The 72,089-nt window shown below is 41.7% G+C and overlaps 2 protein-coding genes across 5 annotated transcripts in view; both read left to right on the plus strand.

Moving 5' to 3' along the window:
• The first annotated feature begins 7,048 nt into the window (after window positions 1-7,048).
• On the plus strand, window positions 7,049-34,335 carry cln8 (CLN8 transmembrane ER and ERGIC protein). Of its 4 annotated transcripts, none has more exons than XM_078213229.1 (3): window positions 7,049-7,104; window positions 29,322-30,040; window positions 30,892-34,335. In XM_078213229.1, the coding sequence occupies exons 2-3, from the start codon at window positions 29,477-29,479 to the stop codon at window positions 31,204-31,206; spliced, it is 879 nt and encodes a 292-aa protein (XP_078069355.1). In that variant the 5' UTR covers window positions 7,049-7,104; window positions 29,322-29,476; the 3' UTR covers window positions 31,207-34,335. The 4 variants fall into 4 exon arrangements, with proteins under 4 accessions (XP_078069355.1, XP_078069354.1, XP_078069357.1 ...); XM_078213228.1 differs by having other exon boundaries at window positions 7,092-7,208; XM_078213231.1 differs by lacking the exon at window positions 7,049-7,104 and adding an exon at window positions 7,147-7,196.
• Window positions 34,336-57,452: 23,117 nt separating this feature from the next.
• Window positions 57,453-72,089, plus strand: part of arhgef10 (Rho guanine nucleotide exchange factor (GEF) 10) — a 305,202-nt gene continuing 290,565 nt past the window's right edge. Inside the window, exon 1 of the mRNA XM_078213587.1 lies at window positions 57,453-57,546. The gene's annotated coding sequence lies outside the window, so the exon portion shown is untranslated. The remainder of the gene's footprint in view (window positions 57,547-72,089) is intronic.

A 72,089-nucleotide genomic window follows, 5' to 3' on the forward strand; every position in this document is an offset into this window, starting at 1 on the left:
GGTGGTGAGGTAGCTCTGTTAATTAAGGAGGGCATTGATATAATAGAGAGAAATGACCTTAGTTCTAAAGATGTAGCATCAGTTTGGGTAAAGATAAGAGATAGTAAAGGAAATCATTTGTGGTAGTAGCTTATAGGCCTCTAAACAGTAACCACTAAGGGAGGAAGAAATAATGAGAGCCTGTGACAAAGGTACATTGATAATCATAGGTATTTTAATCTACATATAGATTGGACAAATCAGATTGGCAAAATTAGCATGGAAGAGTGTAGTGTAATGGGTTAATAGAATAGATATGCTAATGAGTGATCTAGATGATGATGTACCAGTGATGTCAAATAGTCATGTGTTAGATGAGAGAGAGGATGGAACATACCGTATTCAGGAGCAACATACCTACTCTATAACCTGTTCATATCTAGAGTAAGTCAACGCTCTGTCTCGGGAAGATAGGCCATGCACACCTGTAACCATGAACCATGCCAAGAGTCCACAGATCATGGTGGCAGTAAAAAGAATGGTAGTGGTGGTGGTGATACCAATGTAGCCAGCGATTGGTGCCATCAATGGAATCACAGCAAGAGAATGAAGAAAGAATTGGTGGCAGCTTGTACTTACAACACAATGGAAAAAGGACGCAAAATGAAGCGAGGTAATAATGTCCAGGCTCTGAGTAGACATTGCCCCTATCCCACCTGTTTGAATGTCTCAAGAGGCCGCAGAGAGGCCACAAGTGGAAGTTATGGAAAAGGCACTTTCTCCAATATTGACCAGCTTCAGGCCTTTCTGCTAAGGAGTAAAAGTATCAAGTCAGTTTATCTCTTTCTGCTTTGGGTCCAGTAGTAGATTATGTTCTCTTTCAGCCGGGGGTGGAGGAGTCCACTGCAGACTTTGACACCGTTCAAGGCCCTGCACACGTTCTTTAGCCCAAAGTGAAACTTAATCAGAGAGTGAATGCATCTTAACTAAAGGTCGCTATTACCTGTGGAGTCAGTCTCACCAACCTATGTCACCAAGCTAATCAACAATGAGCTAATTTATAAATCATATAGGTGTGGCACTGGGATGAAAAGCTCTCCAACTTTCTGCAGACCAAAAATGATCTTACTTTAGATCAGCTGGTCCAGTACACGAGGCAGGCTGAGCTCAGAGAAATAAACCGAGCGATTCCAAGGCTCTAGACGACTCAGTTAACTGGATAGACCCATAGGCAACAGGCTCAACCACACAAAAGTCCACAAAAAGAGAAAATGTTAGAAAACTCCACAGCCATTTTGAGATGCTTGCTTTTTATTAATTTACCAGATTTGGGGATCACTGGCTGGCCCAGCATTTATTACCTATCCCTAATTGCCCTTGAACTGAGTGGCATGCTAGGCCATTTGAGGGTCACCCACATTACTATGGGTCTGAAGTCACATGTAGGCTAGACCAGGTAAGGATAGCAGAGTATTTCCTTCTCTAAAGGGCATTGTTGAACCAGATAGGTTTTTACAACAATCGACAATAGTTGCACAGTCATTATTAGACTTTAATTCCAATTTTTTTAAAAATTGAATTCAAATTTCAACATCTGCCGTGGTGGGATTCAAACCTGGGCCTCCGGAGCATTACCCTAGTTATCTGGATTGCTAGTCTAGTGACAATATCAGTAAGCCATCACCCAGAAATGATAAGGAGTGATGAAGATGATGATGTCTCCTGACATCAAGTAGTCATGTGCTGGACTCACTCGACAGATGATAAAACACACTGTACTCAGGAGCAAAATACCTCCTCTGTGACCTGTCTACATATTAGGCCAGGATATTACCGGGTCACCCTGCCCATTGATAGGTGGAACGAGCCAGTAAAAATCACACAAGGATCATGCCCGATTTCTCGGCTCACGCAATCTTGAGGCGGATTTCCGACAAGGTCAGTTTCTTGCCGGGTGAGAAGCTGAATAAATTGTTAATTTATTCAGTCTATTGCCGGAAATGGGTGAGAGGCTGAATAAATTCTGTTAGTTTACTGTAATGCTACTTTACATGGCATGAGCGAGCCCAGTGCGGAATCGTCCGGGCTCGCTTTCCTTTATGGCCTCGCTGAGAGAGGCTCTCTCCGGCAAGGAAAACATCTGCTCCCATGAATGGCAAACAGTTGTATTGGCCTTGCTAGTGGAACCGGAGGCCATTGAGGCCCCCTTGGGAGGCCGAGGGCCTCTTGGACAGTACCAGCCTGGCACCTTGGAAATGTCCACCAGGCACCTTGGCACTGCCCACCAAGCAATGCTGGGGCAGGGCCTATGGAGTGGGTCTTACAGGGGGCAGAGCCTGAAGGGGGGCCCGATTAAAGGGGGTACAGATGCGGGGGAGGGGGAGGGAGAGGAACTGCACACTCTGCATAGTGATTGGTCTGAGCAGCAGGGGGGGGGGCTGTATTTCCAGGTGCAGGGCTCGCAATCGGCTGTGGGTCCCCGCGATTGCGGGGTGGGGGGTGAAGCAGCAGGGGCCTCACAGCTATATCTCTGTCTGTCAGACCCCTGCTGTTGGAATTGCACATATGCAGACTCAGGACTGCACTCACGCAATAGCTTCCTCTACAGTAGCTATTGCGCATGTACAGACATCGAGATCTGCACATGCTCAATAGCTCCCTCTGCAGGCTGGCTGGCGGGCGAATTGAGCCCAGCCCACTGCCTCCAGCAGCTAGGAATAGTCTAGCCCATATTCTCAATGTCTAAATCCATAAGATGGGCCATGAAAACTCTCCTAAAAATTGGATCAAGAACTCTCTCATTTACACGGTAGCTGGACACAGAATCATTCTCATAAAATTCTTCCAATTAGTGTTAATAAACTAATTGAAAGCAAGTACCAGAGTAAGACCAGTCTATCTAGAGAAGATAGATCACGCATACCCGTAACCAAGGACCCCAAGGTGAGTTCATAGTGTTTTTGGGATGGTTTCTTACAGCAGAATGTTCCAGTACCAGCCAGAGAACACGCTGTTACTGATATGGTAATGTATAAGAAAGCAAGATTAGTCAATGACCTCATAGTAAAGATACCTCTAGGTAGCAATAATCATAACATGATTGCATTTTGCATTCAGTTTGAGGGAGAGAAGAGTGTGTTTGAGACTAATGTCTTAAATAAGGACAATTATGAGCGTACGAAGACCAAGCTTGCTAAAGTGAGCTAGAAAACTAGGTTAAGGTTAGGTCAATGGAGATGCAATGATGAACATTTAAGGAGATATTTCATAACATTCAACAAAGATACATTTCAGTGAAAAAAATTTCTAGGAGTACCACCACACATCATCCGTAGTGAACTACTGAAGCTAAAGATCATGTCAAATTGAAAGAAAAAGCATACAATTCCACGAAGGTCAGTGGCAGATCAGAAGATAAAGAATAGCAAACATTAACTCAAAGAATAATAAAGAGGGGGAAATAGAGTACGAGAGAAAGCCAGCTAGAAATATAAAAACAGATAACAGGAGTTTCTACAGGTATTTAAAAAGGAAAATAAGTGAAGTGAGCTTTGGTCTTCTAAAGAATGAGTCCAGAGAAGTTAGAATGGAAAAGAAGTAGTGACGGTTGAATTGAACAGTTATTTTATGTGAGTCTTCACTTTATGGGATACAAATAACATTCCAGAGGTGAAATGGAGGAAGAAACTTAAAATAATTCCCATCAGCAGGAAAGGCTACTGAGCACATTATTAAAACTAAAAGCTGACAAGTCTCCAGGTCCTGGTAATAGTGTAGGGGGTAACTTATTTGCATGTGTAGTGGATTGATGAGCTAACAGGTACCAAAGAGTAGGTATAAATGGGTCATTTTTGGATTGGTAGGATGTAACAAATGGAGTTCCTGGGCCTCAACTATTTTACAATCAATGACTTGGGTGAAGGGATTGAATGAATGGTTGCTAAATTTGCTGATGACACAAGATAGGTAGATTAATCATTTGTGAAGAGGACAAAGTCTCTATAGAAATATAGATAGGTTAAGTGAGTGGGCAAAAATTTTGCAGATGGAGTATAATGTGTGAAAATGAGAATTTGTCTACTTTGGCAGGAAGAGTAGCAAAACAGCATATTATTTAAATGGAGAGAGATTGCAGAACTCTGAGTGAGGTACAGATGGATCTGGATGTCCCGGTACGTGGATCATAAAAGGTTAGTATGAAGGTATAGCAAATGGAATTGGTTGGTTTTTATTGCATGGGAAATGGAATATATGTAGGGACATTTTGCTGCAGCTGTACAGAGCAGTGAGATGGAGTACCGTGTACAGTTCATTTCAAGAAAGGCCATAATTGCATTAAAAGCAGTTGAGAAAAAGTTCACAACTCCAGGGATGGGGGCTCACTTTATAAAGAAAGTTGGGCAGGTTGGCCCTGTATTCATTGGAGTTTAGAAGAATGAGAGGAGATCTTATTGAAACATTTAAGATCCTGAGGGGATTCAATGTCAGTTGTAATTTCTCTCTAAACAATAGATGTAACAGTTTTAAAACTATAAAATTAGATGTAGCAGCCAAGCAGCACTTGCCACAAGGAAAGAATACCATGGAATCCCTACAGTGCAGAAAGAGGCCTTTCATCCCATCAAATCTGCACTGACTCTGACAGTGCATCTTACCCAGGCCCCTGCTCCATCTCCTAACCCCACACTTTTACCCATTAATCCCCCTAACCTACACATCTTGAGACACCAAGGGGAAATTTAGCATAGCCAATCTACCTAACTTGCACATATTTGGACTGTGGGAGGAAACCGGAGCACCTGGAGGAAACACACGCAGACACGGGGAGAACATACAAACTCCACAGAGACAGTCACCCAAGGCTGGAATCAAACCAGGGTCCCTGGCACTGTGAGGCAGACGTGTTAGCCACTGTGCCACCATATGGCTGTCAGTGGGGATTTTCTTTGACCTTTTTAAATTATAACAAAAATACCTTAAATACAAACTCAGCAAATTATAATTTTGTTCCCTTTATTCATGATGCCTGCCAGTCGCCAAAAGCTTCTAGCATACCAGTGCAAACTCTTCAGGGATACCTGTGCACAGATAGAGCAACAGAAGAAAAACAGGCAGCCAGAGTGAACACACCCATTGACCATGCTACGGACCTGGGCTCAGAAGCAGAGGAGAACCTCTGACCCTTCCATTTCAAATAGGGACACTCTCTGCCATACATTCACTGTAATCCCATACATGCTCAGGCTATAGTATTTTCTCATACTAAGTACCACTGTGACCTTCAGACTTCTGTTGTGATACGTTTGTTAAATTATCTCTTAAGTTGACATAACCTTGATGTGCAGAGGAAAATTTATTTCATTCTTCCAAAGTTCTTACAAGCTGTGCAGTGTAAACAGAACTCAATGGGCAGAATTTTGCATTCCCCACTTGCAGGTAGGTGTTGGATGTACAATTCTTCAGATGGTGCTCTCACCTGCCTTAACTTCTCCACAATTTTACAATGGATCTGTAGGCTGTCCTCGCCAAACTCGCTTGCAACTCCATCGTCTGCCCCCTCCCTTTTCATATTTACTGTAGCCTAACATCACAGACTAGCCTGTCTCTCAACATGTTGTTGAAAGCAGATCCAAACTCGCACTGTTCAGCCAATTTTCTTAGGCACACCACAAATGCCGTTATTGACTCCCCCGGGGTCAATTAAATTTATATCATTGCATTATCACCAAAGACATCATATACCTTGACTAATTCCACAAGCTCCTTGTACGTTTTGGAGTCAGGGGCATCTGGAGAAGTCAGACTCCTTATCAGGGTATAGGTTGGAGCCCTGCAGGTTAATAGGATTGCCGCCCCCCCCGATTTCATTGGCCTTAAAAAAATCTCACTAACTGTCCTGGCTGGAGACAATACATATCTCTTTAACTTGTGCTTAACCCTCTCACCACTCACATTGTCTGTATCTTTAAGCCTTGATTACCTGTAAAGACTCACATTCCAACCATTATTTTGTAAATTGAGTTTGTGTCTTTATATGCCCTGTTTGTGAACAGAACTCCCACTCACCTGATGAAGGAGTAGCGCTCAAAAAGCTAGTGGTTTGTGCTACCAAATAAATCTGTTGGACTTTAACCTGGTGTTGTGAGACTTCTTACTCTACTTAAAAAAAAACACAGGCATTCACTGCTCCCTCCATGTTAGGGTTGAGTGGGACTAGTTTCCCAAAAAGAGGCATTTTGATGCATGGACTGCTGAACAAGTTTGCTTCAAAAAGGCTTCTATATGAGGCTTACTCTCCCAATTTCAGTAGCACTAGGAAGGTATTCCAATTGACCCTCATTGCCAAATGTAATATTTTTTGAAGACGGGCAGCCACCAAGTACATTAACAAATGAACGGTTTATTCAGGTAAGTAACTATGTACACAGTGATATCAGGGCTACCTTACTCCATGACTCCAGATTCCAAACTAGCAAGGAAAAACCATAAAATAAGGAAAATAGGGAAAAACTATGCTCACCTCCAGGATTCGCAATGGGTGCAGAAATTCACCAAACAAAGAAGTATACAAATTTGCAGCAGCTTGAAATTGATTCAGGAGAATACTGGATGGGTTTTTAAAGAGAGAAAGGATTAAGGGGCTTGCAGGTTAAAAGGTCAATTGGGTGCAGGGCACTTTTTAACATTTTTTTGATAAAACTTTGCTTGGATGGGTAAAGATAGTCGATTTGCACAGCTCCAACCTATCTGTACAACTGATCATGTGTAAGGCGGATACGTTAATTTAACTGAGATGCATACTGGTCGGTGTCTCCCTAATTGCACTGTCTGATTCAGGCCATACAGGACACATTGATGCAGAGTTAAATCAAACTGCAGCTGATGGCTGGGCCGGGCTGGGCTGGGCTTCCCACGGCAACATTCCTGTCACGCTCAAACACCCAACTGCTCGTCTATTGGCTGAAATCATTGGATTGACGTCGGTTTCAGCCAATGGGAAAGCAGTAGCTGTTGGTGCGCGTGCGCTGCCGTCAATCAGACGGGGGCGGGGCTTCCTCTGCGCGTCAGACGAGGTCACGTGAGCAACGAACCCATTCCATCAAATCGGCGGCGTAGACAGTGAGGGTGAGTGTGTGCCGGGTGGTACGGGATTAACCCGGGCCTGGCCAAACTGGCCTTGCAACGCCGGGACGTGGTCGGTGTGTTTTAAACTAGGGGTAAAAGGCAATGTGAGTTAAATCTAGCTTTGAATCCCAGATAATTATCAACATGTGGTAAATACAGTCTTTAATCTGGTCAATGCGAGGGTAAACCAGGGGTGATGGTCAATTTGTGGGATAAACCAGGGGTGATGGTCAATTTGTGGGGTAAACCTGGGGTGATGTTCAATGTGAGGGGGATAAACCTGGGATGATGGTCAATTTGTGGGGTAAACCTGGGATGATGGTCAATTTGTGGGGTAAACCTGGGGTGATGGTCAATTTGTGGGGTAAACCTGGGGTGATGGTCAATGTGAGGGGGATAAACCTGGGATGATGGTCAATTTGTGGGGTAAACCTGGGGTGATGGTCAATTTGTGGGGTAAACCTGGGGTGATGTTCAATGTGAGGGGGATAAACCTGGGATGATGGTCAATTTGTGGGGTAAACCTGGGATGATGGTCAATTTGTGGGGTAAACCTGGGATGATGGTCAATTTGTGGGGTAAACCTGGGATGATGGTCAATTTGTGGGGTAAACCTGGGGTGATGGTCAATGTGAGGGGGATAAACCTGGGATGATGGTCAATTTGTGGGGTAAACCTGGGGTGATGGTCAATTTGTGGGGTAAACCTGGGGTGATGGTCAATTTGTGGGGTAAACCTGGGGTGATGGTCAATGTGAGGGGGATAAACCTAGGATGATGGTCAATGTGGGGGATAAACCTGGGGTGATGGTCAATGTGGGGGATAAACCTGGGGTGATGGTCAATGTGAGGTAAACTTGGGGTGGTGGTCAGTGTGGGGGTAAACTGGCTGTATTGATTCTGAACAGTAGATGGTTCTATTTGACAAGTAATTGAACTTCAAAAGTAATAAGTTGTAATGTGTTTTGAGGACATCCTAAAGTGGTGACAATATTTTTGTGTTTTGTTGAATACCAGATAGGAAACACATCTCTGCCAAAAGTCACCAAGTAAGAAGTTTAACAACACCAGGTTTATTTGGTAGCAAATGCCACTAGCTTTCGGAGTGCTGCCCCTTCGTCAGGTCAAGTGGGGATCTGCTCACAAACAGGGCATGCAGAGACACAAACTCAATTTACAGAATAATGATTGGAATGCAGTCTTTACAGATAATCAAGTCTTAAAGGTACAAACAATGTGAGTGGAGAGAGCATTAAGCACAGGTTAAAGAGATGTGTATTGTCTCCAGACAAACATCTCGCCAAGGCCATCCCCACACCCTCACGTCTTGCCTTCAAACAACCGCACAACCTCAAACAGACCATTGTCCGCAGCAAACTACCCAGCCTTCAGGAGAACAGTGACCACGACACCACACAACCCTGCCACAGCAACTTCTGCAAGACGTGCCGGATCATCGACACGGATGCCATCATCTCACGTGAGAACACCATCCACCAGGTACACGGTACATACACTTGCAACTCGGCCAACGTTGTCTTCCTGATACGCTGCAGGAAAGGATGTCCCGAGGCATGGTACATTGGGGAAACCATGCAGACGCTACGACAACGGATGAATGAACACCGCTCGACAATCACCAGGCAAGACTGTTCTCTTCTTGTTGGGGAGTACTTCAGCGGTCACGGGCATTCGGCCTCTGATCTTCGCGTAAGCGCTTTCCAAGGCGGCCTTTACGACACACAACAGCGCAGAAACTGATAGCCAAGTTCCGCACACATGAGGATGGCCTCAACCGGGATCTTGGATTCATGTCACACTATCTGTAACCGCCACCGCTTGCCTGGACTTGCAGAATCTCATTGGCTGTCCTGTCTGGAGACAATACACATCTCTTTAACCTGTGCTTAATGCTCTCTCCACTCACATTGTTTGTACCTTTAAGACTTGATTATCTGTAAAGATTGCATTCCAATCATTATTCTGTAAATTGAGTTTGTGTCTCTGTATGCCCTGTTTGTGAGCAGATCTCCACTCGACCTGACGAAGGGGCAGCGCTCCGAAAGCTAGTGGCATTTGCTACCAAATAAACCTGTTGGACTTTAAGCTGGTGTTGTTAAACTTCTTGCTGTGCTTACCCCAGTCCAACGCCGGCATCTCCACATCAAAAGTCACCAAGCCAGACTGCTGAGAAATCAGCACTTTCTGTTTGCCTGTTAGGTGCCACCCGAATTTCTTCATTGCTTCATTTAACCAAGGCAAAAACATTTATTGCTTTTGAAGGATTCAAGTGTTCTTGGGTTGAGAATACTTGCTAGAGTTTAGCAAAATAGTCAATTAGTAGCACCGAACAATAGTAAACTTCTGCTTGTTCAGCTGGTAGCAGTCCGATGCTCAGCAATTGACTTAAAAGATTTTGTGGATCTTTTTGGGAAGAATTCTGAAACAGTCTGCTAGATTCCATGACTAAACCCCAGGTTGATCGGATAGCTTTTTAAAATAATCAGATCTTTGTTTAAAGTAAAGAAATAAAACTTGCATGTCATTTCCTCAGAATATCCCAAAGCGTTTTGTGGGCAATTAATTGCTTTTGAAGCGTAGAACCACTGTGATGATGTAGCAGCCGATGTGTCCACACCTAGATCCCACAAGCAGTCATGATGGTTCGTCAAAGATATAAAAATTAAGCATAAATTCTGGAAGTCTGAAATAAAACAGCAAATTAATAGCCAGCACAGCAAAAAAAGTTGATATTCGGTCCTTGGTTAGAGCTGGTGATGGTCAGGCAGGAGAATTCCAAAACAAACCCTTGAACCATAGATAAAAATGATGAGTGCTAATATTCTGACCATTTGACAAGGAGTGATTCCTTGTGTTGTGTTTCTGTCCACCCAGGGTCAGTCTTGCAACAAAAATATAATGTTGATCAGTTTTGGGTGCTCTTATATCTGTGATTGATACTAATGATTTAGTTTTTAAAGGTTGTTCCATAAAATGTGGGCATCGCTAGCTAGGCCAGAATTTATTGCTGATCCCTAATTGTCCTTGAGAAGGTGGTAGTGAGCTGCCCCCACTGCAATCTCTGAGGTATAGTTTCACCTCCAGCGCTGTTCGAGAGTGAGTTCCAGGATTTTAACCCAGAGACAGTCAAGGAACATCATTATATTTCCAAGTCGGGATGGTGTGTGGTTAGAGGGAAACTTGCAGTTGGTAAGTGTTCCCATGCATCTGCTCCTCTAGGTGGTAGGGGTCATGTGGTAGGTGTGGTGAATGGGGTGCCAACTAAGCGGGTTGCTTTTTCCTGGATTGTGTCGAGCTTCTTGAATAATGATGGAGCTGCACTCATTCAGGCAAGTGGAGCGTATTCCAGTACACTTCCTGAAGTTCAAACAGAAAATGCATTGATCCAGTCATTCAGCATCTGTGTAGAGCACAGACAAGTTAAAGCTTCAGTTGCAGCTTGTTCAGAATAGGTAATACTGATGGTTGGTGATTTTGTTCAAGGTTAATATGGTTAGATGCAAATTAAAGCTCTTTGCACTCTGCCCTAACAAAGTGCATGGTCTACTGCATCAAGTTGATGTTTTCAGAATGATGTTGCAAATGAATGCAGTACATGAGGTACTTGTGTTATGTCAGCTCAGTCCATGACTTGCAGAGCTGGGTTGAGACTTCCCAAATTTTGTTTCATTAAGTATCTTGCTGTTAGAAGACTTGCATCCATTAGTCAGAGTTAGATTTCAATCCATCCAGAGATAAAAGATGAGGCATTTATCTAACTGCATCACGTTGGATTTCAGGCTCACATATTCTGAATATTTTCTGGTATGCTTAGATTATGTCCGGAAATTAAAGCAGTTGTTAACAAATGAGGGGTGAGATAGTATCAGTATATGACGTTGCAGAAATCTAGCAGACCTGAGAAAGCTATAAAAGAAAACCAGCAAGAGATACAAAGAAAATGGCAAAAAAACATGTAAAGAAAATTGTTAGCAATATCAAAAATAGTAGCAAATGTGTTCATAAATGTATTTTTAAATAAGAGTGGGAAAGAGGAATATGGGCAAATTAAAGTTTGATGCATGTGGGATGATAATGGATAATAAGAAAGTGGTAGATGTGTTAAATTTCATAATGGAGAAAGATAACATACCAATGGCACAAAGAAACTTTCAGATATAGGAAGAAGAATTTAGTAGATTTTAAAACAAGTTTCAAAAATGGTAATGGACAAAAAAACATAATTGACAAATCATGGAGGCCAAGTGGTTCCACCCAAGGGTGTTAAAGATAAAGAGATTGGTCATTTTCTGACACACTGTACATTCTGGAATTCTGTCTTTGGCTTGGAAAATTTCAAATGTCACTCCAATACTTAAAGGTGGAAGAAACCAGGTTAGGGCAGACCTGGCAGTTTAACATCAATTGCATCAAAGTAACTGGAATCTATTGGGCTTTCCCACCACCTCCTCCATCCCTACCCCACTTCACATTGCCTTGAGTGAAATCTAGAATAATTCTTTATTTCAAAAAACTGCTGCATTAACCTTTTTTGCTTGTCGCCAGAGGTAGTCTGGGAAGCACATCACATCGTCCTTTCGGTCAACTTATTTTAACATATGCCAGGCAAATGTTTCATGCCTTAAAGCAGCAGGGATGTGCAGGGGAATTATAAAATATGTTTTATGTTATACTTTTTGGGGATTATAGAGACCTACCTATTCCAGATTCCACTGATGCCAGCTTCTAACATGTAAACATTGGGCTCATATGGATTTCCATCTCTGGGCTGTAAACCCGAAGGTGTGTCAGCTGCACACTGAGCCTCATTCTACTGGTACTGATTTTTTTTTTCCAATATGTATTTCTAAAGGAAATCCTGACGAATGCGTTGTTTATTCAGAGAATAGCTCCCAACTGAAAGGGAAGACTTGAAATGGATTTCCTACAGCAAAAAGGTTTTTAAAACTTTCACGTGATTAGTACTTCTAAGTCAAACTTCATTTTGAAGTGATTAACTTTGGAACCACCAGTCAAATTGAACAATAGCGAGAAAATGTGTTGGCACATACGAGACTTGGAACTCTAATTTATGAATTGTTGTGACGAACCTGCTTCCCACAAGTTAGCCACCTCTTAATCTTTTTCCAAAATGTTCTCTTCTCTTTTCCCGCCTACTATTAAGTCATTGACACTGCAACTGTCTTTTGGTATCTTATACCTTGTTCAAGTTGGTCTTCATGTGATTCCTTACTCTGTGGCTGTGGGCAGTCATGATCATGTCCTCACACATGCACTTTAACTATTAATGATATATTATCATTCAATACTTTTGATATTTTTATGACAGCATCGCTTCAATTGTTTGTAAAGATTAGTTCAGTTCCTTGCACTATTGATTTAAATTGCATCAGTCCCGCAGATCACTGGCATTTATCATTTTCACAATTTGGACAGAAACCGAAGAGGAACTAAAGTCATTAACTTCAGTTGAACAATTTCAGGAAATGCACAGCGAGGTTGCTGAAATCTTTAATTTACTAGATTTTGAAGATATTTCTAAGTTTCACTTCGTATTTTGGGGTTCGTAGTTCTGCACAGGAAGGTTGTGTTTATTGTTCCTGTAAAGTTGTAATCAGTAACATTCTTGTAAAGATACTTCTGCTTCATTCCGGTTAGACAAAGCTGCACAGCAATACCCAATATGGTTGCAGAAGAAACAGATTAGCAAAAAGCAAATGTTCAGACGTGGAGGAGGGGAACTAAATAATTATCTCTGCTGCTAAAAACTTGTGTTCTAACTTCTACCTTGTCACAAGTATATATCACACCTAAAGGTTAAGCAAATATTCATGCTTGGGTCAGATGAAGATCAAATATATCAAATCAAACATATTCAGATATCTAGTTTAAGTATCAGATGCATTTCTAATCAATTGCAAGTGTGAACGATGAGTGGGTATATGTGGAAAACTGAGCAATTGACCTTTTCCATTTATTGTTGGAAAGCTATTGGCTTTCTTTGCCTTCCTTGTTTTGAGTCCTCACCACCATTGTATGGAGTCCATGTTAATCTAAGGCTAATCTTTCCCCACTTATTTGGGTTCCCCTCCTGTGCCACAAAAACAGAGCTCATTCTGCTTGTTATGCAACTGGTCCCAATAAATGATCATTCCTGTTCCAATTATGCCTGAATATTTATTCATTTACAATGAAGTTCAATTTTTTTACTGTGCATGGGACTGTAATCACAACTATAGATGTCAGTTACAGTAACAGCTGTGGGTGAAGATGGATTTAGGAGCAATGTAAGTCAGTGTGATACTCGTGGTAGTTGGGATTGCCAAGATCTTCTGTCTGATTTCTCTCCCTTCCTCTTTCTTTGACTGCTAAGTTTGAGTGGATCCCCACTAACCTGCTTGAATGTTCACTAATCGATGCCAAGAACTTTCTGGTCCATCCGCCCCAGCATGACGTTTTTTATAAGCCCTTGGTAATTACTATATCCAAGGCTGTCTTTAGTTTTCTTCGGAGAAAAATGTTCAGAACAGTCCCACATAATAAAAAGAAACAGAATTTCAATCACATAGTCAATAGAATATTGGCCTTGAGGTAGTTTCTGATTTGCTTATACTTGTCTCTTTGTCAATATGTTTCACATTTTGTACAGATCTGTTATGTGAAACAACTTGAATAAATCTATGATCTCTTTGTCAAAATTGTTGTCAGGAAGTATGTCCTCAAGGAAAGCATGATCAATATTTGGTAGGAGAGTAGAAACAAAAGATTCTGGAGCAGTTCAAGAGGCAGTGGACACCTGAGTTGTTAATGCTTTCTTTTATTTTATTCATTTGTGGAACATGGGGGTCATTGGCTGGCCAGCATTTATTGCCCTTCCCTAGTTGCCCGAAACAGTTGAGAGTCAACCACATTGCTGTGGCTCTGGAGTCACGTGTAGGCCAGACCAGGTAAGGACGACAGATTTCCTTCCCTAAAGGACATTATTGAACCATCTATGACATGATGGATGGAATGTGCTCTCTTTTAATTATGTTTTATTATATGTAGGAATCTTTATATTCTAAAGCTATTGCAAAGTGGCTTGCATCTGTTGAACATTTTAGGATTTTACAGCATTATTAAACATCAACTCAAACTCAAGGTAGCTCATTTTCCTTGAAGCTTGGAAGTGGAGATTGGGTTAACCAAGACAATTTAATGTCAAGTTGGCCCCAAATGGATAAAAGTGGTGATCAGAGATTGCTGGAAATCTGAAGTGAAAAGAGAAAATGTTGCAAATAGTCAGGCAGCATCGGTGGAGAGAGAAACAGAGTTAACAATTTAGATCAATGACCTTTAATTAAAACTAGCTGAGTATATCGAGGAGATTGCAGCTCTAATATTCAAGTTGTTTTATACAAGTAATCCTCATTGCCTTTTGATCTTTCATTGATTTATTGAACATCAAAAAATGTTGTAAATGTCAGGTAGGTGCAATTTGATAGTTTGGCATGATCCTGGGTTGGATAAACACTGGGAAGCTTACTGACTTATCTTGTGCTGGTAAATTTCAGTTTTAGTCAGTTTAACTCCCATAATACACTTGCACAATAGAATTCTGTGTTGTCAAACTGTATAGTTTCTGTGCTTGAATGTGTCCCTATGGATAGTAAGTGTGGACACTATATTAAACAGAAATCCTGCTAATAAGGATTTATCAATAGCTTGATCTAAAAGCACATCGGCTGCTTCTGACTCTGCATTTCTTTGGGCCGGGAAATCCATCCTTATGCCTAGACTTGAGACAAGTTTTACTGGTATGAAAATTAAATGTTTAACGTATGTAAATCTGGTTTAATATCTCAAGTGTCTGTCAGAGAGTTTATCATGGGGAACTTGACCCACATGTCACAACCTTCATTTTGTATTCTGACTGTGAGGGGAAAAAGTTTACTGAATTCAGAAGCCACAAATTCCAGTCACACTTTTGGGATTTTAAACATTAAATTAAAACATTTAACAAAAGAAAACATTAACACAGAAGATTACAGTCTCACAGTTAAATTTGCTTCACAAAATATTCCTCAAAAGAACCTTACTTGTTTAGACACATAAGTAAACACTAGGTAACACTCCTTTTATAGTTGTTGAACTGCAAAATTCCAATAATACCAAAAGGCAACTCCACTTATCATTTGTTTTGAGTAGAACTCATAAGCTCTCTCAGACAGCACAGTGGCACTGCTGCCTCACAACTTGGGTCACTGTGTGTGGAGTTTGCACATTTTCCACATGTCTGATGGGTTTCCTCCGGGTGCTCCGGTTTCCTCCCACAGTCCAAAGATGTGCGAGTTAGGTGAATTGGCCATGATAAATTGTTCGTTAGTGTCGGGGGATTTGAGGGTAAATATATGGGGTTGCAGGGATGGGGCCTGGGTGGGATCATTGTCGGTGCAAGCTTGATGGGCCAAATGGCTTCCTTCTGCACTGTGGGGATTCTATGATTCTCAGTGATGCTAAATCCAATTAGTTTATTTTTTATCCAATTCTTTACTTTTTATTCCAACTTCCTAACACTACTGAATCCCCCACCATCAATATTTTGGTTGGGGTGGGGATGGGGTGGGTGAAGGAGGAAGAGGGAGTTACTCTTGAAGTGAGCTAGCCATATAAATACTGTGGCTACAAGAGCAGGTCAGATACTGGAGATTCTGCAGAAGTAACTCATCCCTGACTCCCTAAAGCTTGTCCACCAACTACAAGCCACTAGTCACGTGATGTGACGGAATACTCTCCACTTGTCCAGATGTGTGCAGCTCCAAAAACACTCCAAAGGTTCGACACCATTCAGGACAAAGCAGCCCGTTGGATACCTTAAACATTCAATACCTCCACCACCTACACACAGTGCAAAATATACTGCAGCAACTCAATAAGACTCCTTCAACAGCACCATCCAAACCCACAACCACTCTGACCTATAAGGACAAGGACAGTAGATGGATGGGAACATCACCACCTGCAAGTTTGCCTACAAGTCATGCACCATCCTGACTTGGAACTGTAACACCGTTTCTTCACTGTTGCTGTAACTCCCTTTCCAACAGGATTGAATGTCCCTACATTGGGTAGACTGCAGTGGTTCACGAAGGTGGCTCACCACTACCTTCTCCAGGGCAATAAATGCTGGCCGAGCCAATGACACCCACATCATGTGACAGAATGAAACAAAAATTCTTACTACAGCTCACAGGGACAATCCTACCTCCAATGTATGTAAATCCATAATGTAAAACTGATTGTAATTTAGCATTAGTTATGGGAGGCTCAGTTGGAATCTGCAATACAAATGGCTACTGGAAAGATGAAAATTTTAGAACGCTTTCCGTTCCTCAGTATTGACATTTTTTGCATTGATCAGTGCAACAACCCCATTTTTTATAGATACTGGGGAATGATTTGAAGGTTGATTTAATTGACGTGTTCAAATTGTGGTTAAAGCTTTGGGGACATGATTCAACTAAGCCCTTTGTTTAATTTATTGCCCATATGGGGGCGTCATGATAACACAGTGGTTACCACTGCTGCCTCACAACGCCAGGGACCTAGGTTCGATTCCCGGCTTGGGTCACTGTCTGTGTGGAGTTTGCCCATTTCTCCCTGTGCCTGCGTGTGTTTCCTCCAGATGCTCCGGTTTCCTCCCACGCTCCAAAGATGTGCTGGTCAAGTTGATTGGCCATGCTAAATTCTCCCTCAGTGTACCCTAACAGGTGCCGGAATGTGGCGACTAGGGAATTTTCACAGCAATTTTATTGCGTTAATGTAAGCCTACTTGTGACTAATAAAAAGCTTTTTAATGTAATCTAACTCTGTTAGACCCAAATAATTGTTCCAGTAAAATTTAATATCATTCTTCTCGATAGCTGGTTAATGTGGTTGTCGCAACTCAACAAAGTTGACCGCTATTTAATTATCTGATACCTAAAAGTGCGTTATAGTTTGTAATCTGGCTGAGAAGTTCAGTTTGAGTCGTCTTATCTCAGTGAAATACTGGGAATAGATTCCACGCTTGTAGCTTGCTTTTAGCTATCCATTATTTATTGTATTTTACAGGAAAGCGTTCAATGAAGGAAGCAACTTTAAAATAGCTTAATTTTCAAATTGGAAGTCATGCTTTAATTTGTGTCGTTAACTTTTCTAACTTCCAGCCTCTGAGCCAGAATGTCATGGGTTCAAGTCTCAGTTCAGTACTTAAGCACTTAATTTAAACTTGCATTTAGGTGCAGTATTTACAGATGAGACAAACTGAGGCCGAGGCTCACTTTCCATGGATTTAGTAACTTTGCACAGTTACAGAATCAAAATCTCCCATAAAGAATCACCACAGCTTTGAACGCCTCGACATTGGCAAATGAATGACCCAGCAGAGAATTTAAAATGAGTTTATTTATCATTAAGGCTACTACAATGCTAGTAACAGATTTCTATGCTGGATCAGCAATCCCTGTATTTGAGACTTTTTTTTAATATTAAATAGCAATAGAATTTTTCTGTTTTTAAAAAAAAAATTCACAAAGATGCACAGTCTTGCAAGCGGAAGTTCACAATTTTAAACCCCGTTTATTGTAGTCATGGGATTTGTGTTCACATATTTTGGCTAAGAAAGTATAACAAGTCGACTGACTGGAGCGGCATTGAAGACGTACAACTTAATTGAGGGACGTATTTGGGTGGGCTATTGAGATAACTCCCCCACCCATATTTCTGTACGATTTTTACGTGCTTCTGAGAAAGCAAGGGGATTACAGTTTTCAACACATCTGAAAAATGTTGAATTCATGTGAAAACTGGAGTAACTCCTGCCAATTTTTTTTAGTGGGATTTTCACAGTGTGAATCTCACACTGAGCACTGCAGAGTGCCCCAGTAGGATTCACATTGAAAATCTGGGGGCAGGGTCTATTCCTGCTGGAGAGGCCGGCAGCATAGCACTGAGCAAGTCACTGATGTATCAGAGTGGAAATTAGCGCATGCGCAGTGACCCTGCATGGCCATTCTCCCAATCTCTAGCCAGCTCAATCGCTGGCCAGCCCCGCGACTCCACATCGCTGCTCCCCCACCCCCAATCACTGGCCTCGCAGACCTCTCTGGGCAAGCCCACGATGTTCCCCCCCCCCCACCCATGGCACTGCCTGGTGGCCATTGCCAGTTTGCCCCTTGGGAAAGGCCAGGAGGCACCCCCCTTTACACCCAACCTCTTGGCCTCTATTCCCTCCAGCGGGGTTGGGTGCCAGTTCCCTGTTAGTGGGGAGCTGTTGTAAACCGCTGGAGCGAACCACTCCTGGCAGGAGTAGGTGCTAGTGGGCCTGGAGACTTCAGTCCTGGGCCCACTAATCAGCTGGAAATTTAAGTATGGAAATCGGCGTGGAGCTGATGACTCCAAGAAACCTGGAGCTGGAGACGCGTGGAGGCCGTAGCGGGGAGCCTGCTAAACAGCCTCCACTGATGTCTCCCAGCCCATTGCACTGCTCGAGCAGCGCAGTGTGCTGGGAGAATCGCCCCCAAACATCTCTAACTGTACAGCCCAACCTCATAAAAACATAGAAGATAGGGGCAGGAGGAGGCCATTTGGCCCTTCACACTTGCTCCGCCATTCATTACGATCATGGCTGATCAACTCAATAGCCTAATCCTGCTTTTTCCCAATAACCTTTGATCCCATTCAGCCCAAGTAATATATCCAGCCGCCTCTTGAATGCATTCAATGTTTTGGCATTAACTACTTCCTGTGGTAATGAATTCCACAGGCTCACCACTCTTTGGGTGAAGAAATGTCTCCTCACCTCTGTCCTAAGTGGTCTACTCTGAATCCTCAGACTGTGACCCCTGGTTCTGGACTCCCCACCATTGGGAATATCCTCCCTGCATCTACCCTGTCTTGTCTTGTTAGACTTTTAAAGTCTTTATGAAATCCCGCCCCTCTCATTCGTTTGAACTCCAGCGAAAACAATCCTGACCTAGTCAATCTCTGCTCCTACATCAGTCCCACCATCCCCGGAATCAGCCTGGTAAACCTTCACCGCACTCTCTCAAGAGCAAGAACATCCTTCCTCAGAAAAGGAGACCAAATCTGCAGACAATACTCTAGATGTGGCCTCACCAAAGTCCTGTATAATTGCAACAGCACATCCCTGCTCCTGTACCCGAAACCTCGTAATGAGAGCCAACATGCCATTTGCCTTTTTACCGCCTGCTGCACCTACATGTTTACCTTCAGCGACTGGTGCACAAGGACATCCAGGTCCCGCTGCACACCCCCCTCTCACAATTTACAGTCATTCAGGTAGTAATCTGCCGCCTTGTTTTTGCTTCCAAAGTGAATAATCTCACATTTATCCAAATTATACTGCATCTGCCATTAATTTGTCCACTCACCCAAACTGTCCAGATCATTCTGAAGGATCCTCTTCACAGTTCACCCTCCCACCCAACTTGATATCATCTGCAAACTTTGACATGTTACATTTTGTTCCCTCATCCAAATCATTAATATATATTGTGAATAGCTGGGATCCCAGCACCGATCCCTGTGGCAACCCACTAGTTACTGCTTGCCAATTTGAAAAGCGCCCATTAATTACTACTCTTTGTTTCCTCTCTGCCAAACGGTTTTCTATCCATCTCAATACACTTCCCCAATCCCATACGCTTTAATCTTGCATGATAATCCCTTATGCGGAACTTTGTCAAGCACTTTCTGAAAGTCCAAATATACCACATCGATTGGCTCCCCCTTGTAACTCTACTAGTTACATCTTCAAAGAATTCCAACAGATTTGTTAAGCGTGATTTCCCTTTCAGAAATCCATGCTGACTCTGTCTGATCCTGCCACTGCTTTCTAAATGCTCTGCTGTAAAGTCCTTGATAATGGATTTGAGAATTTTCCCCACAACTGATGTTAAGCTATAATTCCCTGTTTTCTCTCTATTTCCCTTTTTTGAATATTGGAGTGACATTAACTACCCTCCAATCTGCAGGGATTGTTCCAGAGTGTATAGAATCCTGGAAAACGACCACCAATGCATCCACTATTTCTAGAGCCACGTCCTTAAGTACTCCAGGATGCAGATTATCAGACCCTGGGGATGCCTTCAATGCCATCATTTTTCCCAGCACCATTTCTCCACGATTATTGATCTCCCTCAGTTCTTCCCTCTCAAACCTTGCATTCTCCAACATTTCTGGCATTTGATTTGTATCCTCTTTTGTGAAGACAGAACTAAAATATGCATTCAGTTGCTTGGCCATTTCTATGTCCCCTATTATGCATTCCCCCATTTCTGTCTGTAGGGGATCTACATTTGTCTTCACCAACCTCTTTCTCTTCACGCATCTATAGATGCGTTTCAACTTGTATACTCAAATCCTGGAGTGCTACATGAAGCCATGTCCTAACCAGCCTTTCTTTTGACTTCCTATTCACCATAAATTTTACTTGCAAAGTACTACATAAACTGCACAACAAAAAGTGTCACGAGCACAAAGTTAACTTGCATAACCCTTGAAAGGTGATCATTAGTTTTTCTCAGGGAATTCAGTAATGCAATAAACAGGCACTGAGCATGTTCTCTTCTCCTCAATCTTCCCACAAATGTGGCTTTCATTTGGAATGAAAATAAAAATCATCTACTGCACTTTTTTTCATCCCTAGAGCAAATCTCGAAGGTTATATCTTGGTGTACCCCTCACAAACCACAGGTAGATGGTGATTTGGAAGAATTCCCATTGAGTTATGATTTGCCTGCAGTGGACAGTATTTGATCTCTTCACATAGTAAGATTTACACACTTTTAGGTCACGCTCCAATTCAGAAAAAAAACAGGAATATATTCTGCCCTGTGCATGATATGCAAGCACACACATTCAGGTACATATAACCTTTCAACTCTTGCAGACTTCCATAGAAATTATAACGTAGAAATCCAACTATTCAGCCCATGTTGGCATGAATCCTCCACATCCACTGTAGTCTTCACTGGTTTTCTGCCTCTGCTTCAATATTTCTCTGTTCCCTTTTCCTTCAGCAACTTGTCTAGTCTATTCTTAAATGTTGGCATGATATCAGTTTCAATCCCTAATGCTAGTAATACCTTTCACAACCTCGCATTTGTCTTTTTTATTTAAAAAGTGCCTATTTTCTAGTTTCTTGCATATGAACTCCAAAGGGAGACGTACGAGATTATTGTGCTTGCAATAGTGATTGGATCCTTATTGGTTATTTCAGCAATGGAAAAGGGATGTCTCCAATCAATAATGTAAAGGTCCTTTGGCCTGGATCCCGCATTTCTGTCAAGTGCCAAGCCACCAGTCCCTGTTTGTTTAGAAATATGAAGGTTAACTGTTTTGTCAGTTAAGAATGTGCAGCATGCACCTCACTGTTGTGGTTCATTGAAATTTCTATATTTGTGCAGACCATTGTTTCGATCCGAAAGCTTTGTGGGGAAGAGAAACCAGAAAGGAAAAATGAGGAAGACTAATAAGAATTAATTTAAACTGCGTTTTACACTACAACCTTTACAGAGAATTTCTGCCTGCAGTAGCATAAACATGGGACAGTAAACATTTTAGAGCGGCTGATTGTCCGGCAACCCCAATTGCCTTCGCTGAGCACTAACAAAATTGTATTCGCTCCAGTGTGATCTTTAGACCCAACATCCAATTCAAGGCCTGGAGTAGAATTTTCCTGTCCCGCCCGCCACAGGAATTGTAGCAGGCGGGACATGGACCATGGAAAGGTCTGTTGACCTTGGGTGGGATTTTCCGACCTTGGGGCGAGCGCAGCCGGAAAATGTCACCCCTGATATGCACCAGTCTAAACTAAGCCTTCTTGGCAGATAATGCCTAGATCAGGGGTCTCCAAACTACGGCCCACGGCGGGTCACATCTGGCCCGCGGCGGGTCACATCTGGCCCACGGCGGGTCACATCCGGCCCGGATACAATAAATTTTATTCATTCATTTATAGAACTGAGTTTTTTCTTTGGCCCGCGAAGATGTGTAGAATATACGATGTGGCCCTCGTACTGAAGAGTTTGGAGACCGCTGGCCTAGATGATGCTATTGGTGGTGAACGAACAGTGTTTGCCATTAATAACACTTAAAATTTCCTATGGAATTTTTGTGTGCTTTCACAGAGCAACTTGCAGTAGTAGAAAGCCACAGCTTTCTACTACTGGAAAGTGCAAACAGGACAAGCAATAGCTTTCACCTTAACCAATCAGGTAGAAGAATCTTTATGGTATAGAGAGTCAAACCAAGAAGTGTAAATTAAAACATGTAATTCAGTCTCTATCCTATGAGAAAGGGAAAAAGCAAACCGAACAGAGATGAGATTTTAAAAGTTATTTTGATATCACCAACAATAACTAAAATTGAAAGCAATGAGACTTACATTTATGGAAGTAAACATCCTGAGTCAGAGAGATTGTTGGCAACTTAACATGCTGTCGAGTAATTTTAGTGGGTATCTAGTGATAACTTCATGGAGCATTATGTATTTCAGTATTGAATCCCTTGGTGACATACTGATGTGCTGGTGACATTTGTGGAAAAGTCAGGTGAATCAAACGTCCAAATTCTGCAGCTTCCATACTCAGAAAGCTGAAGCCTCTGTGATGTTCAATAATGCCGTGTACTGATTAGACTGGCTATTATTTTTGCCACAAAATTTGGGCCAATGTGTTGGGGGAGAGATGCAATGGGCCCAATTTTAACTTCTTAGTTGATAATTTAATTTTTTTAGGTATAAAATAAAACCATGTAGGCTTTATTTTGGTCCTACACCTCTGAACGCAGCAACTGCATGTGCACAATGTGGAGCAATGTGATTCTTATTGCCTCAATTCTGCACTTCAAAACAAGAGTCTGTAGTTTCCCAATAGACTCCTCTTGGCATTACCCTCTGAAAATTGATGAAGCTTTGTTGCTGATGTGAGTGCCTGTCTGGAGGAGGGCATCTTACCAGTAAAGGTCCGAAGGTGCAGCATTCCATTTGCGGCAGGAGCTGATCCACCATCATTAGTGGCCTCCTCGTGGGTAGCCTTCAATCGGACAATGCTCCACAAAGTGATCCATGTCCAGCAATGCAATTACGCATTCAGAGTTACATCGATGGTGCAACTTACGGGTGAAGGTTTGACAGCTTTCAATCCATGTACACATGAGTCATTCCTCCCTGTCACCTTCATCCCTGAGTAATGGGATTGAGAAAGTGACCTTTAAAATCTTGTCACCTTACAATGGATGTGGACCACCTGAGGCTGACAACATTCAATCCATTGCCTGTTAGCCAATAATATGCCTCCTCCTTACTGCAATCATTGTGCCCTCATGGGCAGCGCTGGCCCTGGTGATTTCTAACACCATGAAGCCCTCAGTGTAGGTTTCCAATATGAAACACACAGAAACTTCAGTTTTATATTCCTCCTATCCTATTTCTCCCACTTCTGATTTGTATTCACAGCCCTGTCTTGTATGTGTATTGCAATTTGTTAAAATAGCTTCTGCATCTATTATCTTAAAATTGGCTCCTGGGTTAATTAGGTTCATGTAGAACCCCATTTATCTTGTTCACAATTGTGATTCAAGGAGTTAATAATTCGATATGACTGTATTCTGGGACCTGCCATGAGATTATTTTATCTAAAATACTTTAAAGTATAAAGCTCTTACAGAACTGGCAGCTGGATTTGTACTGGCTGCTTAAATATGGCATCCATGATGTGGAGATGCTGGCGTTGGACTGGAGTGGCACAGTAAGAAGTCTCTCAACACCAGGTTAAAGTCCAACAGGTTTATTTGGTAGCGCAAGCCACAAGCTTTCGGAGCACTGCCCCTTCATCAGGTGAGTGGGAGTTCTGTTCACAAACAGGGCTTATAAAGACACAAACTCAATTTACAAAATAATGGTTGGAATGCGAGTCTTTACAGATAATCAAGTCTTAAAGGTACAGACAATGTGAGTGGAGAGAGGGTTAAGCACAGGTTAAAGAGATGTGTTTTGTCTCCAGTCAGGACAGTTAGTACCATTGTCAACCTGTCAGACTACACACTTCAACCAGATGAAATCAAAGTTCTCAGCTGAGGGCTCAATTTCTGCCCCACCACCAAAATATACCCCATCAGTCTCATAGCAGACACCGAGGAATTCATCAAGCGAATGAGGCTGCGGGAGTTCTTCCACAAACCCCAAGAGGCCAACAGCGAACACAATGAGACAGCCAATGAACCGGAACCGCCGACAGAGAGCTCCAAGGTGCAGCAACCGAAGAGGAAAGAGTCGAATTAGACTCCTCCGGAAGGCCGCTGCCCTCGACTGAACATGTATGCCCAAGCCGTCAGGAGGTGCATCAATGCCAGACTCATCAGCCACACTCACAAGACAGCCCCGAACATCACCCAAGCACAATGAAACGCCGTCCGCGCTCTCAAGACCAACTGCAACATTGTCATCAAACCAGCAGACAAAGGAGGGGCCATCGTCATACTGAACAGAATGGATTACTGCAAAGAAGTGTACTGATAACTGAACAACGAGTAACACTACAGACAGTTACCCGCAGATCCAACCAAAGAACACACCCGTCAACTCAACAGACTGATCAAGAGCTTTGATCCGGACCTTCAGAGCATCCTCCGTGCTCTCATCCCACATACTCCCCACGTTGGAGATCTCTACTGCCTCCCGAAGACACACAAGGCCAACACGCCCGGCCGTCCCATCGTACCGGGCAATGGGACCCTGTGCGAGAACCTCTCCGGCTATGTCGAGGGCATCTTGAAACCCATTGTACAAAGAACCCCCAGCTTTTGTCGCGACACTACAGACTTCCGACAGAAACTCAACGCACATGGAACAGTTGAACCAGGAGCACTCCTGGTCACAATGGATGTCTCGGCACTCTACACCAGCATCCCCCACGATGATGGCATTGCTGCAACTGCCTCAGTACTCAACGCCAATAACTGCCAATCTCCAGATGCAATTTTACAACTTATCCGCTTCATCCTGGACCACAATGTCTTCACCTTCAACGACCAGTTCTTCATCCAGATACACGGAACAGCCATGGGGACCAAATTTGCACCTCAATATGCCAACATCTTCATGCACAGGTTCGAACAAGACCTCTTCACTGCACAGGACCTTCAACCGTTGCTATACACTAGATACATCGATGACATTTTCTTCCTTTGGAGTCATGGTGAGCAATCACTGAAACAACTATATGATGACAGCAACAAGTTCCATCCCACCATCAGACTCACCATGGACTACACTCCAGAATCGGTTGCATTCTTGGACACACGCATCTCCATCAAGAACAGTCACCTCACTTCACTGTACCTCAAGCCCACAGATAAGCTCACAATGTTCCACTTCTCCAACTTCCACCCTAAACACATTAAAGAAGGTATCCCCGACGGACAAGCCCTCCGTATACACAGGATCTGCCCGTGACCACTGAAGTGTTCCCCAACCGGAAGAGAACACTCTTGCCTGGTGATTGTTGAGCGGTGTTCATTCATCCGTTGTCGTAGCGTCTGCATGGTCTCCCCAATGTACATTAGATACAATAGTACAACAGATGAGGGGGATTGCAACAGACACCTCCAGATGCTGAAAGATGCCCTCATAAGAACAGGATATGGCGCTCGACTCATCGATCGACAGTTCCGACACACCACAGCGAAAAACCGCACCGACCTCCTCAAGACAAACACGGGACACCGGTGGACAGAGTATCCTTCGTCGTCCAGTACTTCCCCGGAGCGGAGAAGCTATGACATCTTCTCCGGAGCCTTCAACATGTCATCGATGAAGACGAACATCTCACCAAGGCCATCCCCACTCCCCGACTTCTTGCCTTCAAACAACCGCACAACCTCAAACAGACCATTGTCCGCAGCAAACTACCCAGCCTTCAGGAGAACAGTGACCACGACACCATACAACCCTGCCGCAGCAACTTCTGCAAGATGTGCTGGATCATCGACACGGATGCCATCATCTCGCGTGAGAACACCATCCACCAGGTACACGGTAATACACTTGCAACTCGGCCAACGTTGTCTACCTGATACGCTGCAGGAAAGGATGTCCCGAGGCATGGTACATTGGGGAGACCATGCAGATGCTACGACAATGGATGAATGAACACTGCTTGACAATCACCAGGCAAGAATGTTCTCTTCCTGTTGGGGAACACTTCAGCATTCGGCCTCTGATCTTCGGGTAAGCATTCTCCAAGGTGGCCTTCACGACACATAACAACGCAGAGTTGCTGAGCAGAGACTGATAGCCAAGTTCCGCACACATGAGGAAGGCCTCAGCCGGGATCTTGGGTTCATGTCACACTATCTGTAACCCCCACGACTTGCCTGGGCTTGCAAAATCTCACTAACTGTCCCGGCTGGAGACAATACACATCTCTTTAACCTGTGCTTAACCCTCTCTCCACTCACGTTGTCTGTACCTTTAAGACTTGATTATCTGTAAAGACTCACATTCCAGCCATTATTTTGTAAATTGAGTTTGTGTCTTTATATGCCCTGTTTGTGAATAGAACTCCCACTCACCTGATGAAGGAGCAGCGCTCTGAAAGCTTGTGGCTTGTGCTACCAAATAAACCTGTTGGACTTTAACCTGGTGTTGTGAGACTTCTTACTGGCATGCCATATTTACAGTATGTTTATGCAGTATGTTCGTAGCATCTACTGGTAGTATTCAGGTACTGCAACTAAACAGCATTGACATATACCAAATATATTTATATCAGTAATTAAACTTGTATCTAATATTAATTTTTGAAGCCATTAACCTTCAGCAAATTGGAAGAACTATTTGACAACGTAGACCAATCATCAGGAAAATAAAGTTTCTACATTCTGGCTATTGAGGGAGTTCACGTCAGTGTATCAGGTTTTGTCTGTTCTTCCCCTCTTTTTTCCAGTTGGACACTTTTCCAACTCCACTCAGCATAAACTTTACTTCTGGGACTTGACCTCAATTCCACTCTCCTTTTTGGATCTGCCCAGGTGCTCCTGTACTGCTCCCAAAGCTTGTCCTGTATGGGTGGCAGCACTCATTCAAATGGCCCACTGGTTCCCAGGTGCACCAGGCAATTGTATTGGAAGCCACAATACATCATAGCAGCAACTGATCCTCGATAGTAACACTCACTACTCTCACCACTCATGGTTCGACAGAGGCACCAATCGGTATGCACAGCCTCAAATGGTATCTGTCCACCTATTTCCAGTATACTCAACAATAGTTGTTTAGTAGGCGAGAACTTGAGTATTGCTGAAAAAGACATTTTATTAAAGCTTTTCATCTTGCATTCATCGTGTCAGGGCAATGAGAAAAGAGTGCTGAATGGTTGGCAAGTAGACTGGTCTTTTTTCAGCAATACTCGCGCTCAGCAATGACACATAGTTATCATTTAGAATTGATGCAAATTTAACAAATAAGTGAAGGAACATTTGTGAGGGAGATGTCTCCTTTCCCTCTTACCTCCATGTGAAAGACATGAGAAGAGATGCATAAAGTGGATGGTGGAATGACAAGTCTGAGTATCTAGAATCTGTTGTGCAAATGTAAACTAATAACAGAAAATGCTGGAAAAGTGCAGCAGGTTGGGTAGCATCCGTGGAAATAGAGTTAACGTTTTAAGATCGTATGATTCCTCTTCAGTGCTCGAGAGATAGAAATGTGGTGAGTTTTATACTGACAGAAGTGGGAGGAGGGGGAGAGGTGGTGTGCAATAGCAGGTCGGGGAGGTTGGAAGTCAAATGAAATAAGATAACAAAGATGTCATGGATACACAACAACGGAGGCAGTAATGACAGTGTTAAAAGCTAAACTAGGCATCAATAATGGCATGGAGGTCAGATAGCAGAACAAGAGTCAGCATTTCCTGAAAGCAAGACATGAGATCAAGGTGCAGACTGGCACTTGGGGTAGAAGGGAAAAGGATTGGGGAAAAGATCCCTTTGATTCTTCCCTAAGCAAATTTTATGCAAATATAGTTTGGTATTGCTCAATACTCAGAAGATCATTAAAATCTGAATGCAAAAAGATGTATGTTAGTATAGTTTATGTTTGAAGCACAGTTAGTGATCCACATGTCTTTCACATTGACCCCTTCGTGCTATCTTTTCTCAGCCCAGACTATCTATTGCCCTCGCTCTTCACTCAAACTCATTCACATCACTGAATGCAAAATGTGGGACGAACCAGCAAGGGACAGAATTTTAAAACTTTTTTTTAAAAATTGCCCTAAAATTTATCCTTGATATATTTAAAAGTGGTAACTTTGTTCAGTTTTATGAATAACTGAAGATGTTTATTTAAAAAACTCAATCATAATCCACTACCCGAGAGTAACTTGATTTTAAATTGCTGAAAATTTAAAAACTATATATAATTATTTGAGTTATGTTAGTCATTTTGTTAATTTTTAAAAATTACATTCAAACATTTTTAAAGTTCATATTAGTCGCCTTGCATCCATGAGAAGCAGCTTAATTTTCAGAGCTGTCTCAAAATCTTGCAAACATGCACAATTTGTAGAAACTCACAATGATTAATTATTTCTTGGGGCATATACAACTTTTAGCAGGATGCTTCTTAAACTAGCACAAAAGGTTGCAGGGTGGCACAATGGTTAGCATTGCTGCCTCACAGTGCCAGCGACCCGGGCTTGATTTTGGCTTGGTGACTGTCTCTGTGGGGTTTGCACATTCTCCCCATGTCATGGGTTTCCTCCAGGTGCTCTTATTTCATTCCAAAGATGCAGCTTAGATGGATTGGCCGTGCGAGATGTAGTGACCCCTGCTGCAAATGTTATGTCTGGTGTAGGCGGGATAAGGATTGGTATTATGACCCGATACGCACCCATTAACTTGCTGATACTCAACTATGTTGTCTTAAACGTGAATTCTGACCCATACAGGTTAGGAACTGGAGAGCTGCCCACTACTATAGGTAAACAAGAACCACTATTTGTGAGGGCAGTGCTGGGGTAGGGGGAAGAGAGGAGGAGCAGGAATTAAATTGAAGAAAATTTAGTTTTCAACTTAGGCCTGTAAAACACAAATATGCAGCGGTTGGCTGACCTTTTACACTTGTTAATTCTGTGCCCTTTTTTCCTCTAGGTGACTTGTAATTGTCCAGTGCCTCTGTGAGACTGTAAACCTGGATGGACTTTTCACCAGGCACTTTGGGTGTGAAGACAAATTTTGTTTTTGCTGGTTGAATTTTCTTAACCAGACAACCAAACAATTGGTTGTAGCACAGACTTCAACTAAATATGATTGCTTCAGTTGACAAAATGAATTCCTTCCACAAGGTTGACTCTTCAGAAAGCCTTTTTGACATGGATTATTCTTCCTGGAATGTCCGTTGCGCTGTGATTGCTGCTGGTTTTCTATTCTATTTTTTAATATTCATTGTTTCACATGGGCTATGCCTTGCGTTGTCTGTGACCTACTGTTCTTTGCCAGCAAAGGAGAAGGTCTTCTGGGATCTCGCTGTCACTCGCGGTGCTTTTGGAATCCAGGGCATGGCTGCAGGTCTTTGGGCTCTCCTGAAAGATTCCGAATTGCATGCTGATAAAATTCTAGGTCAACAGAACTGGTCTTGGTTCAACATCTTAACAGCATTTGGCTTTTTTATGTTGGAAAATGCAGCTCTTCACGGGTCCAATGTAGTTTTCAAAACATTTGATGTGAGCCTAGCTGTCCATCACTTTTTTGCCCTTTCTGGTTTTGCCACCAATTTGATATGGGATAATGCAGGCCACTATTTGCCCATGATGATACTCTTGTTAGAGATGAGCACTCCATTCACTTGCATTTCTTGGATCCTGTTGAAGGTAAGAACATTAATGTTGCTCTATTTATTTGTAAAAATGGAATAAATAAATAATAAAACCAGAGGGCTGCGTTTAGAAAGATAGCCCTAAACAAAAGAGAAAATGCTAGAAAATCTCAGTAGGTCTGGCAGCATCTGTAAGAAGAGAAAAGAGCTGATGTTTCGAGTCCAGAGGACCCTTTGTCAAAGACTCTTTGGCCTTAAACAAATTTGTTTGTGACTTTGATGGCTTATTCTTTGGAACTGGAAATTGATTCTAAAGTCAGGCGTTAGCTCCAATTAAATTTGCATTCTGATTCATAATGCAGTCTGTCATGTCATATAGTTAGTGCTTCAGTAGCACTGAGTTTTTCTGATGATGAGTTCAAGACACATTCCCAATATCTCAGTAATTCCAACAGCAGGAATAAAGTGGCTCTGCAGCTGTATTTGAAGTGCACACATACATGCATACTTCTGTTTGGCTTCACATTTAAGGAGTGCCATTATCTTCAGGAAAATAATGTTGTTTACACCTAATGATTCAAAATGTATTTTGCTCTTTTAAAGCTAGATTATTTTTGCATTTAAATTCAGTATTTTTCTTAATTTTCAATTTGTACAAAAATGACATGTTAAAATGGCCATTCAAACTCATTCAAAAATGTTCTTGTTCACAGTAACTGTTATAGAGAAAAGCTTAGATTAATTTGTTGTGGACTTGGAGTTTAAGAGCATTTGACATTTCTGTCAAATTTGAGCTTTAACTGAGGAAAGGAGTGCTGTATTTCAACTGTGTCTAAAGTACAGTTTGAGGAGGTATGTGAGTTTGCCCACACTGTTAATTGTTTCTTTTAATCTTTCTGTTCCTAGGCTGGTTTTGCCCATATTCAGCTCTGGAAATTAAACCAGTGGCTCATGATCCACTTGTTTCACTGTCGTATGATCCTCACCTATTATATTTGGTGGGTGTGCTGGCAGCATTTCGACAAAATAAGACTGCATATACCAGTCCCGCAGGGAGTGTTATTATTTTCTGGACTTTTCCTCCTGACCTTCATAATCAACCCTCATTGGACACGTAAGAAAACATTGCAACTTTTTAATCCAGTTGACTGGAACTTTGCAAAGGAGACCAGTGGGAGGGTGAATGGTGAAGCAAATGAGATTTTAAAGAAAACAACTTGACTTGAAATATCATTTGGTGAAAGTATTAAACCCCAAACATGCAAAATTATGCTCTTAACGTAAGCTGCACAAATCTACTCATCAAGGTTAGTTGCCCTATATCCCTGGATATTGAGCTTGACATCTAAAATGTTTATTATTTCCCATCAAAAATTGATCTTTTTATACAGGCAAGATTGTGCAATAAGTGGTGTACCAACCAAAGATGGGTCGAGAAAGAATGTCAGCAAATTTAAGTGACAGCATGAATCTTCACATGCTGAATTTGGTGCACTCCTCTGACATCTCACTCTTGAGAATTTAGTTAACAATAGATTTTTAGCATCAAAGTAAGTGGTCTTTTTGAAAGTCCCATATTTAAAACAAAGTTGTATGGTTGTAATAAATCTCCATAACTGAGTAAATATCTAAATGTCAGTGGGTTTGGGGGCAATGGATACTTTTGTTTTCCACTGGAACCTTTCAAACCTACTAGCTATTTACTTTCTACGTGAGAAAGTATTACATTATATGACTCTCAATCATATATTTGTACCCACTGCACAAAGATTGGGTCAACAGTAATTTGCTCTAATCATGTAATAATTCTATTGGACTTCAACATAGCTTTTACGTTGGAGTATTTCATTGGCTTGATGCCACTGGGACAATTGAACTTAGTTTACCTTCTTAAAGTTGCTGCTAACCAAGCCACTGCTGATAGCACTGTTTACTCTTGAGTTAAAAAGCTCTGGGTTCAAGTCTCATTCTAGGACTTGAGCACAAAAATCTAAGGCTGCCACTCCAGTTCAATACTGAGGGAATGTTGCACGTTTGGAGATCCCATTTTTCAATTGAGATGTTAAACTGATGTTTCATCTACCTCCTCAAAAGATCCTATGGCATTATTTTGCAGAAGGGCAGGAGGTATTCATGGGGGTCTGGCCAGAATTCACCCCTCAATTTATATCACAAAACTGATTATCTGGACATTGTAAAAGTGCTGTTGTGGAACCTTGCTGTGCATAAATTGACAACTGTGTTTCCTATATTATAACAGTGACTACACTTGATTGGCTGCAAAGCATATTGGGACGTCCCAGGGGCATGAAATGAGCTTGCATAAAAGCAAGTCTCTTATTCATTTTAATACAGTATTCGGTCTGTAACTTAATCGTGTCATACATCTGTTAAAATTATAAATTTGTGTAAATAATTGACTTTTTGTGATGCATTGATCCTTATGTACTCCACTTTTATATATTACTGGGTGGAAAATCCATCAGAATTGCACAAGATTTGGCAGTGGAATGCAAATCAACCAATTTTACTAAACTACTGACAGTTTAGATCAGAGACGTTACCCTCGTGTCTCATCTTTGTGTCTACATAGATAGGTAAAAACTTGGCCTTTTCCCAAAAAAGCACTTCAGCTTGCTCATTCAATTCTGTTGCCATCTTGGATCTTTAATTTGCCTTACAATTTGAGTGCAGGACCTTTCAAAAAGTCGGACTGCAGCGGTTTAAGAAGACAGCTTGCCACTATCTTCAAGGCAATTGGGAATGAGGAACAAGTGCTGGCCTGGCCAGCAACGCTCTCATCCCAGGAAAAAAAGAATGGATCCAGGATCTTTTGGCTTGCAGGTTCTATGGAATATAATTCCTGAGTTCTTCAGTTTGATCTTGTAGATCTGTTATAGAAAACATTGCTTGATTTGTATTTCAGTGATGCATCTTCTCTCTGATATTGTACATGGGTGGTCTAAAATGTTTATTGATTTTAAGCTGGTAACTTGGCTTTATCCCTTTTAAGGCCACTACCTAAGTAAGTAATCTGTGATGGTTGCAATTGCTTTTAAGCTTTTAGCTCCAGGTCGAAAGAAGCCATTATACAATGACATTTCTAAAGCTTTTTTATTTGTAACAAAACTATGACAATTTGACATCTGGGTTATGAAGTCTGTAGCGATGGACAGACATTCGGGTGATGGTGGTTGGGACTGCTTTTTGGTACAAGGACACTTCCATTTTAGACTTTTGTGAGGACCTTGAATTGAATTCAGTTGGGCGAGCAAGGAATGGATTTGGGTTTGCCCGGTCCACTCTGAGCATTGACTTTATAACTTTAAGGATTGAGATTAAAAACAATTTAAGTCATTCACACCCAAAGACGGGAAAAGCTGAAGTCTTGTACATAGAACATAGAACATTACAGCGCAGTACAGGCCCTTCAGCCCTCGATGTTGCGCCGACCAGTGAAACCAATCTAAAGCCCATCTAACCTATACTATTCCAATATCATCCATATGTTTATCCAATGACCATTTAAATGCCCTTAATGTTGGCGAGTCCACTACTGCTGCAGGCAGGGCATTCCACGCCCTTACTACTCTGAGTAAAGAACCTACCTCTGACATCTGTCCTATACCTATCACCCCTCAATTTAAAGCTATGTCCCTTCGTGCTAGCTATCACCATCCGAGGAAAAAGGCTCTCACTGTCCACCCTATCTAATCCTCTGATCATCTTGTATGCCTCTATTAAGTCACCTCTTAACCTTTTTCTCTCTAATGAAAACAACCTCAAGTCCCTCAGCCTTTCCTCATAAGACCTTCCCACCATACCAGGCAACATCCTGGTAAATCTCCTCTGCACCCTTTCCAATGCTTCCACATCCTTCCTATAATGCGGTGACCAGAACTGTACACAATACTCCCAAGTTGTAATCTGATTTGAATCCACTGTTGAGGGGTACAGTAGCTGGTGTAATTAGCAGCTCCCTCTGACTAATCCCTGAATGGGGATGAGGTTTTGAGGAAGAGCATCCTCTCATGCTATGCTGTAAACTGAGAAAAATATTGTAGGTCAATTTAGGGGTGGGTGGGGAGTAGAGTGGTGAGCTAATGAGTGAGATGGGAGAGGTGCAAGCATCCTTAAAGAAGAATGCTGGCCTAAGCTTTGATAGTTGGTCTTATTCCAGCAGAAAATAAAACTGTCCAAAAAAGTGATTTTCTTTCTCTAGCTTGCTATTTGTGATGTATTCTTTTACTTATGAGCAGGTACTAAAATTAAGTTGGATTGCAATGAGATTGGCTGTAACTATTACACTGTCTGATAACTTATTAAAATAAAGCAGCTTAACTATTCATATCTGGTCTCATTTCACTTGTGTATTAATCTGTCTCCCTACCAAAAGTTGGTGAAGCTTCTATAAAGTCCGTATGAAGACTTAATAGCCAGTTCAGACATTTCTAGGATAGAATATCATTAGATGCTGGGCAAATTCTTTAAGAGGAAAGATAATGTGCAAACATTAGTGAAGGCATTCAGAGCTGCAAAGCGTAACATCAAGGTTAAGTTCATCAAATTAAAGTGAAATATGTAAATATGAATATTAGAAATATTATTTCAAATGTCTAATTTATTGCTGAGGAGGAAGTGTGTGAAAATCACAGTTGAAAAGGTGCATATGATTGTGTTGCTTGTTGCTAAGAAATTTACATATGATTGTAATTCCAATCACATATAAGTTTGTACATTATCCAAACAAATGTAAGTTATTTGAATACATTTCAAAATTGTTCAGCCGAAATATGATTGTGTCACGCAGAGCTATAACAAGAAACCTATAATTGGCCTTCACAGGTTTTGTAATATATGTTGTTAGAGATCTCAAAACATTGCTAATGGTGAGTTGGAAGACAATGTTTTATAATCAAGAATTATGCTATGTAACATACAGTGTAATGTACTGCAACCTCTTCAGTCCAAAACACACTCTTGTTCAGAAGCACCAGTTGTCCAGAAAACACGAGAGCAGACGAAGCAATTCTTAGCAACATTTTAATACAGTACTTTGGGAGCAGAAACATGGGAGACAAACTATTTGGATCAGTAAAGCTGTTTTATGCTTCGCATAATCATTTATACCTATGATATTTTCTGGTTCATTCACTTGAGGTTAGGCATTCTAATGTCATTCTAATGTCAATCCAGAGAGCTCCAAAATCCAGAATGATTTGGTCCTAAGCACTGCTGACTGAAGTTATAGTGCATTAGGACCATTGATTCATTATTGCTGTTTGAACATGTTGTCACAATAGGTTGGACATCCAAAATCCAGCCCTGAAAACTGGACGCTTTTGAAAATATCCCAGTTAAATGAAATTGGACTTGGCACTCGTTCTCCGTCAACTTTGCCGTGTTGTTTACAGTGGTGAGCTACTCTTGTTCTCATTCTCCTAGTCAGACATGACAAAATCTGGGAAAATCCGAAATCTAGCGCAGTCTGTTTCAAGGGTGTCAGATTTTAAACATTGGACCTATAGATGACATTCTCTGAATTTTACCAGTATTTTCTTGATTAATATCCATTTTTTTGTGTTTTTTTAAGATATACCAGGCGGCACGGTAGCACAGTGGTTAGCACTGCTGCTTCACAGCTCCAGGGTCCCGGGTTCGATTCCCAGCTCGGGTCACTGTCTGTGTGGAGTTTGCACATTCTCCTCGTGTCTGCGTGGGTTTCCTCCGGGTGCTCCGGTTTCCTCCCACAGTCCAAAGATGTGCGGGTTAGGTTGATTGGCCAGGTTAAAAAATTGCCCCTTAGAGTCCTGGGATGTGTAGGTTAGAGGGATTAGTGGGTAAAATATGTGGGGGTAGGGCCTGGGTGCGATTGTGGTCGGTGCAGACTCGATGGGCCGAATGGCCTCCTTCTGCACTGTAGGGTTTCTATGATTTCATATGCAGCATAAACATAGAACAGTACAGGCCCTTCAGCCCTCGATGTTGCGCTGACCTGTGAAACCAATCTAAAGCCCATCTAACTTGCACTATTCCAATATCATCCATATGTTTATCCAATGACCATCTAAATGCCCTTAATGTTGGCGAGTCCACTACTGTTGCAGGCAGGGCATTCCACGCCCTTGCTACTCTCTGAGTAAAGAACCTACCTCTGACATCTGTCCTATACCTATCACCCCTCAATTTAAAGCTATGTCCCTTCGTGCTAGCCATCACCATCCGAGGAAAAAGGCTCTCACTGTCCACCCTATCTAATCCTCTGATCATCTTGTATGCCTCTATTAAGTCACCTCTTAACCTTCTTCTCTCTAACGAAAACAACCTCAAGCCCCTCAGCCTTTCCTCATAAGACCTTCCCACCATACCAGGCAACATCCTGGTAAATCTCCTCTGCACCCTTTCCAATACTTCCACATCCTTTCTATAATGCGCATTCATAATTATTTTACAACTTTATTGAATATTTGGATTTTTATTTTTTTCTGAAAGCTTAAGATTGTAGATAAGTATATCGGGGATTCTGGAAATTTGCACTGTGGTGGTGGTGGGTGGTCACGGTCTGTAGTTCAGCAAGGAGGCAGTGTGCTGGTATTTAGGTGCATCGAGCAGTAAGTAAAATGTAGTGAGAACATAGAGTTAGGAGCACAGGAGACACATGCATAGTGAACTGAGGTTAACAGGACTGAAATAGGGGTTCAGTTCACTGGGAGTCATGAGGCTGGCAGCACAAGGTGTCCTGGAATCCAGTAGTGCAAGAAGTTAGGCTTGTTAGTAATTGTAGAGAGGGATCTGGAGATTGAATAAACAATATATAGACTTGGAGGAAACATTCGATCATGTGGACCTGTAGCAAAGAGTTAGGCATGGCATGGAAGATTCTTTGGTGAGTCAGTCATGAACAATCTGATTTCTGAAGGTTGATTCTCAGACAGGAGATAGTGGGGCAGCATGGTAGCACAGTGGTTAGCACTGCTGCTTCACAGCACCAGGGATTCCCAACTTGGTCACTGTCTGTGTGGAGTTTGCATGTATCCCCTAATCATCTGATCAGATGAGCTGATTAGGTACATTGACCCGAACAGGCGCCAGACTGTGGCAACTAAGGGAATTTCACAGTAACTTCATTGCAGTGTTAATGTAAGCCTTACTTGTGACTAATAAATAAACTTTAAAAAAGTCAACAGCAGAGTAAAGATTCAGCCTGAAGTTCCAATTTTGGACTAGCAACTAATGCCATTGAAGCTTCCACTGGTATGGTGTGGCAAAAATTGAGTTAGCAAGTGCCAGTCTATGTGGAAGGCTGAATTGTCTGTCAACTCTAAACTGTACATAAATAGCATCACAGGAGAAATTTACTATTCTGGCTGTCCATTCATTGTCATCACATTGTCTGTTATCAATAACCGTCCACTCAGTGCTGTATAGTATGGCAACATTGTTCCTCACAGCTATTCCATTTTCCAAGTTCAAACATGTAACAGAATAGTAGCCTTGACTGATGCCACCTGACACCTTAGTGAGGTTTTTCTTGCTTGTATTTGACCTCTAATATTTCATGACTCAGTGGAATGCCAAATGTTTCCAAATTTCAATCAAAATATACTACAGATCAGCTTTAATTGAAGTAGGTCAAACATTGAAGTCTTTACAGCAACTTAGGTTTTGCATGAAGACTCACAATTGGTTGCTTCCAACCTGCTTTATTGGCACCTCATCCACTACCTTACACATTCACTCCCATTAGCACACCACAGCTGTAGTGTATACTATCTACACGATGCACTCTAGCAACTCTCCAAGGCTTCATTGACAGCCAAACACACAACCTCTACCATTTAGAACAGCAAGAGCAGTAGGCACATAAGAACACCTGTTACAGTTACATAACATCCTGGCTTGGAAATATATCACCATTGACTCTTCAATGGGTTAAAATCCAGGAACCTAATCGTACTGTGGCAGTATCTTCAGCACACGCTACTGTGATTCAAGAAGGAAGCTCACCACCACCATCTTTTCGAGCATAATTGGGGATGGACAATAATTTAGTGTCATCTGTAAAATTGGATATCCAACACTTTATTCCTTTTTGCATTATTTGTGAAAATCTAAGGTCACAGAACAGGTCTGATGAAATTCTGATGAAATTCAACGTGGGCAAGTGCGAGGTCGTACACTTTGGAAAAAAGAATAGAGGCATGGACTATTTTCTAAACGGTGACAAAATTCATAATGCTAAAGTGCAAAGGGACTTGGGAGTCCTAGTCCAGGATTCTCTAAAGGTAAACTTGCAGGTTGAGTCCGTAATTAAGAAAGCAAATGTAATGTTGTCATTTATCTCAAGAGGCTTGGAATACAAAAGCAGGGATGTACTTCTGAGGCTTTATAAAGCACTGGTTAGGCCCCATTTGGAGTACTGTGAGCAATTTTGGGCCCCACACCTCAGGAAGGACATACTGGCACTGGAGCGGGTCCAGCGGAGATTCACACGGATGATCCCAGGAATGGTAGGCCTGACATACGATGAACGTCTGAGGATCGTGGGATTATATTCATTGGAGTTTAGGAGGTTGAGGGGAGATCTGATAGAAACTTACAAGATAATGAACGGCTTAGATAGGATGGACGTAGGGAAGTTGTTTCCATTAACAGGGGAGACTAGGACGCGGGGGCACAGCCTTAGAATAAAAGGGAGTCACTTTAGAACAGAGATGAGGAGAAATTTCTTCAGCCAGAGAGTGGTGGGTCTGTGGAATTCATTGCCACAGAGGGCTGTGGAGGCCGAGACGTTGAGCGTCTTCAAGACAGAAATTGATAAATTCTTGATTTCTCGAGGAATTAAGGGCTATGGGGAGAGAGCGGGTAAATGGAGTTGAAATCAACCATGATTGAATGGTGGAGTGGACTCGATGGGCCGAATGGCCTTACTTCCGCTCCTATGTCTTATGGTCTTATGGTCTTATGGTCTGTATTACTATGTAGAATTATAGAAACCCTACAGTACAGAAAGAGGCCATTCGGCCCATCGAGTCTGCACCGACCACAATCCCACCCAGGCCCTACCCCCATATCCCTACATATTTTACCCACTAATCCCTCTAACCTACACATCTCAGGACACTAAGGGGCAATTTAAGCATAGTCAATCAACCTAACCCGCACATATTTGGAATGTGGGAGGAAACCGGAGCACCCGGAGGAAACCCACGCAGACACGAGGAGAATGTGCAAACTCCACATCGACAGTGACCTAAGCCAGGAATCGAACCCAGGTCCCTGGAGCTGTGAAGCAGCAGTGCTAACCACTGTGCTACCGTGCCGCAGTTGTGCTGCTCACAACTAACCAGAGAATGAATCTTTGTTTCCTGTATTCTAATTCCAAACAAATATCTGATCTAAATCGGGATTAGCTCTAATTTTGGCAATTATTCTGCAATTAATGTTTTCTTTTGCAACCACCAATCAACCTCACTTTGCTGACTTAGAGTGCACTTTCTGAAATTAAATGCTATTATGGGATCAGCATTCAAATGCTCTTGTACTATTTATAACTGAATGTTTTTCTTGAATGCAAAATTGAACGCTATGACAGAGAAACCAGGCTTTCAACGAAGGGAAATAAGGCCTAATCAAAGTGTCATTGCACTTTGCCACTATGAAGTGAGCTGGTTCTGACTTGTTTCAGGAATATAACTGAAAGTGAAATTATTTGCAGTGGGCAAAAACTAGGGGCCGAGTTCTGGGTTTTTTGAGGGGGGTGCGATTCCATTGATGTAATTAAAATTTGTGTAATATGTTCTGTCACATCTACTGATGCGCCAACGTCATCTAGAATTTTTACTAGGGGTGTCCTCACAGCAGAACTGTTCCAACAGCATTCCAATGAATATTTTCAGTGTAAAAGGGAAAATGTATCAGAAGCATTGACTATAATATTGTGGCAAAAACATAGGATGACAAAGTTTGTGACAAAAAATAGATTAATGAGTTAAATATAATTTTTTCCACCAGGTGGCATTCAAGAAACATCCAAATACAATTGCTACTCCAAACGTGGCGTATATTTATTGTGTTTAACTGCAATTGTGCATAACTTTGTTCGATTAGTAGCTTTGCTGGATATGGGTCAGAGTCAGATTCTCATTCAGAGTGTTATAAAGCACAATTGAAGAACTATCACAATTCATTACATTTTTTATAAAATATTTCTGAAGTATAAAATGTTATAAAATACTATATAAAAAGCTTGAATAAAGTATTTGCCTATCTCATTTTAATGTATCAAGAGTGTGATGACAGTGTGCTATTGCTAAAGATATATATTTTTTAATGTTTAAGGGGACTTTTTAAGGGTTTTTTTGTACATGTCATCATTGGGTAGGATTTTCTGGCCACACTCATCCCCAAATTGGAAAATCCTGCCCGAGGTCAACGGACCTTTGCATGGTCCGCCCCCTGCCTGCTACGATTCCCGTGGCAAGTGGGACGGGAAAATTCCAGTCATTACTTTTGGAGGGAATGAACCTTAGATTCTGAGGAAGCAGGGTAATTACTCATTTTAGTCATGTGGTGTTTACTTCGGAAATAATTGATGGACTTTTAGTTATTAAAAGAAAAGGTCCCGTGGGGTTTTTGATTAAAGGAATGGAAGGTGGGTTTAGATTGACAGGGTTACGTGATAATGTGGTTAATGGAGGAGCTAGATTTGTAGCAGAGAAAAAACAGCTTTCAGTTTAGTTCTGGCTGGGGTTTGTTTAAAGACAGAGGTCTGCAAGCTGTTCTTTCTACCATATCTCTGAAAGCTTCAAGACTGACTACACCCCTTCTAGCAAGTATAGTTATAGTTGCTAACTTTTAAAATGGCTTTTGAGTCTATAAGAAGAATGTTGCTTATTTGGAATTGAAATTGTGATACGTTAGAAATTGTTTCTTTTCATGTTTAAATATCGCTAATGGATAATAGTTAAACTGTTTAATTTGATAGTTATAGTTAAACTGTGTTACTAAATAAAGTTTATTTTGCTATAAAAGATGTTCCTAATTTGTTCAGGTCAAGGACCCTAACAAGATTCATTAGATTATAGATAAATGCACATTTATAATAGTCTTATTTGTAAAATTAAAGCCCAAGTGATTAAAGGGGCAGAGGCAGCATGAGTACAAATTTGGCTATGGTCAGACAGCGGAAAGTGAATGCTATTTCTCAGAGGGAGGTATGACATTGTTTCCCAGGGCTTGATGCTAACACCACAGTTTTTGCAGTATTTTTATGGCCTGGACCTGGGTATGCAAGATATAATTTCAAAGTTTACAGATATCCCAAAATTGGAAAATGTAGTAAAAAATGAGGATGGTAATAGACTTCAGGAGGATGTACATTGGTGAATCAGGCAGATGCATGGGGCAGGTGGCATTTAGCACAGGTGTGAGATGCTACATTTTGCTGGAAGAATGAAGAGAGCCAATATGAAGCACGCAGTACAATTTTAAAAAGGGTTCTATGGAGAGACGGAGAGAGACCTGGGGGTGGAATGTGCGCAAACCTTTAAAGGCAGCAGGACACGTTGGGAAGGCTGTTTAAAAACAAATATGGGATCCTTACCCTTATTAATAAGGTGCAAAAGTGAGGTAGTAATACTATTTTATCAAACACTGGATAGGCCTCAGCTAGGATCTGGACACCAGACTTTTAGGACAGATGTTAAGCCCTTGAAGAGGATGTAAAATCGATTCACTAATGATATAATTTACCATAATGGTCTCAAGGCTGAGGAACTTCACCTGTGGAGATGAACTGAAAATGCCGAGGTTGTTCTCCTTCAAGAAGAGAATGCTAAAAGATAACACTTTTTAAGAGTGGCTCTTATTACGTGGTTAGAAACTACATTGAAGAGCAAGGATAGCGGATGCATTGGAACACTGGTATCTGCAAGTCACTCACCATCCTGACTTGGAAATGAATTGCCATTTCTTCACTATCACTGGGTCAAAATCCTGGAACTCTGCACTGAGAGTTTACCTACACCACACAGACTGTAGCCGTTCAAGAAGGTGACCCACCACCACCTTCTTGAGCGCAGTTAGAGATGAGCAATAAATGTTGGCCTGGCCAGCGATGTTCACATCCCATGGAAGAATAAAAAAATATATAAAAGCAAAATACTTTGAATACTGGAAATCTGAAACAAAGTGCGGGCAAAATTCAGCAGGCTGGGAGCATCGGTGAAGAGAGAAACAGAGTTAATGTTTCATGTCCACTATGACTCTTTGGGACATTAATTTTCTTGTATTCCACTGTTGAAAAGCCTGATAATATGATGTTGTGATGTTTTTGATGCTGAGCATGTGAGGCTATTTGCCAATCAGCATTATTTTAACGCTGACAAAAATGGGTTACCAATGGCATTAAAACTTCCTGATCCAAAAATTAAGACTTTTTGGTTCCAGCATATTATAAATTTTGCCAGCCTTTATTTTCTACAAGCAGATCCTGCCATGTGGTAAAAGCCAGCTGGAAATTTGTGCACAAAAAGTTGACACATCAGAAAATCAGATGGATAACCATAAATGATGTGCACCTGAGCTCCAAGAGGCCTCCCAATATAAATGGTCAACTTTAAAGGCCACTCACACCTCGCAAGTGTACATGGTCTGCTCCTGGCAGCAGCACTCAGTTTGATCAGTCACCCATGCACTACTTGGCCCAGCTGTAAACAACGACCAATAACAAACTGGATAAAAAGGGAAAAGTGAAGTCCACCAAACTCTTTGATCAATTCTTGGGCCATTTACCCCAAAAAACTGACATCAAACCCCATGAACTTCTTGTTTCACTTGTCAGATTTAAGGGTGATGGTGGGAGTGCAGAGAGTGGTGTCCAGGAATAGACTTTACCTTCAATTGTCACTTTTTGCAAAAAATATACTTTATTCATATATCTGAAACAACGTTGCAAAACATTTCAAAATGGGCATTACAGAAAGTACAATGATATTCAAATTTTCTACATAAATCATGTTTTACTTTGAGGTGCTTCAGTTGTGATACATGTAATGTTCACTGTATACATTCAATATGAGTCATACAGCCCAAGGGGTTCTTACTATTTCCAGCCCCTGGTACAGTGTGGCTGAAAAGCCTTAGACAATTACCTTTCCCCATTACGTGGAGATGCTGGCGTTGGAATGGGGTGGACACAGTAAGAAGTCTCACAGCACCAGGTTAAAGTCCAACAGATTTATTTATGAACCTGTTGGACTTTAACCTGGTGTTGTGAGAGTTCTTACTTTTCCTGTTACGCCTCTGTGGAAGCTGCCTGAAGCTTCAGTGCATCCCTCAGCATGTTGTCCTGGACTTTGGAATGTGCAAATCCATAACATTTGTTCGAGGACAACTCCTTGCACTGGATCAAGACCAACAAGTTTCAGGCAGACCAAAGAATGCCTTCCACTGAGCTGATGATCCTCCAGCTGCATCTGATCTTTGTTTCGATGTGCGTCCCTGGGAACAGCACGTAGAGCAGAGCCACGGAGCTGCTCCGGATGAACCTCAACAAAAACCATTGCATCTCTCCAGACCTTTTCAAAGGAACATTCCTCAAGGAGGTGGACGATGATCTCTTTCCCCACCCCAGCCACCTTATGGGTGAGGCTCTGGGCATGTATGAAGTATGTAATGATGAAGACCTTTACACCAGCCAAGCTTCACCTTGGTGCTTGTTTGAAAGTTCTGGTGTTGAGGCATTCTGCCAAATGACTTTGACAGTCTGCTCAAGGAATCACCAGACAATGACACCCTCTTTCAAAAGGGCCTCTAGAACATTACATGCAGATCACTGCCTGATGAACTTGCGCTCAATGGTGTTTCTGTGCATAAACCTTTCTGTGAGGGATAGATGTTATAGCACACTCCAACTACTCGGAGCGTTCTGCAGCAGTATGGCCAGACCCCTCCTTCACAAAACCGGAGACAGGTAGAACCTCAGCAAGTTGGTGTTTAACTGATGGGCTGTCGGAGGAGAGGGCGTGGGGGCTCCACTTTCCCCAGCACCAGTGGTGGTGGCAGTGGCACACCAGCCCAACCCCATGTCCATGAACTGAATTAGACTCTTTTGTTTTAGGTGGTGGGTAGAAGAATATAGCTAACTTTATCTTCTCATTCTTAGTAATAAATTGTGCTGGTTGCAGAATAGAGTTTCTTTTAACCAAAACAGAAAATGTTGGAAAATCTCAGCAGGTCTGACAGCATCTGCGGCGAGAGAACAGAGCCATGTTTTGAGTCAGGAAGGATCATTTTGACTCGACACGTTGGCTCTATTCATTCTCCACCAATGCTGTCAGACCGACTGAGATTTTCCAGCATTTTCTATTTTGTTTTAGATTCCAGCATCTGCAGTATTTTGTTTTTATCTTAGATTTTTTAAAAAAATGTTCTTGAAAGATTCTTATTTGGCAGACACCTCAAAGGTTTTCGGGAGTCAGAGATCATAGAACAGTACAGCACAGAACAGGCCCTTCGGCCCACGATGTTGTGCCGAGCTTTATCTGAAACCAAGATCAAGCTATCCCACTCCCTATCATCCTGGTGTGCTCCATGTGCCTATCCAATAACCGCTTAAATGTTCCTAAAGTGTCTGACTCCACTATCACTGCAGGCAGTCCATTCCACATCCCAACCATTCTCTGCGTAAAGAACCTAGCTCCCTCAACCTTTCCTCATAAGACCTACCCTCCAAACCAGGCAGCATCCTGGTAAATCTCCTCTGCACTCTTTCCAGCACTTCCACATCCTTCTTATAGTGAGGTGACCAGAACTGCACACAATATTCCAAATGTGGTCTCACCAAGGTCCTGTACAGTTGCAGCATAACCCTAGAAACAAACATAGAAACCATACAGTACAGAAAGAGGCCATTCGGCCCATCGAGTCTGCACCGACCACAATCCCACCCGGGCCCTACCCCCATATCCTTACATATTTACCCACTAATCCTGCTAACCTACGCCTCTCAGGACACTAAGGGCAATTTTTAGCATGGCCAATCAACCTAACCCGCACATTTTTGGATTGTGGGAGGAAACCGGAGCACCCGGAGGAAACCCACGCAAACACGAGGAGAATGTGCAAACTCCACACAGACAGTGACCCACGCCGGGAATCGAACCCAGGTCCCTGGAGCTGTGAAGCAGCAGTGCTAACCACTGTGCTACCGTGCCGCCCCATGGCTCTTAAACTCCAACCCCCTGTTAATAAAAGCTAACACACTATAGGCCTTCTTCACAGCTCTATCCACTTGAGTGGCAACCTTTAGAGATCTGTGGATATGGACCCCAAGATCTCTCTGTTCCTCCACAGTCTTCAGAACCCTACCATTGACCCTGTAATCCACATTTAAATTAGTCCTACCAAAATGAATCACCTCACATTTATCAGGGTTAAACTCCATTTGCCATTTTTCAGCCCAGCTTTGCATCCTATCTATGTCTGGACACTGATTTTATCTTTGAATAAAAAAAACATTTTAAAGTTAATTTTCCAAAGCATGATAGACTCTATTATAACATTTATTCAGTCTGTGTGTAGTCAAGTTTGTCACTTGTTAGTTTCATTTATCATTTCTTAAGTGCCTTCTTCCTCATTCCCTCAATCTCTGTTTTTCTTATTATTAACTTGTAGGCTTTCTACTTACATTATTCGCCGTATTATAAAGAGAGAAAGACATAGAATCCAAGGAGGCCATTCGGCCCATTGAGTCTGCACTGACCACAATCCCACCCAGACTCTATTCCCGTAATCCCACATATTTACCCTGCTAATCCCTCTGACACTAGGGTTAATTTAGCAGAGCCAATCAACCTAACTCGCACGTCTTTGGACTGAGAGAAAACCGGAGCACCCAGAGGAAACACACGCAGACACGGAGAATGTGCAAACTCCACACACACACTGATCCGAGACCGGAATTGAACCCGGGTCCCTGGCACTGTGAGGCAGCAGTGCTAACCACTGTGACACCGTGCCGCCCACATGCATTTTATAAAGCTCCTTTCATGACTTTGGGGTGTCCTAATGCACTTTACAGCAACAAATGTGTTTTTGAAGTGTACTGGTGACTGTTGTAAAGTAGGGAACATCACAGTCCATTTTGCACTCTGTGACAATGACCAGATAATCTATTTTGCTGATGTTGATTATGCAAAATCTTTTCCCTGCTACAATTTCCTCCTTTTGTTATTCTCCCCAAAACATTCTACCTTATTGTTTTCCAGGGAAATAATATTATCTGAGATCCAGCTGCCTGACAGTCCCTCGCCCACCCCGCCACACTCTTCAGAATAAATATTTATCTGCAAATAGTGATCAGCAATTTCCCCTTCCTACTCAATGTTCACAAATGGCTGGGGCTACAATAATGTGCAAAGGGCCCCACTCCTTTCATCATGAAACAGTCCTTGTGATCTATGCTAGTTTAAGTGCTACAGTAGCAACTCCAATATGCCTCCTGTGGAGAGGCCATGGCCTAGTGGTATTACCACCAGACTATTAATCCAGAAACTCAGCTACTGTTCTTGGGACCCAGGTTTGAATCCCGTCACTGCAGATGGTGGAATTTGAATTCAATTAAAAAAAAGAGTCATAGTGACTCTTGGAGAGTGGCAAATGTTGTGTCTTTGTTGAAAAAGGGCTGCAGGGAAAAGCCTGGGAACTACAGGCCAGCAAGCCTCACCTCTGTGGTGGGTAAATTGTTGGAAGGTATTTTGAGAGACAGGATCTACAGGCATTTAGAGACGCAAGGACTGATTAGGGACAGTCAACATGGCTTTGTGAGTGGAAAATCATGTCTCACAAATTTGATTAAGTTTTTTGAAGGGGTAACCAAGAAAGTAGATGAAGGCAGTGCAGTTGATGTTGTCTACATGGACTTTAGCAAGGCCTTTGACAAGGTACCGCATGGTAGGTTGTTGCATAAGGTTAAATCTCACGGGATCCAGGGTGAGGTATCGAAATGGATACAAAATTGGCTTCTTGACAGAAGCCAGAGGGTGGTTGCAGAGGGTTGTTTTTCAAACTGGAGGCCTGTGACCAGTGGTGTGCCTCAGGGATCAGTGCTGGGTCAACTGTTATTTGTCATTTATATTAATGATTTGGATGAGAATATAGGCAGCATGGTTAGTAAGTTTGCAGATGACACTAAGATTGGTGGCATAGTGGACAGTGAAGAAAGTTATCTCCAATTGCAACGGGATCTTGATCAATTGGGCCAATGGGCTGACGAATGGCGGATAGAGTTTAATTTAGACAAATGCAAGGTGGTGCATTTTAGTAGATTGAACCAGGGCAGGACTTACTCAGTTAATGGTAGGGCGTTAGGGAGAGTTACAGAACAAAGAGATCTAGGGATACATGTTCATAGCTCCTTGAAAGTGGAGTCACAGGTGGACAGAGTGGTGAAGAAGGCATTCGGCATGTTTGGTTTCATTGGTCAGAACACTGAATACAGGAGTTGGGACGTCTTGTTGAAGTTGTACAAGACATTGGTAAGGCCACACTTGGAATACTGTGTACAGTTCTGGTCACCCTATTATAGAAAGGATATTATTAAACTAGAAAGAATGCAGAAAAGATTTACTCGGATGCTACTGGGACTTGATGGATTGAGTTATAAGGAGAGGCTGGATAGACTGTGACTTTTTTCTCTGGAGCGTAGGAGGCTGAGGGGTGATCTTATAGAGGTCTATAAAATAATGAGGGGCACAGATCAGCTAGATAGTCAATATCTTTTCCCAAAGGTAGGGGAGTCTAAAACTAGAGGGCATAGGTTTAAGATGAGAGGGGAGAGATACAAAAGTGTCCAGAGGGGCAATTTTTTCTCACAGAGGGTGGTGAGTGTCTGGAACAAGCTGCCAGAGGTAGTAGTAGAGGCGGGTACAATTTTGTCTTTTAAAAAGCATTTAGATAGTTACATGGGTATGATGGGTATAGAGGGATATGGGCCAAATGCAGGCAATTGGGACTAGCTTAGGGGTTTTAAAAAAGAAAGGGCGGCATGGACAAGTTGGGCCGAAGGGCCTGTTTCCATGCTGTAAACCTCTGTGACTCTATGACTCACTGCAGATGGTGGAATTTGAATTCAATAAAAAAAATCTGGAATTAAAACCCTAATGATGACCATGAAACCACTGTCGATTGTCAGAAAAACCCATCTGGGTCACTAATGTCCTTTAGAGAAGGAAATCTGCTGTCTTTACCTGGTCTGGCCTACATGTGACTCCAGAGCCACAGCAATGTGGTTGACTCTCAACTGCCCTCGGGCAACTAGTGATGGGCAATAAATGCTGGCCAGCCAGTGACGCCCGTGTCCCACGAATGAATAAAAAAAATGCTTCTTCATTTTCTCTGACCTATTCACTCCTACCTTCTGTAGTATGTCAGCTGCCTAAACCGCTTTTTCCTGTCCTCGGGGCTGTGTCTGCCATTCATTCCATATCCCAGTTCCACAATCTTCCCATTTGGGTAGTTCAAACATTAGTAATGAGAGATGGCAATGAACAGCTAGAGAGATTCACTTGTGCAGATAGAGAAAAATAACCTGTTTGGGGATGGGGGTAGGACTCTGTTGAAGGGGAGATAGAAAAGAAATTATTCTGTGAGGAGCAGAGGGATGGCTATTGACTCAGGAAGCCCTGATGGAAAGAAACAAAATACATATATGCAGGCACACTTTATAAACCGCCAGAACCACCATGAAAGACATCAAAGAAAATACTGCTCTGAAATATAAATATTAGGTGTATAGCAGTGTGTTTCAAGAAGTGATTGATTTTCCGTTCTGCTAAAGCAGTCTTTTTACACTTCAAAAGATAGCCAATTAAGCTTCCACTTCATCATTACCATCATTATCAAACAGCTCAGTGTTAATATTTATTTTTGACGTGCACTAGACTGGCAATGGGTGGACCATATGTAAGGCCTGCCTGATGTCACCTGCACAAAACTCTGTTGAACAACAAAATCAGTTTCTGTTATACATAGGATCAGCAACATTGATTGAGTTTATGACCAAGAAATGCCTGTTTCCACTGGCAATTAATTACTGAAGCGGACAAGGAATTTCCTGGCTTCAAGCCAGTTCCACGCACTGCCAAACCTGGCTGTCTGCCAATAGTGTAGATTCCAGCATACCGTTAATACAAAACCAAATCTGATATAAATAACCAAAAATTCAGTTTTCTCGTCCCATTCCTATAATGTTTGTGAATTTGAAATGGGTATAAAGAGGCTGAAGTATCTGTTATGAAGGGATTGGTTGAAAGCTGCATTGCTCATTTATCTCAGTTGCTGCTCGGATACAAGATTTATTTTTGGTCTTCCTTTCTCATAGGAATTTGTAGGTCAGGATAAAGAAAATAAAAGCAATGCCGTGGGGATCAGTTAGCACCAGATGCAGACTTCCCTTCTACCACCAGCTGTGGACAAATCCATTCTCACCTACATAGTGGTAACAAATAAGAAATGCCTTCGCAAGTTCAAATAATCTGGTGCACAGGTTCATCAAATACATTTGAGACAGTTCCCTTGAACAATCTATCCTGGAACCAACGAAGGATAAAGTTATTTTAGATTTGCATTGTGTATTGAGATAGGAATAATTAGAAATATCAGAGTAAAGAATACAATGGTACAGTAATTAAAATATGATAGAATTTCAAATTAATTTTGAGATTGACATGCTTAAATCTGAAAGAAGAGCCTTAACTAAAGCCAATTACATAGGTATGAGTCGGGTAAGGTCGATTGGGAAATTGGATGGAAAGGTGAGGATGCAGTCATTTGAAGAATGAATTGAAAATTCTCCTTGAAAATACATTCCATTAGAAATAGAAACTTCACATGAAAAGTGATTATTTGGTGGTTGGCTAAAGAAGTTAGGGATGGTATTAAGTTAAAAGGAAAGGCTTATAATGTCTTGACGAATAATAGTGAACCAGAGGATTGGAAGTGTTTTTGAAACAAATAAAGGATGAGCAAAAAGTGATTTGGAAAAAAAAGAGTAAAAAATGAATGAGAATAAACCAGCAAGAATTATAAAAACAGATCTTCCACAAGTATGTAAAGAGGAAGCTAATAGACATTGGCCTGTGAAGGATTTGACAGGAGGGATTATAATGGGGAATAACAAAATGGCAGAGATGTTAAACAAATGTTTTGCATTAAGTAGAAGACAAAAAAGCAGACCGTAAATAGTGGGGGACCAATAGATGAATGAAAATGAGGAAACTAAATTAATTAATATCAGTAAAGGAAGAACACTAGAGAAACTATTGGAACTAAAAGTTAGTAAATCCCTTGTGCTGATTGTCTATATTCCAGGATTCTAGAAGTGATGGCTGTCAAAATAATGGATACGCTGGTTGTGATCTTTCAAAATCATCTAGATACTGGAAAATCCCAGTGGATTGGAAGGTAACAAATGTAACACCACTATTCAAGAAAGGAGCAAGATAGAAAACCGGGAACTACAGCTTCCCTTGATCAGTTGTCAAAAAAAGTGCTGGAATATGTTATTAAAGAGCTGTTAACAAGGCACTTTAAAAATCATTTGTTTAGGCAGAGTCAACACTATTTTATGAAATAGAAAATGTTGTTTGACATTTGCACAAGTTTTGAGGCTGTAACAAACAGTAAACAAAGGGAAAACAATGGATGTGGTATATCTGGGTTTCCAAGGCATTTGATAAGGTGCCATATGAAAGATTATTAGATAAGCGTCAAGACATTGGGGGTAATGTTTTAGCATGTATAGAGGTTTAATTAATGGATGGAAAGCAGAGAGTAGGGAAAAACTCAGCATTTTAAATTGGCAGGTTGTAAGTCGGGTGCCACAAAATCAATGGGATGAAAATGTTGCCCATTACAATGGTTTATGAAAGATATTTGGCAGAATTTTCCCCAAAAACTTCTAAGTGTTATGATGGTGAGAAAAATGGGGTGAACCGTGCCACTCTCTTGAGTGCTTTCCGCATCACAAGCTTTTGACACTCAGTCAGTGGTGAGTTATGTGTCAGTGCTTAGGGCGCGGAGCCTAAACACGCTGGTGAGCTGGCTGTGGAGAGCTTGGGCACCATTTTGTAGGGTGCCCCGTTCTCACAGTGCACTGGGACATTCTCTCCCACCCCACAAACTTTGGGAGCCGGCGGCATGCAACCCCCCCTGAAAAAATTGCCCCCAACATGTCACCCATCTTAGCCCCTCCATGATCCAGCCCTGCACGACCCCCCTTCTCATAGCCTCCCATCATGGCCCCACCCAGGTCCCACCCTCCTGGTATGCTCCTGGCACACTGGCAGTGCTCAATTATTGCCACTGGAGTGCCTGGTGGCTACTGCAGGGGTAGATGGTAGGCACTGCTAGGTTGGCTGGTAGGCATTGCCAGCACAGGCCATGCCCCCGACCACCAGGGGGGGGGGCTTTAATGGCCTCCAAGCCCCCCAGCAAGCCCATCGCACCAGGTCTGCAAATCTTACCATTTGCCCAAAGGCCAGAGGATTTCGTATGCTGGGATTCGACAGGGCTATGTATATTTCCATTTGAAAGGAGCCCAGAAGATCGCAAACTGTTTCGCGCCAGGTGCGAATCAGATTTTTAGCTTTGCACGCTATTTTCCCAGCTCGCCAGGCTAATTGCTTGGGCATGGCAAGGTGGTAAAATTGTGCCCGTTAAGTTCCGTGATGTGCTAATAAATGTGGAAATTTGAGTAAAAAATGCACTTTGCAAAATTGGCACAATTTTGAGCAAGGTCACTTGATTATTAATAAAGTCCAGGGTGGAAACTCTTCGCCCCTAACTATAAAATCAGATGGAAACATTTTCACAGTACTATTTGTAAAAGAGCACTGAGTTTTCAAGACGAACATTTTCTGGCACTATCTAAAAATAAAGATTGCCTATGCATAATGGCCATTACATTTTAAAATCAATACCTTGGGTATGAAGTATTTTGGGCAGTATGCTATATTCAGTCTTTCTAACCCACAAGATGGCCAACATAAAATTCTTGATTAACATGGGGGTGAAAGGGGTAGAATGTGGGGTTGGGTTTATAATTAGATCAGCCATGATCTTCTTGAATGGTGGAGCAGGCTTGAGGGACTGAGCATGTTTAACATTAAAAACGAACAAAATAGATAATAGTGCAGTAAGGCTTTCTCCTAAGGATGCAGTTAGATTGATAACTGATTATTTATTTTAGTTGTTATGGGTTAATAATGTTGTAATTATACCATAGTACTTTTCTCTGATTACTATTTTTAGTAACATCATAAACATGCTATTTTAGAATGTTTTTATGTTTTCACAGGAAATAGCAAACATAAGAAATCCTCCCCCTATGTTTGTGATGTTGTCAACACATAGCTGCCATGGAAAAACTTTCAGGTACACAGTGGAGAAAGGTTTTTTCCCCGACATCTAATTTTCTGTACCTAATATAAGAGTCCATGATATTAAGACTGCTGCAAAATAGTGAATCGTTAAACTCTCCAGTTGTACATCAGGATGTGAACAAAAATCAGTAAAAAAAACATACAAAATCAAAGAGAAGCAAAATTGTCTGAATTTATGTGTTTCATCCTTTGGGCGGAAATGAAAGCCAGCGTGAAATTCTCCAGCTGCGCAGCCAACTTTTCTTTCCAGATTCTCTGGCACTCTGCACGGAAAATCTGGGGGTGTGGTTTTCACCGTCACGTTGATGGGATGGGGTCTGATAGAGCCGGCAATGCCGAGTCCACGGAGACCAGGGCGCCCTTATCTGCATTGAAACAACAGTTCCGCAACCACAGCCTCCCATGGAAATGGGGAGCCGCCCCAACAAGCACCGGGCAACCACCCCCCCCAACCATCCCACACAAGCACTGGAGAACCACTCCCGCCCCCCCCCCCCCCCCCCCCCGGAACGCACAGGCACCAGGGCAACACCCCTTCTTCGCCCCCCCCAACCCCTCCCACACAAGCACTGGAGCAACACATCCCAACCCACAAGCACTAGGGCAACACCCCTTACCCTTCCCACAAGGACCAGGGTAACACCTCCCAACAAGCATCTCCCTCAAATAAGGGGAACCCCTCCAATGGAGCTCCCTGGAGGGCCCACTCCTGGCACTGTCCCCTGGCAGTGCCACCCATGGTTTACACTCATAGCAAATGTGGGCTGTAAAGTGACATTTTCACAACTGCTGCTTGTGTGCCAAATCTATATATTTACTGTTTTAAAGGGTGTTGAGCACTACTGTGCGATTTAACCAAATTACTCAGGCTATCATATTTGTGATATATAAATGTAAGGCCTCACTCTTGGGCTGGAACTTTACTACTTCGCCCACCACGGAATTGGCACAGGCGAGGGTCCAACAACGAAAATCTCCATTGACCTTGGACAGGAATTTCCGGTCTCGCCTCAGCGAGGCTGTAAAATCCTGCCCCATGGAGTCTACAAATTTATGATTCTTTTATTGCGATTTATGAGAAATTACACAGGCCACAAAAGTTCTATTATTGAACCTCTATGACTGATTCAAAACCAACATTATCATGTAATCTAACTTAATTATAAAACATGACAATGCAAGCAGTACATCAATAATGGTACAAGAGATAGCCTTACATACTGTAAGATTTTGATAATTCTATTTTTTAGAATCTGAAACAGATTTTGAATTTATTCTTTAACCACTTTTAAAAATTACCAGTTTAATTTTATGTTAGACAATTAACAGTCAAGGTAGTTGGGGAACAGGAAATCAGCTGTTTGTGAAGAAACAAAATTGTTTTATCTTGAGTTGAAGCTACTGTATACTGTCTTAATGGCCACAATGACGTATGAGGAACATTTGAGGACTCTGGGTCTGTACTCATTAGAGTTTAGAAGGATGAGGGGAATCTCATTGAAAGTTAAAGAATACTGAAAGGCCTGGGTAGAGTGGAGAGAAAGATGTTTCCATTAGTTGGCGAGACTAGACTCCAAGTGCACACCCTCAGAATAAAGGGTCAACCCTTTAGAACCGAGATGAGGAGGAATTTCTGCAGTCATGGATCTATGGAATTCATCGTCACAGAAGGCTGTGGAGGCCAGGTCATTGAATATATTTAAAACAGAGATGGATAGGTTCTCGATTGGTAAGGGGATAAAATGGTATGCCCCTCATACATATACTATTTATTCGTACCTTGTAGGTCAAGCACAACTGAGGACCCTTGCGTTAGAAATTAAAAATTCTGACCTTAGAGTACTTAATTAGAAGGGTTTAATACATCAAAACCCTAAACCTTACAATACGACCACCAATGGACGATCAGTCCTTGTTGATCATAGGTTCTCATAGATTACCAAACCACTTCCTTCTGATTGCAGTAATGAGGTTAATGCAGGCAGAATGTTGCACTGACAAGACTTCATTGCCCAGTTGCAATATAAATGATCCAATGGAGCATCGAGTTCTTTGTTTGAACCATGGAGTTAAAGCCCAGCTTGACATTATCCATCATCTCCACAAGCTTCTAGAGCTTTGATCAACCATGCTGTTACATCATCATTTCCATCTTGTCTTTGATTTGTAAACTGACTTACAGAGCTTCCCCATTCATAATCAGTCACTTATGCTCCAAGGTGCTCATAATAGTTATCCAGTAAAATGTTCTCTGATCTTAACAGTCTATTGTAATCAAATCAAAAGCTCCACACCCTCCACTACTTTCTACTCTGACAAGCACATTCTGACTTTACACAGCTTCAAAGTGCGTTCGTCTGTTGTGCTCAGCATTCTTCCTTTAATAATAGACCTTGAATATGTTGTTTCCCACCTCAAGCCGAGCAGTTCTTGTTTATCTGTAAAAAAAGCGCCTGCAGCTTTTAGCAGGTTTCTTTACTTTGAAACGTCTCTTTTGGCTTTGCAAACGATGCTGGTACATTTGGCCATGTTTCTGTACAATCGGCTACAATAAACAGGATTTTGCAATTCATCTAAACTGTCGATGGGCAGAGTTGGACAGCTTCCACAAGTCTCAATTACAAGTTCCGAATTTAGTCGAGAATATTACAGTTATTTACATATTGAAGTTCCTTAAATAAACTACTTTTTTTTAAATGAAAGAATGGAGCCAACTTCATAAGCACCGTGAGAAAACAATTTTCTTTCATCTAAAAATGCTGAAAGATAAAAGTGAAGCCGTGCTGGAACTGCATAGTAGATCTAACAGCATCAGGGACAAATTGGATTAACAAAATTAAAGTTTATTTTTTAATCACAAGTAAGGCTTACGTGAAAATGAAGTTCCTGTGAAATTCCCCTAGTTTTCCCCTAATGTTTCAGGTGTAAGGAAACAAATTGCACTCAAACCATTTTGCTGCCTTTGACCGTTTCGCTGTGTATTCTTCAGTTTGCATCTTCAATTTCCATTTTCATAATCTTCAGCCTTTAACTTTCTGAAATTTTCAGCATAACGGAAAGATTGGAGAACGTAAGAACATAAGCAATAGGAGCAGGAGTAGGCCATCTAGCCCCTCGAGCCTGCCCCGCCATTCAATAAGATCATGGCTGATCTGAAGTGGATCAGTTCCACTTATCCGCCTGATCCCTATAACCCCTAATTCCCTTACCGATCAGGAATCCATCTATCCGTGATTTAAACATATTCAACGAGGTAGCCTCCACCACTTCAGTGGGCAGAGAATTCCAGAGATTCACCACCCTCTGAGAGAAGAAGTTCCTCCTCAACTCTGTCCTAAACTGACCCCCCTTTATTTTGAGGCTGTGCCCTCTAGTTCTATTTTCCTTTCTAAGTGGAAAGAATCTCTCCATCTCTCCCCTATCCAGCCCCTTCATTATCTTATAGGTCTCTATAAGATCACCCCTCAGCCTTCTAAATTCCAACGAATACAAACCCAATCTGCTCAGTCTCTCCTCATAATCAACACCCCTCATCTCTGGTATCAACCTGGTGAACCTTCTCTGCACTCCCTCCAAGGCCAATATATCCTTCCGCAAATAAGGGGACCAATACTGCACACAGTATTCCAGCTGCGGCCTCACCAATGCCCTGTACAGATGCAGCAAGACATCTCTGCTTTTATATTCTATCCCCCTTGCGATATAGGCCAACATCCCATTTGCCTTCTTGATCACCTGTTGCACCTGCAGACTGAAGCTGGGGTTGTCTTCCTTAGTAAAGAAGTTAAGAAAAATAAAAGCAAAATCCTGTGGATGCTGGAATCTGAAACAAAAACAGAAAATGCTGGAAAATCTCAGCAGGTCTGACAACATCGGTGGAGTCTGGATCACTCTTGGACAGAACATGCGTATGTTTCTGTAGAAGGGTCACATGGACTTGAAACATTAACTGTGTTTCTCTCTCCACGGATGCTGCCAGACTTGCTCGACTGAAGAAAAACATTGATGAATGTTAACAATCAGGAATCGTTTGACAGCGTAAATAAGGAGAAACTGCTTCTAGTGGCTGTGGCTGAGAGGTAGGCAACACAGATTTAAGATAATTGCCAAAAGAGCCAGGGCAACCTGTAGAATTTATTTTTGAATGCTGCAAGTTTTAATCTGAAATGCACAGCCTGAAAGTGATCCAAACAGACTCAATAGTAACATACATAATTGGACATATACTTCAAGGAGGGGAAATTACAAGGTTGTGGGGAAAGAGCAGGGGAGTGGAATGAATTGGATAGCTTCATCAGGAGTTGGCACAGGCATAGAGACAAATAGAATCATGGAATCATAGAATAGTCTTGGCCCATTTTGCCCATGCCAGAATGACCTCCTTCTGCCCTGTATCATTGCATGATTCTATGATATCCAGCTTCTGTGTTAAAAATATCATTGAGCATTAATGGCAATTGTTTTGTGGCGCTTCTCATTGCTGAATATTACAGAACGTTGTATGATTTACATGGGGATGCGTAATATATGGTTTTAAAGAATTTAATGATTTAAAGCAAATTACACGTAAATTAATAATAAATTATTAAAGGAAACAAGCAATGTTCTTTTAAAATAGCCTAAACAGGGGAGGGGCTGGGTAACTGCGTTGGCTGATTTGTGAGCACAATTCTCAGAGCTGTCAACTCACTGTCCCATTCACCCTGTGCCAGTGACTGAAGAATGTAACAAAAGGCGTTGCCCCTGTGCTCCCTGCACAGTTACAGCCAGGAGGAAGTAACATCTGGCCAGTGTGTTCAACTACAACTACCGCGGCCGCCTGGCTGATTTTCCTCTTCCTCTCCTGCCTTTTGTATCTGTAGAGAGAAATCCACAAATCCAGCCAAAACCAACAACTGAGACCCACTCAGCCTGTGGCTTGGCTGAATGAATGACAGGCGCTGGAGCCAGTAAGGGGTTGCGGGAAGCAGGAGCAGCGGCCAGTGAGAGAGCGCTGAAGGAGGTGGGAGCAGTGCTTTACCCGAGAAGTGGCAGCCAAAAGCTACGGGACTGACAGTGGAAGGAGCTGGAACTGAGTGGCTGAAATCGTGGCAAACTTGGACTTGAGACAGAGATGGTAAGTCTGCCCAGAAATTGAAGGAGAGCAAACAACATCAGCAGCAAAGAAAAAGAAAAAAGCAGCACCCAGCGACGTTTCCCTCCCCCCTTTCTCTTGCATATAAAGGTTTTCTGGAAAATTAATTAAACAAACCCACCCCTAAAAAAAATCGGCTGAGATTTTGTCGACATTCTGGGGAGCTTTCTGTAGATGAGAGTCCATGTGGGAAAGGAAGGGCGGCTTGAATGCGGAGTTTGCTGAGGTGGGATTGCAAGAGAGACAAATCACAATAGTGTTCAAACTGTCTCTATTGTTCGGCTTTGGAAAGTCAAAGCGTTGCTATGGTTCGGGTACATTAGAAGTTGGCATTTACCCAGGGGAAGCGGCTTGTCAGTGCAGTAGGAAGGACGAGTCTTAATTCTGCATCATTCCTTTATTCACTCTTCTTTCCAGTGCTGGTGAACACCGGGACCTCCAAATGTATGGGAGCGATTTAAAAACGGAACTTTTCCATTGTGTTGCTTACAGCAGTTACCAAAAGAACTGGTAGCATCCAACAGTTTTTCTTTGCAACTTTCCTAGCTTCTTGTACTGTATTTGCTTTTTTTTTAATGCAATGGAAGTTTCTGCTATCTGAAACTCCCTGAGTATTTCAAACTGCAAGAGCAAAACTGGGCCTGCAAGTGAATAGCCTTCAGCTAAACGATGCAGTTTCGTTTAATTCGGTTGTTCAAGGTGGCATCATTGCTGCGATTTATTTTTTAAATGTACAACGTAGAGCTCTCTCTTGTGTTTTTAAATCAAAACAATCAGCAAAGCTTTCTTAGCCTATGCTGCAGATTATGTACAGGGCAAGTATCCTGTAAAATAAGCCGTTCTGATACTTTCAAGGCCATTACATATAAGAGATAATGGACTAAACTTTATTTTGGATATATGTAGGACACAGTCATGTCGAGGTACAAATTCTTCCATATTTGGAAGTACTCCCATTGCAGCTTCTGTCTTCACAATGAGTTTTCTTGGTATTTTAACTGTCCATTGTAAAGTGATTTAAAATTTCAAATGCTGGGTACGTTTGGGTTTGAACTTTCTGGGCTAATGTTTAAGGATCGTGTTCCTTCATTCACCTGCTAGCCTTACACCAAGTTGGACCAGTGTATCCACCAAGAAACAAGTTAGGTTACACCAATAATATTATTCTATTGGAAACCACTCTTAATTCCTCTGTAATAACAGTAGATACAAGTTGTTTTGTAATATTGTGTTCCAATGGATGTATATGATGATAAAGTAGTCTCTGAGATACTGAATTACCGAAATCAGCGCCTTTTGTCATACACTGCCATATTCACAATAATTATCAGAATTGCTTTTGCTTGAGCCACAACTTTGATCTCTCAAACCCTATGTGCCACAGTGAATTAGGAGCTTGAATGCGTTCTTGTAGAATGTGGAATGCTTGTGCTTGGCATGGCACCATGCCATTCTGCTGATGAGTTGCCAAGTATAAGCCAAGCAATCCCTTAGTAGGAGAGGAAAGGAAACCTGAATGGTTTAGCATTGGGTCACATTGGCACATCTCCTAATCGGAGGTTATGGACTGCTGATGCCTTCAGAGGAGCTCTTCCATCTGCCCTCTCAATTGAAGTGTGATTGATGAAATGTGTGAAGTCAAAAATGAAGAATACAGTTTTTAAAAATTAATTTTCAGCTTGTGTTTTGGATGATTGTTTAAAATCATTTTGTATGCTATTTTATGTTTTCTGTACAAGAGTAGACAGATAGCTTTCTCCCAAGCTACTGCTCTGGAACCACCTCTGAGAAGGTGCTTGATGTAGGGACAAGTTGGCAGTTACCTATGCACGAAAACAGGAGCAGGCCATTTGGCCCCTCTCAAGCATGCTCTCCCATTTTGTAGGATCATGGATGATCTGATTGTGTCTTCAAAGCCATTGTCCTGCTTACCCCCTATACTCTTTGATTAGTCTTAGCCAAAAATCTATCTAGCTTTGTCTTAAAAGTTGTCCCTTCAAATAACCTATCATGGGATTAATGCTGGGCTCTTGCTGTCTTCTCATTTTCCATCGTCTGTAAATTTGAGATCATTCATAACTATGTTAGCCAATTCCTAACTGGCAGTATTTGTCCCATTCACCCATTATCTCCTATGTTCATGGACCTACATTGACCTCCATTCGAGCCATGTATTGATTTTAAAATTGTCATGCTCTCTGCAGCCTTTGACATGATTGACCACATCATGTCTCCATTGTGCCGAGCTTTCTATTCTTATCATTCAGATTATAGCCAGAGTATCACTTACCATTGGCTTCTCCTGCACTGTTACCTCTGATATCCATGAAGGATCGATGCCAGGCTCCCCTCTTGTTCCTTCTCTTTGTGCTGCCCATCAGCAACATCACCTGAAAATGCAGCGTTAGTTTTCATCTGTCCCTCATGACATCCAGCTCTACTTTACCACAACCTCTCTCCATTCTTCTACTGTTGCTAAATCATCATCACGTTTATCTGAGAAATTTCCTCTAATTAATTATTGGGAAGATTGAAGTCATTCCCTTTGTTCTCCACTCTAAACTCTGTTCCTTAAGACTCCATTCTTCTCCCTGACAACAGTCGAAAGCTAAACCAGACCATTTGAAAACATGGTGCCATATTTGAAGCAGAGCTGAGCTTCCCACCACATCCATGCCATCATCAAGACTGCCTATTTCCATCTCTGCAACATTGCCTGTCTTTGCCCTGCCTAAGTTCACTTTCTGCTAAAACCCTAATTCATGCTTCTGTTACCGCTATTTAAATATTCTAATGAGCTCCTGACTGGTCTCCCACATTCTATCCTCTAAACTATAGATTAGCCAAAGCTCTGCTACCTGCTGTTAGAATGTAACCGGTGACAACTTTGATTGGATGCAATGTGACCAATGGGAACAAGATGTAAGGTCAGCTGACCCAGTAAAACATGGAACCAATCACAGAGTGATGTAATAGTCAGCTGACCAGCTGATTCACTATAAATAAGGTACTATGTAGAATTGAGGGGAACTTGGAGTGGCCCAGGGCGAGGCCCCAAGTTTGGAGTAATGATGTTTCTTTATTAAACCCTTTCTTTGATTTATAAGTTGGAGTAAGTTTTGTTGTATTTTCATTAGCTGCATTTTGAAGAGTTCCTTCTGAAGAAACACCTGTATCCTAATTTGCACCAAGTTCCGTTTACCATCTTGCTTGCTGACCTGCATTACCTCACAGTCAAGCAGTACTTTGATATTAAAATTCTCTTGTCCCTCCATGCTCTCTCTTTATTCCTGTAATCTCTTCTAGCCAACAACCCTCTGAGGTACCTGCGCTCATCAAATTCTGGCTGCGTGAGCATCCCTATTTTAATTGCTGCACCCTGCCTTCAATTATCCTGGCCCCAAGTTCTGGAATTCCTTTCATAAACCTAGCTACCTTGCTTTCTTCCTTTACAATACCCCTTAAAATCTATCTCTTTGACCAAGCTTTTGAACACCTGGCCTGATGTCTCCTTATGCGGCTTGTGTCTAATTTTCTTCTGTAACACTTGTTAGAAGTGCCTTGGAACATTTTATTATGTTAATAGCACAGTACAAAAAGGTCATTTTCAAATCCCACCATGGCCTCCACTTTTAATGTCTAATCTCCTTCAACACTCTGCGGTACCTGCGCTCCTTCAATTTCGGCTTTTTGAGCATTCCTAATTTTATTCACTCCATCATTGACAGTTATTTTGGAATTATTTTCCTAAATCTCTCTTTGCTCCTGGATGCTTCTGAACCAAGCTATTGTTAATCTGACCTAATAGCTCCTGATATGGTTCAGTGTCAGAAGGGTGAGGCACCATGTGAAATTCCTTAGGGTGTTTTGCTGTGTTAAAGGTGCCATGTCAATATAGATTGTCATTGTCATCATCAGTGCTTACAGCTCCCCTTCTCTTCTGGTACGGTGAGCCCAGTCAGGTCAAGAAATGATATGTCCCCACTATGCTGCTGCTACTTTACTTTTTAAAAAAATGTACCTTTCCCCTCAACTCTGTCTGCCATCATGGCTGAAGGGACAGTTAAAGATTTTTTTAAATCTCTTTTTTAAAGATGGAAATTATTATTATAACATTGGAACTCCTGTCCTTTTGTGAGTTAATGGATATGATGATGATAGTGAACTCAATAGATAGTGGTAGAGAGATTTGTGATTGGTCGTAGCTTACTGGGAAACAATTAAGTACATAAAGGTACATTTTATGTGTAATGCATTTGAAATGCAGAAGTTTTTTTAAAAACCTTCACTATGTTGCAATTAAGAGGTTTGTAAGATTATTACAATTTGGGAAGACGGATCACCAGAACAGAGTTTATTGCTGATCATGGATTTAAGAAGCTTTTGGAAAACTGAAGAATGCCTCTGAAGGCAGTCACTACTCAGTGAAGCAGCAATATAGGAATTCATTGGAAGCTGTGAGCAAGTGTTGACTATTTGCTATAAGGACTATAATTCCGTGGGGAGTGTGATGAGTAGTTTACGAGTAGCCTACAAAACGTAGATAGTGTATAGTCAGTAGTGCTTTTAGCTATTTGTTACAGTAAAAGGTTTTAAATGAGAAATCTCGTTGGGTCATTCTTTCAGCTATCAAATGGAAGTTCAAATCTCTTTCTGAAAAATATTGGTCTCTGCATGGATTGTAACAACTAGTCTTCATACTCTTGATTATATTGGCTTTGATTAGTTTCCTTCTCTTCATGGATTCAAGGATGCCTGTCCTTGCTTTGAGATCCAAGTAAACTTTTGATAAAATGCCCAGTGAATGAAAATGGAACTTTATCTGTTAATTGTTTTAAGTTTGTACCTTCATAAAACAAATAGTCAGACTGCCATCAAACTCCTTGATTGGACCAAATAAGAAGTGTTCAACTTTGTAAGAAAGAAACAGATTACTTTGAATATATTTTTAAATACGCACGCTTCAGCAATAGAAAGATGAATGATTTCCAAGATCTTTGGACATCCCAAAATGCTTTATGGTCAATTAAAGTTGGATGTTTTCTCTTGTGAGAGAACTAGAACTAGGGATCACTGTTTAATAATAAGGGGTTGCTTATTTAAGACAGAGATGAAGATAATTTTTTTCTCACAGAGGGTTATGAGTCTTTGGAACTCCCTTCTTCTAAAGGCAGTGGAAGCAGAGTCTTCGAATATTTTCAAGGCAGCAGTAGATAGATTCTTGATAATCAAGAGGGTGAAAGGTTAACAAGGGTAGATGGGAGGTTATAGTCTGATTAGCCATGATCTTATTGAATAGTGGAACCGGCTTAAAGGGTCGAGTGGCCTACTCCTGCTCTGAGTTCATATGTTATGTATTTTTGAAGTATAGTCACTGTTGTCATTTGAAAAGTGTGGTAACAAATTTGAGCACAACAAGCTTCCAGAGTCAGCATTGTGATAAGGACCAGATAATCAGTTTTAGTACAGTTGGCTGAGGCATAACTATTAGCCAAGACACTTGTGAACTGCCCCTTCTTATTTGCAATAGTACCATGAGCTTTTTTATGTTCACTTAAATGGCATGACCAGGCCTCAGAAGGTACCCCTGACAGTGCAGTGCTCCATATGTACAGCATTGGAATGTCAGCCTGGGTTATGTACTTGTGATTCTAGCATAGTACTTGAACCTTCTGGGTCTGAAGCAATTAGCCAAGGCTCACATTAAACAATGTCAATCTGACTGGTTGTTTCTCTTAATTAATGCACAGAATGTGTGCAATAATTGGCAAGACCAGCACTTTAATGCCAATTCCCAATTGCTATTGAAAGATGGTGGTGAACTGCCACCTTGAACCATTGGAGGGTGTGTGGTGAAGTTACTCTAACATTGCTTTTAGATAGGCCCAATAATGATGAAGCAATGGTGATCTATTGCCAATTCAGGTTGGTGTGTGACCTGGATGGGAATTTGTAAGTGTTAGCATTCCCACATGCCCTTGTCGTTCTAAGTTGTAGAAGTTGCAGGTTTGAAAGGCGCTTTTGAAGGTGAGTTGCTGCAGGGTATCTTACAGGTGGGACATATTGCACGCACTGTACTGAGGGTAGAAGGAGTGAATGTTTAAAAATGGTTGACTGGGTGTCTATGAAGAACACTTTGTCCTGGAGGGTGTTGAACTTCTTTTGGGGCTGCACTCATTCAGAAAAGTGGAGTGTCTCCATCACACTCCTGACTTGTGCCTTGCAGATGGTGGACACACTGGTGAATTGGGAGGTGGGTCACTTGGCACTAACATCCAATTGCTCTAGGTCTAGTAACCACAATATTTGTATGTTTGGCCAATGGTGAGTGACCCTCAGAATGTTGATGGTGAGGGTTTTAGCAATGGTAAAGCTAATGAATATTAAAGGGAGATGGTTAGATTCTGTCTTGAAGTTGTTCATTGCCTGACCCTTGTGTGGTGCGAATATTACTCGCCACTCAACAGCCTCTGCCTCGCAGTTGTCCAGGTCTTGCTGCATGTTGCCAACTGCTTCATTATCTGGATAACTATAAATGGAGCTGAACTCTGTGCGAACATCAGTGAATATCTCCACTTCTGACCTTGAAGAAGGTCATTGATAAAGCAGCTGAAGATGGCTGAGCCTAAAACACTAAACTGAGGGAATCCAGCAGTGATGTCCTGGGACTGTGATGATTGGCTTCCGACAACTATCTTCCTTTGTGCTAGGTATGACTCCAACCCGTTAGAGTTTTACCCCAATTCCCATTGACTTAATTTTGCCAGATTCCTTATTCCACACTTGATCGGATGTTGCCTTGATGTCGAGGGCAGTGACTGTCCACTCACCTCTGGATTTCAGCCCTTTTGTCCATGTTTGCACCAAGGCTGTAACTAGACCTGTAGCCAAGTGGCCCTGGCAGAACCCAAACTGAGCAACAGTGAATAGATTATTGCAAGTAAGTGCCTCCTCTCGTGAGATTTTCTAATTGTCATCTGATTTACTAGAAAAATAAAAAAAAGTTTGCTGGAAAAAAAAGCTACTGTGACTTCCTAGACTTTGAATATTACTTCCCGAGCACAGTAGATTTATTTATTCTATTCATTCAAGGGATGTGAGCTTCATTGGCTAGGCCAGCATTCATTGCCCGTCCTTAATTACCCATGAGAAGGTGATGGTGACACACCTCTGGAACCACTGCAGAACTAATCACAGAGTATTAAGTTTGGATTTGATTATTTATTCCTCTATTCAACCAATAATTGTCGAAACTGACAAGATTATTTCAAAATAAGTTCAGTTCAAGAATGTGGGCTACTGATATTTTTTATTAACTGTGACTATTGTGCAACTGGATTTGAAAGGACCACCACCAACTGCAGTGAAGCAAAAACAATGAATTTTCATCACAATACATGAAATATAAGCCCGAATTCAACGGTTCTAATGACCATAAAACTGTCAACGTACGCTTTTATCACTCTGAAACTGACTCCTGTTGGGCTGAATTTTCAGGAAGGAGCAGTGGTACAGCCATGCGTTGAAAATAGTGCTGCCGGAAGGTGTCACTGGATCTTGAAGTCACCTTAGCGCAGTGTAATTTTCAAAGGCCAGGCAAGAGGGGGAGAGCCAGGAATCTGAATGGCTTTAATTAACTTTAATTTAATTCAAGGAGCTTATTAGAATCCTACAGTACAGAAGGAGGCCATTCAGCCCATCGAGTCTGCACCAACCACAATCCCACCAGGCCCTAGTCCCGTAACCCCATTTATTTACCCTGTTAATCCCACTGACAGGGTTAATTTAACGTAGCCAATCAACCTAATCTGCACATCATTGGACAGTGGGGGGAAACCGGAGCACCCGGAGGAAACCAGAGCGCACACGGGGAGAATGTGCAAACTCCACACAGACAGTGACCCGAGGTCAGAATTGAACCTGGGTCCCTGGCACTGTGAGGCAGCAGTGTTAACCACTGTGCCATCATGCCACCCTAAATGGGTGGGGAAGCTGTTTTTCAAATGGGAAATTGCCAAAGCCGGACAGGCTGGTGTGTGTGTGTGTTAGTGCAGTAAGAAGTCTCACAACACCAGGTTAAAGTCCAACAGGTTTATTTGGTAGCAAAAGCCACTAGCTTTCAGAGCGCTGCTCCTTCGTCAGGTAAGTGGGAGTTCTGTGTTAGGGCACAGCTTTTGGCTTCAAGGAAGGCAGCTGAAAAAATTTTTCTTAATATCAGAAAATATTTTGCTGCCGGAGATTTTGCTGTGAGGTCAGGCACACTGGTGATTTGGCTGGTTCGCTGAGCAATAAGGCTGAATGCCTGCCTAATTTCTTGTGCATGGCAGTGACAGGGTCTGTATTGGATGCCAGCTGCTCTTGCTTCAACTGGCATTTCTGAGCTCTCCCCAGAGCTGGGTGCTCAGCTTGCCTCCAGCCCCATTAAGGCATTATTAGTATTTGGGGATTGTGTTCCTCACACACAGAACCAACACAGATGTGGTATGAGACCAGGACTGGAAGTGATGTGAGAGTCTGGTTCCCGATCCAAATTTGAAAATCAAGCCCCACATATGTGCAGACTTTTTCAGAAGTTGATGTCAGTGATTCTATATGTCTCTGAACTTACCCTCTTATGCTATTAGTCTAGCTGTAAAAACCCTTGAAAAAGTTGCACTTTGTTGCATGGGTTATAACTTAGTTTGTAGCTGCAGACTAAGTTCATAAATATTGCTGAAAACCCACTATGGTCCTGGGAAGCTAATTTTATCTTTGTGATTAATTTTTTAAATGTACCTCAAGGTTGATATTTCAGCTTTTACTTTTACGTGCATTTCCCAATCATTTATTTTGCTCTCGGTAATTCAGTTTTGATTAAGTTTTACATTCAGTGCATTTTACTTCCTGGTTTGCTGTCTGTGAGAATACTTCACCATGATTGACTCCTTGATGACATTGCTGCTGCTGGATGCCTGAAGACCTCCTTGACTTGACAGGAGATTCAACCTGATGTCAGGAAAAGGGAAATGCATGCCACAGAGATGATTTCATCTTTGTGGGCAGCTTTCTTTGAGGTCAGTGACAACACTGTCTCTTGGTCGCTAACTGTGAAATCTGGACCATTGAATGTGATGAAGTCTATTCTCTATATTAATTTACAAATGCTTTGCATCATTAGAAACATCATTAGAGTTAACTCACAGGGCCACACAAAACATGTAGTTTTTAACAGCAAGCCACTAACTCAAGTAAGACAGTTTAGGTGCTAGGTTTTGGTTAAGGTTTGAACGTATGGTTTGCAGGATAATTGGTGGGACTTTTAATTCATTCTTCAAGGGTCACTATGTGTCATTCCAAACATCTTATGAAGCTATTAAATGTTGCCTACATTATTCCTTAAACATTCTTTAATGCACCCCTTGCTTAAATTTGTTGAGCATGGCTCATGGAAGCTCCTCAAAGTCTCTTCCTTCAGTTAAGCATTCCAAACTGTTATAACCTATGAATGACTGTTGCAATGAGTGAATTTAGAGTGGTGCAACCCCATCTTATCTTTGTCTCTGTATAATGTTTAGCTTTAATTCCTGTGTGGAAGCTTACCCCAGGTGAGCAGCTAACTATTCAGAGGTAATGCTGATCAGTCAGTGATTGAACCTTGCAGCCAAGAGCTATAAGAACGTTCAGTTTTAGAGTTAGCGTCGGTGTAGTGTGAAAGTGGTTCACTTGAGCTTGCAGTAAATGTCTCTTTGGTGGGGAGAAATTGAGTAATATCTAGTGTTGGTGGAAAGCTTTGTGTCTCAACTTGATATAAGTGTACATTTGATCTAGTTTCAGTGAAAGGTGAATTAATGTCAAAGCATTTGATTTATTCTCAAAACTTAAGTACAGCATCAGGCTTCTCCATGGTGCTCCCTGTGTGTATCACATATTTGAATAAGTAGTTGGAAGAGAAAGGTACTGTTTGGATCATAAGAACAGCAGTGTCCAACCCCCTCTGCCACTTCACTGATCCTCTTTTAACACATTCCTTAAAAGCTGATTTTTTTTTCTATCAAACTTTTGGTCATTTGCATGAATATCGTTTGGGCTTGGTGTCAGTTTTTGTTTACGTAGTTATGTTCCTGTGACGAACCTTGGAACATTTTACTATATAGAAAACACTATTTCAGTATATATGCAAGCTGTTGTTGTTGCCAAACATGGAAAACCATTCATTGTTTTAACCTAAAAACATGGCTTTAATTGCCTGGAAATTCCTCTGGCCTGTTTCTATGAGCAATGGCTGATGTGTTTACTAAAATGTTATTGTGATGATGATAGTGGCTATCAATAACTGTTATGAAAACTAGAATGGTATGCTTTGAAAAACCATCTACTTCGTATAAATCATGTTATTTTTTAGTTTATGGGATGTGGGTGTTGCTGTCAATGCTGAATCATCCCTTCCTTCACAGCACATAAAGAAGCATTATCAAAGTATTCATCCTTGACATGGAATTATTCGGCACAAGTGTTTTTTTGGCCTGAGTCACTGATATTTTGTTACATAGTAGACAAAAATGTGCAGCATATGTATAACTCGTGTTGTCATGACCATGTGAGGAGGGAAAAAAAGACTCCCTTTTCACTTCAAGTCTGATCATCATAGGCTTTTTGTGAATTTATAAGGATGAAGGTTTTACTCTCAATGTCTGTGCTTTACTATTTATTTATGTGCTGATTGTAAAGAAACTCGTCTGGCAAGCTTTCTTGAGTTTAAAACAAAAGGGGTTAGTTTTTACTGAGTTAAAAACTTACCCAGGTAAAGATATATAAAAAGATTTAAAAAGATGAACCCACGCCTGATCTTCACACACACACACACACACACACACACGCATGCAGAATTACCAGACATACAGTAAGGAGTTGTTTTCTTAGGCAAGTTAAAGTTCAATACTAAAAGGTTATGAGTCACTTACTGTAGCCTGTGGCTGCGGCAGGTTTTTATCCACGTTGATCTTGACATTCCAGGAATGGAAGCACATGTAGAACTACAATTGCCAGAGATAATTTCTTTTGAATAATACATCTTTTCCATAGGTTGATGATTTTTGCACCTGTGGTTCCTTTCGATGGTGATTCACTATCATTGTTCTAGGTTTGTAACTTTAATACTGATGAAGTCCTGAACTTTGGAAAGGAGAGAAAGGAGCTTGTTACTATTTCATTAGCAGGTTTTTCCAGATTACTAGAGCTTGTGTGCTGTATTAAAAGACATTTCAGAAATGGTTACTCCAGTCACGCGACTTCTCTCCCCATAATAATTTCAAAAGGTACTTGCTTAGTTGAACTGACTGTGGTTATTGTTCTATATGTAGGGGCCTGATAAAATAAGGATAAATGAAAGAAAAATGGAAAGAGTGTGTTTTCTTGAAATATGGGTAAATTTAATGAAAAAGACATTTCCCATTGTTCTTTGTTTTCTTGTGAGTTTCAATATCCAGTTTACTGGGCCAAATACCGTGAACAGATACTGTTTGTTTGAGTGATGTAAGCTAAACCAATCCGTTTTCTAGAGAGCTGCACTTTAAGCCAATCAGATTACTTAGGGGGAGGGAAAAAGAAAAACGGCGGGAAGCGGCAGTGGGGAGACACACGTGGGGAAGAGGAGCTGTTTCCATGCGGTAAAAACCCAGTTTTAACGTCGAGGCAAATAATATTTGTAGACTAACATACTTCACAGTATGGGGACAAATATTACTGTGCAGTTAAAACTCGTGGTTGTCGCAGTTTAGTAACTCGTTTTTTCCAGTTTGAAGTGAAAGGCAGCAAGGTTTAGTCCTGTTTGTTATTTTCATTACTGTTGAGAAAAAGTGTAAAGCGCATCGTCTTGTACTCTCAAGTGTGGACATTTCTGCTAGAAACTGCCGGTGAGGGACAGTCAGCTATAAACGCCGGACGTAGTTTTCACTGAGAAGACGGAGAGAACGAGGATTAGCTGAAGCTAACTTGCTAAGTAGCACTGCCGAGGAGGACAGACTTCAGCGCACTGGACCTGCGTCACTACACGGACAACTTGCTGCAATCTCTTTCCTGCTGCATCATCTTCCCGCTCGCAGACCCTTCTGGACTGTGTGTGTCGTGGTTGCGTGAGTAACTGGAGACTATACTATCAGACACTGAACGGTATCAGCAGTATGTTGCTGAGGGCGTGTTTTCTTCATATGTGCACCAACGTATGGGCCCCAACGTTTATAAATCCAAGCGCTTGGTAATAATTTGAACATTTCTCAGGGTTGAAACTGTTTAATTGAAAAATCTTTAGTTTGGGACTCTTTACCTGTTTTATGAGACGCAACAATGCAAGAAAATAAATTTATTTTTGTTATTCCTTTTGCATGGTTGTCCTGAACCTTTTCTTATTATAAGGTTTACATACTTACCATTTTAGGAGGCACCGCACTATTATTAATAGGTTATTACTCTAGATTTCAACTGCATACACAAATCCTTTTCATTCACGCTTGTACTGACATTTATTGGTAAATAGGAAATTTAGCCCAGCTCAACACCAACCGCTAAGAACTCAGGATCCTGTTAATTGAACATTTACATAGTAGCCCCTTATAACATCAAGCATGTCACAGGTACAGCTTTACTTAACTCAACTGGTCAGAGCATATAGTTGTCAGCAGGGGGTTACATATAGCCTATAAACGTCTCAGCCATTAGCTTCATTATTCATCTCAATGAGATAGGAAGAACACCTTTCCATGTAGTTATAGTCTAAGTAAACTTTCTGGGGGGGATTTCTCCTGTCCTGCCCGCCATGGGAATCATAGTGGGCGAGAGGCGGACCATGCAAAGATCATTGACATCAGGTGGGATTTTCCAGTTTTGGGGTGAGCGCGGACGGAAAATCCCGTCCTCTGTCTCTGCTTGAGAGGTAGCCTCATAGAAATGCAAATATGAGGTCCAGTACAGTTTTCGTAAAACCTACGAAGTAGTACTTGGCATCAGCAGATGTGAAATTCCATAGAAGGATGTTATGGGATGTCTGAATTGTAAACCCATCAACTTCCAATACCAGACAGCAAATGACTTGTGGCAGCCATCTTAAATTGGTGTATTTTCTTGCTTTTAAAAAGTTAGCTTTAAACAATGTAATGTATGTTTGATCAGCCGATGAAATTACTTTGACATCACTCGCACACAAGTCACATCATTGTATGGGCGGCACGGTAGCACAGTGGTTAGCACTGCTGCTTCACAGCTCCAGGGACCTGGGTTCGATTCCCGGCTTGGGTCACTGTCTGTGTGGAGTTTGCACATTCTTCTCGTGTCTGTGTGGGTTTCCTCCGGGTGCTCCGGTTTCCTCCCGCAGTCCAAAGATGTGCGGGTTAGGCTGAAAATTGGCCTTAGTGTCCTGAGATGCGTAGGTTAGAGGGATTAGCGGTTAAATATGTAGGGATATGGGGGTAGGGTGTGGGTGGGATTGTGGTTGGTGCAGACTCAATGGGCTGAATGGCCTCTTTCTGTACTGTAGGGTTTCTATGATTCTATGATCACTGTGACAATGTATAGTTGAATATGACACTGTGAGAATACAGGGATATACTTTAAGGATTTTAATCCCGCAGTAGAGTTTTTTGCCACATGAATCCTACAAATAAAATACTTGAGTATCAATACTGATGCCCTACAAAATAAATTAGCATTCATATTGAAAATGGCATAAAACTATTCATTGAAAGTTCGTAACATTTTTAAGATCTACAATTATTTTATAAATTTGACAAAATCAATCTTGATTTCAAAGATGACAGTTGGTTTTGTATGTTTGAGTGTTATTATTTATTTTTAATTATTCTCAGCTCCATTAGGGGGGACAAAGGAAAGAAACCATTTCATAGGCAGCAGCTGAGTCATCTGCCATATAACTGCAGTTTACTGATTTAAACGAAAATCCATATTGTTAGTAATGGGGGGATACCTCATATCTGACAATTGAGGCAGCTAGAGTTTAGTAAAAGATGTCACATTTCACAAAGATGCCAGGAATTCCTCTGGATCAGCATCTGCAAATCACTGATGAAAAATCCTGGCCTGATGTGATTTTGTTGTGTATTCTGTGATCTCCACTTCATCTGAGTTTCTTTTATTTATCTATAACTTTGCGGTGCAAAATTTGATCTATCACAACATGTCTCACGGCTATGAGGGTGGGAGTTCTTAACATGCATACTTCTGTTGCGCAGACTGCTACTCTGCAATACAGATGCAAAGTGCTGGAAATACTCAGCAGGTCAGGCAGCATCAGTGAAGAGAGAAAAACAGGGCTAATATTTCAAGTCAAGTATGAAGAAGGTATTGTTCAGAAGAATCCCTGCGTCTGCCGCCATGCTGCCCTATTCTATCCCACAGAGGCACTCAAATTCATAAATAGATTATTTTATTGTCTTAAAAAGTATAAGTCAATGCATCTCCTTTAGAAAGCAGATGCACATCATGTTGTTCTGAACATGTTTTCCCACCAGCATGTGGAGAATCTGGCATGAGAGGGG

This window comes from Mustelus asterias, chromosome 5, assembly GCF_964213995.1.
Source record: "Mustelus asterias chromosome 5, sMusAst1.hap1.1, whole genome shotgun sequence".
NCBI lineage: Eukaryota > Metazoa > Chordata > Chondrichthyes > Carcharhiniformes > Triakidae > Mustelus > Mustelus asterias.

Bases quoted from the DNA above. Each gene is read 5' to 3' on its own strand.
- cln8 (XM_078213229.1), top strand. From the start codon at position 29,477: ATGATTGCTTCAGTTGACAAAATGAATTCCTTCCACAAGGTTGACTCT. The intron at 30,041-30,891 runs GTAAGAACATTA...TTCTGTTCCTAG, and splicing joins TTTCTTGGATCCTGTTGAAG to GCTGGTTTTGCCCATATTCA.